Raw genomic sequence first — 60,948 nt, forward strand, 5'->3', positions numbered from 1 at the left:
AATTTGCACAAAAAAATTAATATTATAATAAATTTTAATATGATGAAGTCAGAAGTGAATGAAGTAAATTTGTCTACTCGAACCTATATGCCTAAATAGGTTGTGTACGTTGGGATAAATATTTGATTTTTTATATTTTTTGATATACTTGTGGATACACTTTTGATTTTTTCGATATATTTTTTTGTAATACTTATGAATTGGTGAATGTAAACTTGTGAATTTGTTGATATATAATTTTGGCTTTATACTTATGGGTGGATATATACTTGTGGATTGGTAGATATAAATTTGTAGATTTCTTGATAATTATGAAGTTATTTCTTATCAATTACTTTAGTAAATACAAAACAATGAAGTCTTTTAAATCAATTACTTTGTCAATAAATGTAAATTGCGAAATAATATAATATCAAATACTTCGACATATACAAGTTATGACAAAGTTATAAAATATATTTATTACGGTAATCAATGTAAACTATAAAATTATATATCATCTATTACTTCGGCATATTACAAAACCAACGAAGTAAAAGATGTTTTTTTTACTTCAACATTGTCTAACTTAGAATTGATTTTGCCTCCTTGAACCAGTTAAAGACTTCGCTAATTTAATATATACGACTTCGGTGATTGATGAAGTAAAATAGTATCCTTTTACTTCATATGCGTTTATTTCGATAATTATCTATCTATGACTTTGATGAATATACGGAGTAAATCATGAAAATTCTACTAGTTCAGCCAAGCCATCATGTGGCTAGGTTGCCCAACCAGGTTGTATGGGCTGCCATGTAACTAAGTCGCCCTGCAGGTTGTCCGATAGGGATGCCGTGTTAGTCGCTTGACAGGATCATTACAGTGAAAGAATTTTTATATATTTTTTATTTTTAAAATAAAAATAATATTTTAGGAAAGAAATATGTCTTTATATAAAAGTACGGCCTCTAGAATTTTTAACAAATATAAATGAGTGATTTTAGCAAATATAGTTGTATAAAATTTAGAATAGTCATTTTGGATCAGCTCGGGCTCTTTTCGTTAAATATTTTAAATGGATTAAATTAAAATTTTATAAATCTATTTAAAAATCAAGTTCAACAGATCAGTTTACAAGCTAGGCGAACTGTATGTGATGAGCACATAAGTTAGCCAGTAAGCTGAGAAGAAAAAAAAATGAAAATTTAATGGGTTCATATATTAGCCTTCTTAATTCATAACCAAAATTTAAAATTTTTAATTTTTTTATGTTTTTTAATCAACTAACCGACTCAACCTGTAAATCATCTTGAATTAAAAATTTCCTAATCCATCCAAACCCGACAAATGATGAATTTTGGACGGAGCCATCCGCCTCGCCAAGCCCAATCTACAGTTCTAATACAATTGCTCCAACATTGTGCTACTTTATGCAAAGCCATATATCAATATGATATGATTTTGTCCAAAACTACTCTTAACGTCCTACAATTTTATCTAATCAAATAACATTGAAAATAGGAAGAGGATATTAGGCATCTAAAAAAATAAAAATATGCAACAAAAGTCTCCTCATCCGGCAGAGCGCCGCCCTGCAGAACAAGGGCTCCGACGAGGCATCCGCCCGCCACGGCATCCACGGAGAACGCCTAGGCTAATTCGAGAGGAAGGAAGGTTTCTGTACGAATCAACAAAGCTTTTCTTCGATTCCATTTAGCAGCCAACCGAAGAAGATCAATTGCTCACTGACTGTGTCTCGATGAGTAGTTTCAGTAAATTCTGCAGCTTTTGTAGTAAAAGGGGTAGTCGTCATCTTAACTCGATACTTTTAGGATTAGTCAAACAAAGTAAAAAAAAAAAAAAAATTTACAACCCTGTGACATGAATATACAATTAAGTTATTAAAGTGTGTTTTATCTCTTACTAAAAAAATTTAAAAATCAAAAGACATCTTTTATTTTTTTTTAACTATATATATATATATATATATATATATATATATATAATTGCATCTTAATATAATTCTCAACTAGAAATTATTTTTATTTTAATACTGTTATATTATAACAAAAAATAAAATTATTTTAATTTTATCAAAATTACGATATACGAAACAGATTGATATATCAAAATACTTTTTATTAGCTTAATTAAAATTATTTAAATTTAATTAAAATTATTTCAAAACTCTTGTAGCAATTATACTCATAGTTGCTATATAATTTTATAACTATTGTAACAGTTTTGTCAGACTGAAGTTGTGATATAACTACTACAATAATTAAAGTTTTTTTGAAATTATTAATCTTGGTTAAAATCGAAATAAATATACTTTTGTTATTAAATTTGAATAATTTTAATCGAATTAATAAAAAAATATTTTGGTAACTCGGATGTACAAATATACTTCTAGTCATCTAATTCACAAGTTTGTTGTGTTGATTCTATAAATGACAAATTAAATAATGATGTTGACTCAGAAAGAGATGTTACTTAGCTTGGGTATATTGTTCTGAACAATAGATATATCTTCGTGTAGAAGACAGAAAGAAAGACAAGGACAGAAAGAAAGACGAGGACATGAGGGAGCATCCGACGAGTGTATTCTCTTCATAGTTCAACAACATGATAAGACCTTTCATTAAAAAAAAAACAACGAGATAGGACCAAGCTAGCTAAGAGAGAACAAATGATAGTTCAACAACATGATAAGACCCAGAGAAAAAAAAAAGATAATTTGCTAAATCACGTACAAGATGTATATTCAATTTTTATATTATTAAAATAAATAATCATTTTTAATTATACCCCTACTTTACCAACAATCGATAGCTTGATTGATCAGTTTCATTCATCAATTTCTAAATTTGCTATGCTCTATCGTGCATTGTGTGAGAAAACCATTTACTCAACTCTCAACACATAATAAATTTATGTTAATTTTTTTTAAAAAAAATATGAATTATATTTAGGCTATAAAATCTATGTTTAAGGGTACGATTATACTCAGTATGAGGAAAGGAATGAAATGAACTCAGTTTGAAGTATTTTTAAAATGTCAAAGGTCATTAGCAAAATTTGACCAAAATTTGTTAATAACCTTGGACACCTCAGAATACTTTAAACTAAGTTTATTGCATTCCTTATATCATCCTAAGTGTAATTATATTCTTAAATATAAATTTTATAACCTAAATCAGAGAGTTATGAATTTTTTATAAATATTAGAATCGTTTTAAATTAAGACCATTACACTCCTAGAAATGTCTTAAGTATAATTATGCCCTTAAATCTAAATTCCACAACATACATTGAAAGACGTAGAATTTTGAAATCTTCAAACCCATGTGACAATTGGACATAAGTTCATTAAAAAGTCTAGGTCTATCATACACCAACAAAAGATTCTTAGAACTTTCATATTTAAGACCACATCAAAACCCCCTCACTTTTGACCATCTTACTTGAACTAAATAGTCTGACACATGGGCGAAGCCTTTGAAGTTCTAAATCATGAAAATATAGAAACAAATTCTGAAAACATTTACAGTGCTCTTTGTAGATGATCTAGAGAAGATCTTGTGGTCTTCGTGTGCAATTGGCGATGGCAACTCATGATCTTCGGACTTGTTATCAGAAGAACTATCACAAGTACAAATCAAACAACCCTTCGTGTTCCACGAACCAAACCTCAAGCCTTCTCTTGTTCTCACTTTTTTTCTTAAGAGGTCTTCGATGCACTTGGACGTACATATTTACAGGCAGAGCAAGCATCTTCCTTTTCTTATAACTTGTGCTCACTATCATGTCCTACATCTTTCACTTATCTAAGTTAATTTATTTAGTCATAAAGACTATATGAAAATATTCAATTCATATTTTTTAAAAAATAATTTGTACGACAACAATGTTGTTACACTGAACAATTACAGTTAAGAAAATTTATTACAGTTATTACCCATGCACGTAACATTTGAGTCAATTGCATAATCGCATTTACAATGAATGGAGGTGAGCAATATTGAGAAGACGGGGGAGTATTTTGTGAAATCGGTACATACTTTTAAAAAAAAAAAAAATCGACAATAAACGCACACTAAATTGGCCCGACCTATATGTACCTGTGTCGTTATATAGTGCAAGGGTCAAACGAAGAAGCCACGAAGAAGCCTGGCACTCTCTCCCTTCTCTCTCTCTCTCGCAAGTGACGGAGGCGCCACCATTCCCTCTCCGGCTCCGCCCGCGACTCCTCGATCGAGGTGTGGCCTGAACCCCCTCGTCATAGATTTGATACTCCAGTCTTTGCTCCTTTCTTTCTCGGTTTAGGCGCTGATTTCTGAGTAAATAGTTTGTTTTTGCTCCCTTTTGATCTCTATGCTCCGTGTCCGTTTGTTCGCGTGGTTCGTGTTGATGTTTCTTTCGCAGATCTGAAGGTGGTATTTTTGTGTTTGCTTCGATCCTGTTGCTTTGGATTTGCGATGTTCATTTTCTGAAACAGGACCCTTTTGTTATCGTGTAATGTATCTGTGAATGATTTTGTCAATTTTTGTGCTTCTAATGCTAAAGACGATTCTAGGGTTTCTGGTTGTGGCTTCTTACAAGTAAAGATATTGTGTGATGGAGATTGTGTTGACTAGTTCAATTAATCATCGTCTCAGGATTGGAATGGCTTAGAAACTAGTAAAATTAGGGTAGAAGGTGATGAGAATCGTGCCATCATGGGCACTGGGATTCCTGATGTGGTGTGTGTTTCCAGCGAACTCAACCACGACCATCTATATGCAGATCAGGTCACTGCAAATGGTTTCATACTGGAAGGAGCTCCGACGACCGCCATCTCACAAGTTCTGGAGGCTTCAACTTCTCCTGTTGCTATTTCAGATTTGACCACTGATTCGAGTGCTCCATCTTCACAGGGTACCACGGCTGTTATCGTAGATACAGATTTTAACTATGATCATCTCTCCTTGGAGGAGAATACCTTGAATATCTTGGAACTGGGAGGGTTGAACCATTTCTATGAACAGAGTGGCTACCTCACTGTTTCAGATATTCATCCTGGGTTCACCCCTTCTGATTCTGCCCCAAACTCTGACCTTCCGGCAACGCTGAGTCGGGTGGCCGAGGTAGATTCTTTTGAGGACTCTGATATTCTCCTCAAAGATATTGATAAGATGCTCATGGAGGAAAACATAAATGATAAGTTTATCACCTATCCGGAACACCCTGCTCTATTAGCTGCAGAACAACCCTTCTATGAAATCCTTGGTGAGGAGTTCTCGCTCTTGACTGATCAGTCTTCTTTGTTGTCTAGTCATTTTTCAAACTGCCCTACTGACAGCATCACTAAACCCCATGGAAGCTTCAGTGACAGAACTCTCTTTGAGAATAGCTGGACGTCTGATTCTATTGATTATTCTCTGCTACAGACCAACCCTAGCCTCGATGGCTACAGTTCACAGTATTCACTGTCCAACAATTGCTTTTGCAACTTTGTCGACATGGTGGAGGGAACTCTCGTAGGCACACTTGGTATTCCTGATTTTCTTAACATGAGCCAGCCAGCTTGGGAGTTCGAGAGGGGAGTTGAGGAGGCAAAAAAATTCCTTCCAAGTGATGATCAGTTGGTGATCAACCAGGAGACTAATGGTTTCTGTTTACCTCTACCGACAATAGAAAAACAGAAACTGATTGAGGTCCAAGAGGAAGCTGCAGAGAAAGAAAAGTGCAATCATTTATCAAGGGGTCGGAAAAAACATGATGGAGAGGATTTGGATTTGGAGGAAGGTAGGAACAGCAAGCAATCAGCAGTTTTCTCAGATGAGACTCATCGTACAGAAATGCTCGATGAGATTTTACTTTGCAACGGGGAAAAGTGCGCCAAACGTGTTGATGAACTTCGCCTAAAATTGCAGAATGAAGTAAGCAAGATTTCTCATAGTGGCCACCAGAAAGGATCAAACGGTGGCAAAGGTCGAGGGAAGAAGAACTCAAAGAGAAATGTCATTGATCTTACAACTCTCCTCGTTCATTGTGCCCAAGCTGTGGCAACAGATGATCGGCGAACTGCAAATGAATTGTTGAAGCAAATCCAACAACACTCTTCGCTGAATGGAAATGCAAACCAGAGATTAGCCCATTGGTTTGCGGATGGCCTCGAAGCTCGCCTTGCTGGTACAGGAAGTCTGTTCTACCATCAGTTGGTGGCAAAGCGTCATCAAGTTACTGAAATCCTAAAAGCTTACCAGCTTTATTTGGCTGCTTGTCCTTTCAAGAAGATTTCTCATTTCTTCTCCGCCCAAACAATTCTGAACGTGTCTGAGAAGGCAGAAAAGTTGCACATTATAGATTTCGGCATATACTATGGCTTCCAGTGGCCGTGCTTCATGAAGCGTCTTTCTTCCAGGCCTGGTGGACCTCCGAAACTTAAAATGACTGGTATTGATGTCCCTGTGCATGGATTCCGCCCGACCGAGGTGATTGACGAAACAGGGCAGCGCTTGACTGATTATGCACGAAGTTTCAAGATTCCTTTCGAGTTTCATGCCATTGCAGCCAATTGGGAGACCATTAAAGTGGAGGATCTCAAAATTGAAAAAGATGAGGTGGTGGTGGTGAACTGTTTGTATCGGTTAAGGAATTTGATGGATGAGACAGTGGTGATCGACAGTCACAGAGATAGGGTCTTAAACATTATAAGAAAGATAAAACCAGATGTGTTCATCCATGGTGTCTTGAATGGCACGTACAATGCCCCCTTCTTCGTAACGCGCTTTCGGGAGGCTTTGTTCCACTTTTCTTCCTTATTTGACATGATCGAAACGAACGTGCCGCATGAAGATGAAGCAAAGCAGCTGATTGAAAAGGTTCTCTTCGGACGTGAACTTATCAATGTGATCTCTTGCGAGGGCAGAGAGAGGGTGGAGAGACCAGAGACATACAAGCAGTGGCAAGTAAGAAATCTGAGGGCAGGTTTAACCCAGCTTCCGCTGAACCCTGATATACTGAAGAAAGCGAAAAATAGGGTGCAGTCTTGCTACCATAAGGACTTTATTTTGGATCAAGATAGCCACTGGCTACTACAAGGTTGGAAGGGGAGGATCATTTTTGCCCTATCGACTTGGAAGACAAATAGTTGTTGCTAGTTCTTGTGGTAACCTTTGTCTTTGTGGCATATGATGTAAATGACCACCTATTTGTATTTATAGCTTGTATCATATGAGAACTCCACTCACAGAGCTTATGTCAATGTGATATGTTACCTACATGATATTTGGTGCAAGTGTAACTATGGTCGTTAACTTCTAACTTAACCCTTGAACTATTTTTTCATGCAGACTTAAGATCGATCTAATATTGGTGGGTTTGTTATGCAAAGATCTCTAGGACGATAAACTAGTCAAGTTGAGTCAAACTTTGTGGTGTTTAAGTTTGTTTGACCACTTATTTATATTTATAGCTTGTATCATATGAAAACTCCACTCATAGAGCTTATGCCAAATGTGATATGTTGCCTACGTGATATTTTGGTGAAGTGATTTTTTCATACCGACTTAAGATTGATCTTATATTGGTGGATTTGTTATGCAAAGATATCTAGGGCAATAAATGAGTCAAGCTGAGTTAAATTTTGTGATGTTCAAACTTGTTTGATAAATTAATTGAATTAAACCAAGCTTAAAATGAATTAAGCTGTTGAAATGATTGTTCAAGTTTGATTTGAGTTTGATTCGTTTAAATGTTATCGAACTTTCAATTGGAAATTTTATAATTTTAAATTTATTTAATTAATTATTAATTTTAACTTTGTTAGTTTATTTATTTATTTATTTATCATATTGTTAAGATTTTTATTAATAAAAATAATTCACAAATTTTAGTCTGTGGTATTATTATGAATATAATTTATAAATTTTATTCATGAGCATTGTTTACGAATTGTTTATAATTTTTTTTATGAATATTAATAAGTTAAATAATATATATATATATATATAGAGAGAGAGAAATCTTATGCTGCGGTGCCTTATGTGCGATTTTGCTGCGGTACTTGTCACGTCAGCGAGAAAACACAAAAAAAAATCAACGCTGCTCTCCTCCTGATCGGCCTGGACCGATCAAGCTCCAACCTGATCGGTCTGGGAGTCTCCTGATCGGTCTGTGGACCGATCAGGCCCTAGGCTGATCGGTCCCCAGACCGATCAACCAACTCTCTGTGAGAGTTGGCTTCGAAGCCTGATCGATCTGTGGAGCGATCAGGCTATAGGTGGATCGGTCCACAGACCGATCCCCCTACCTTTTTCTGCCTCCTGATCGTTTCCTGATCGGTCTGGTGACCGATCGGTCTGCCTCCTGAGCGTTGGTTGATCGGTCTGTGTACCGATCAGCCTAGGGTCTGATCGGTCCACAGACCGATCAGGAGACTCCCAGACCGATCAGGTTGGAGCCTGATCGGTCCAGGCCGATCAGGAGGAGAGCAGCGTTGATTTTTTTTTTTGTATTTTCTCACTGACGTGGCAAGTACCGCAGTAAAACTGCACATAAGGCACCGCAGCATAATATATATATATATATATATATATATATATATTTTATATTTGTTAAACGAACATGAATAAATTTTTATTAAGTCAAAAATTAAATTTTCTCAATATTGTTTAGTTCATTTATCGCTGTCATATCATCTACTTTGCTTGACTCTTTGGCATTTCATAATGTTTTACTTTGTTAAGCTTATTCAAAGGTAGATCCGTTACCTTAGCGGCTCCCCTAGTGCCGGCCCCACGGATATGGAGGGAGGTTCATGCAGGTACACAGGCCATAGGCGTATGGCGGGGTAAACCCCAGGTCGTCAGTTCCTGAGAATCGACCCCTGGCCATTACGCCAGAGATACCATGCGCCCACCGTCTGCGCTACGCCCTGGGGGCTTGTTAAGCTTATTCAAGAATTGTGACATAGTTGATACTGAATTCAAAAGATCCAAATTTGAAATACTAAGTTTAAACAAAATGGAAAAAACAATGGTTTGGACGGCCATGACAACTAGTATGTTCTTTGAACGACTAATCTGGAGGTAAACAATCATCTTCTACAAAAGTTTTCTAACCATTACTAGATAAATTAGGAAGTGTTCATGAATATAAATATCTGATTAATTGCTTGAAACCTAACCACTCAACCTTTTCACTCAATATGCATTCGATGTAAAAACCAATTGACAAGCTTATTGATTTGTCCAATAGAAAATATTTTCCTGCCAATGAAACTGAACTTGGAACCTTTGGTGGCGTTTTATGTTCACGAATTATTTTTTTGGACACTTTATTAACTTGACAATTTAGTGAACTACACATTTAAAATTTCTAGATACCTAAATTATACATCAATTTTTCAAAATACCCCTCAGTCCTTTCACCGAGGTGGCCGCGAGGTGGTCATGAAATCACGGTCAAGCTGTCTGCTATTTCAGGGTTTGGGTCACTGCCAGCTCGGTGGCCATTTATGATCTGATTTGGGTGAGAAAAGGATAAGTAAAGGAAAAGTAAAGGTGTGTTTGGTTTGCTCTATTTTTATTTTTATTTTTTAAAAAATATGTATTTTTTGTTTTTTAGAAAATAATTTTTCTGTGTTTTTTGTTTTCTTATAAAACGCTATCTCATTTTCTTAAAAATGAACGTGGAAAACGCAAACCAAACATATTTTCTATTTTTTCAAAAAATAAAAATAGAAAACAGCGTGAAAAACATAAACCAAACACCCTCTAAATTTTTATCGTTATTTAGGATGGAGGGAAGGAGAGGGCAGGGGAGGGGAATTTTTACTCTCACTTATCTCTAAATGTTCTATTTTCTTGCATTTTGATTTGAAATGCAGGAAGTTATCGTCTCTTTCATTTTTCTTTCCTCTTTGCCCCTAACTTCACCATTCCAAGGGGCAACATTGATGATGAACTTGTGATATCTTTGGTATAATATCCGATCGATTTTTAGAAATTGACGATCTAGGATTTATATTCATCATGTGCCTAATATTTATATACTTATATAATTCATATTTATGGAACCGATACTAAAGGTATGGAACCGATACTAAAGGGACGGTTAAAGTAACAAATCTACCTTTAGAGGTTAAGTGGCGATGGCTAGCATAGTTGTGATTTTGCAATAGCCTCATTCAGCTGCTAGTCAGATAGGTAGAAGTCAGCTGCTAGTCAGATAGGTAGAGGGTGGAAGAAGACAAAGATGGAGTGCGGAGGAATTTCATAAAATTGATACATGATTGGGTAGTTTTAAAAAGTTAGATGCTTAGGTATTTAATTTTGTAAAAGGTGAAATTTATCATTTTAGCGGCCCTTACGATTGTCCCATATATTGGGAGAGAGTAAATTAGGAAATCGGACGTAGCCATCACATGGGAGGGTAATTGGTTGGTCTTTGCTGAAATTTGACCTTGCTCAATTTAAGGGGTAATTTAGATAGATATTTGAAAATGATTACTAGGTCAGGTAACATCGAACCTGGGACGACTGGCCCAACCCCACATAAGTTTTTTACCCATCACCAGATAAATCGGGAAGCACTCTCGACGGACGGCCTAGAAGCCTAGCATCCCTTAATTGCATGTCTCATTTGAAGGATTTTTTTTTTAAAATGTGTCATATCTGAGAATCGAACAGTAAATATTTAAGTGACAACTGAGCACCTTTCCACTACACCATAGCCCCCGGGAGCTTAAATAGGTAAACCCCATAATTTAATATGATAGTATCCTATATTTTAATTGAACATTTTTAATATACCCTATGAATATCTAAATATTTTAAATATTATTTTTTTTTACTTGAAAACTATAACCCAACTCCTAAATCTTAAGGGTAAATTTAATTGGCTTAATCCCGAAGCTAAAAAAAATAAACAATCAATATTATTAGACATCCAAATAAATACTCCGTGATCATCTAAAATTTTTTAATGCTAATTTTTTTAGCTTGAACACTATAATCCAACTCCTAAATCCTAAAGGTAAAATCTAATTGGCTTAACCCAGAGTTAAAAAAAAAAACTACTGATTGAATCAAATTCAGGCGCCTGAATCTAATTCAATTCAGGCACCTAAATTTGATCCAAGTGCTCCAATCGTGCACAGGCGCACATGTATAGGGTGCGCAGTATATCAAAAAAATAATAATATATATATATACATAGATGATATGTTGTCCGATACTTCTTGCGTGACCATAAGTGACATCTGATGTGGGTGATCTGACACGACCAAAACTCAATTTTTTAATCTTTCTCATCTGCGTACAATAACTTTTCTTTCCTCTTAAATTAAAATAAAATTCTATTTTCTCTTTCATATTATTACATGCAACAATTACTGTGGTACTGATACTACAACGGTGTGTCAGCTACTATATAATAGCGCGCTGCTACAATGTTGTTCAATAGTTGTTACAATTATGTAGTAGTTGTTATAACAGTGGAATAGCTGCTACAACTTTTTACCGAATCACGTAAGTAAGTTTTTGAAATTATCAAATAGCGTAGGGTAGTTTCAAAATTACCAAATTATGTACCCATTTCTCATTTTATCCCTATTAGTTGAGAGATTTTTTTAATGATCAGCTGAGTCGATTTGACATAAAACTATATCCCATGTATTATCAATATATTAGGTCAAATTGATATTTAAGAATATTAATATAATTAAGAGAACTAGTCAAACATATAGGATCTTGTTTCATATCAACCCGAGGTCGTTTGGTCTATCAACCAGTTTTGGACAAAATAAGCCGATGAACCAAATGACATCGGATTGACATAAAACTAATTTCTATGTGTTCATCTATTTATTCTAATTATATATATGCCCTTAAATACCAATTTATTTCAATACATTGAGAGCAATGATTTTTTAAATACAAAATAAAATTTTCAAATATATTCGTATTTAAAAAATCACTGTTTTCAATATACTAAGTTAAATTGACATTTGAGGATATGAATATATTTAGGAGAGGTAGCTGAATACATACGAACTAGCTTCATATCAATCTAAAGTTGTTTGATCTATCAACTCATTTTACCTGAAATCGACTTTAATAAAAGAAAGTAAATTCAAAATTTAGTTTGGTACATAGCAAAATCGATCGATTTAATTGATAAATCGAATGATAGGGATAAAACGGGAAATCGATACATGATTTTAATAATTTCAAAATTTACTTACATGATTCAATAAAAACTGTTTAATTAATTAGATTATTCGATTTTTTTTATTTAATTAAACATTATATCTATTAAATGAACATAAATAAATTCTTATACCATCACTCTTACGTACGAATGTTTAATTCTATTTACGATTTTACACATAACTTCCTCGTACCTAGAGAGGCTACAATCTACATCAGCAAGTCCGGCCTACGTAGCTCGATTCCTCGTCAACAATCTTCATCATCATCAAGTCCAGTATGCGTGGTACAATTCTAGCTCCCGATTCAACCTGATCTCCTGAGCCCCTAAGTAACTAGAGTGTTTAGCATCTAGAGCGCTTGACAATTTGAGCACCCCAGCTCGGTGTCCCAACTGCTTAGCAACTTGAGCACGTACCCGACTTAGCACTCCAAAATACTCAACAGCTCGATCACCTACGATCTTGGTAGACTGAGCATCTCAGTCTCAGACACGGCATCCCAAATCTGCAAGGCATTCCGTTTGGGGCATTTTAGAGATCTGCACATATTAGAGCAAAAATGATATAACTTATCCTAAGTAATCTATTATGGCAGGCCCTTTATATGGAAGAAGTTAAGCACCCGACATTTTGAAATTGCTAGAATTTATCCTCCTAAGCTATGCACACAGCTTTGTACTCCGGTTGCCCTTCTAAGCTCCAGAATCAACTCGACCCTCCAAGCATCTCAAGCAGCTTTAGGACCCTCATGGTGGGCCTAGCCCCTCAAAGCTATAGGCCCGTGGCACCCTTGGATACGACTCTGACCAGAATGGGTCATGACTAAATGCAACCCTCAAAAGTTATGGCCCAGATAGGAATGGACTAAATTCGAGGATTCGGACTTCGTTCGCGAGAATCCGACCCGCTACCATCCAGCCCCAGCAGCAGCCAGCAGTAAGCAGCGCACGTGTCGTTCTGCGACCTATATGACCCCGCTGCTACGACGGCGGTGGCGTTGGCCGCCTCCTCTGTTCTGGACTTCCAGTCGCCGTCTCTCGCTCCGTCTCGGGATTGCGATGCTTGGTCGATTAGCTGCGAGGGGATCAACAGCCAAAGCTCTCCTCCGCTGCCCTAAGTCCGTCCCGCCACTCCTCACCGCATCCGCCGCCGTCCGTTTCTTCAGCACCGGCGGCGGAGATGCCTCCTCCCCCCCGGAACGGCTCGCCCTCGAGATGACCCAGTACGCTCTCGGACTTGCTAGATCGCAGAAATCAGGTCCCTGATTTTCCCCTTATGATTTTTTTTTGGTCGTCCCTTGTGTATTTCGAGTTCTTGGCTCGATTATCCCTGTGAGTTGCTCATCATTCACCAGGAGATTCGTACTCCCATGCGATGCTGGTGCTGGAGCAAGGAATGTCCAACCTGAGGGAAGGAGGAGGAGGAGCGGTGGAGGGAACTAGCTCGAGCGACAACGCCATGGGGATGATCTTGCTTGCCCTGTCCACTCTGCTTTACGAGAGGTCATTGCTTTTCCTGATTACGAGGAATAATGTGGATCATGAGTAGGACTAGGATTTGTACTCGTTGCTTGCTATTTTATTTGCAGAGGGCAGCTTCAAGATGCCAACGAGAAGCTTGAGATGGTTCATCAGTTAGGGCGAGCTTCAATAGATCTCATTGGTAATTAGCCAAAATATTTTTGATTTTGGTTCACAATCTAGTATTCCTGTGTAGATATAGGAATTTATTAGTTTGTGATTGCCTTGCGATATTAATGATAACATTATCAGAAACCCTAAAAGGCAATATCTGATTCTGATATTAGAGGTCTTTCCCTAATGACGAGAAAGTTTCTTCTTGTATTGTATGTAGAAGGCGACAATAACCATGTCCCTTATCTTTTGATTTTGAATAAGCAGTTGCTGCCTGTGAGGGTCGAGTGGGGTTAAACTTGGAGACTGGTCAGGTGCGTAGTCATTACTAGTTTTATCCTTGATTTTCACAGCTAGATTCACTTCAAGATTACTGTGCCATAGGATGCCAATTCGTTGCTGCTTGCAGACAATTGTTCTCATTTGCTTAGAGCTAGTGAAGAGGGCGGTGTTCCTGTGTCAGAGGTTACCAAATTTCGTGCTAAATCAATTAAAGGACTTGTTGATCTTATAAATGGGGATTGTATGTCTGGTTTGTTTTTGATGTAATTGATTGCTAAGTTTGTCTCATAGTTGAAGGTTCATGGTTGAGGTGAGCATTGTTTGTATTTCTTTCCTCAGTGGAATCAGTGTACGGTGGCTCCAAGGAATGTGGTATGGGAAGAACTGAAAACCAATTAGGTAAAACATGTCAGTACAAAGTTAGTAGAAATAAATATAAATACATATGTTACTTGATTCATATATGTAGGAACTAGCCTTCTTTCTCAAGGGGAAATTTCACATTGCATCGGGAATTTCTCATTATCAAAAGAACTCTATGAGAAAGCACTCTTGACATTAGAGACCAAAAAAACATCGAGCATGTCTTATCTAGCATCTACCAATATGGTGCCTGAAGAAGTTACAATCGGAGCAGCATGTGCCTTGGGACAACTTCTGTCTCATTCTGGGTATGTTCATGCTTGCCCCCTATTAGACACTAGATTCTATGATTGCATATTTTTCTATTGATTTCTAATTTATCACCTTACCATGTTGTTCACATTTGTTATTTCTGCACAAACTATTACATACAGGAACTTTGCAGAGGCCGAGGAACAACTAACAAAGGCTCTTGTCAAGGCTGAAGAACATTTTGGTTTGTGGCTATTTCCCTGAAGATTTGAACAGATTATCTGCTTTTTCCTTTTGTAGAGTACAATTAGTGCTTATTCTTTGAGTTGATTTAGGTTCAACTCATCCAAAAGTTGGTGTGATCTTGACTTGCATAGCCATTATGTATAAGCGCAAGGCACAGGTGGAAGCGTCAAGCTCTATAATAATTCAAGAGGTTAGTTTGTTCTGTACCACAAAATCTTAACAAATGTAATGTATATTTCATTTTGGATAGATCTCCAAGTAGTATTAACGTCTGTGTGATATTAACTTCATCTGCTTCTTGTTTCAAGCCACTGATCTTTAGTGTTTTTGGTTATTGCCCTTATGCTTCAAATAGACTAGTCACCAATTTTCAGCTTGAGCTTCAAGTGTAGATCTTGAGCTTGCATCAATGGCTCTTTAAGTTAGCTTGTCCTTTGCCGCATTGTAAAACTAAATTTAGACAAATGTCACATATATTTCAATTTGGATAGATTTTCAAGTAATATTAATGTCTATGATATTAAGTTCATCTGCTTCTTGTTTCAAGGAATCACTAATCATCAAAGTTTTGACTATTGTCCTTATGCTTCAAATAGACTATTCTGCCTTTTTGAGCTTGAGCATGAAGAATAGAGATTCAGCTTGCATCAATGGCGCTTTGAGTTTATGCTATTTTTCAATAAATCTCATTCAAATATCTAGTGTTTTCTTAAAATTAGTCGAACTACTATACTAAAATTTAACGGTAGTATCTTTGGATTGTTGTTGCCTGTTTGACAGGGATTGTACAGGAAGGCCACAGATTTGCTCAAAGCTCCTGACTTGAATGAGAAAGGTACTAGAAATTTCCTTCCATTTAAAGTCTGTAGGTCCTTATTTTTATTTTTGAGTTTTGACAAAGGCTGCTCTCTTTTGTATATCTTTGCAGTTGTTGCACTACTCGATAGGAGGGACATAATTGCTCTAGCTAGAGGTAGCCTTGCAATCTTGTTCACTTTATTATACTGGTTTTGACCTTGCTATAAAATTAGATACTATTAACTATTGCCATTTATGATAAATTGAAAAGTATTGTAGCATATGCCTTCATTTAATGTTTGTTTCTATTAGATTTTTAAATTACTGCCTAAAATGTGCATTTTTTTTAATTTAACAGAGGTCCTAGATACTTGTATATTCCTATCAAGTAGCTCTGTTGCTTGGCGTTTTAATTTCTGAAGTAGATAGTCCCTAGAATTGATGTTGCTCTTGCATAACGTTATTTTGAATAGAAAGGCAGAAAGATTTATAGAGAAAATCCTGTTAATCAATCATTAAAATAGAAAAAATAAACAATTCAATCTCCAAACATCAACTTAAGGTTTTACATGCACCTTTTATTTACAGCAATTGAGCATGATTAGCTAATTTTTTCAACCCCAAAAACCATTAGAGAACCTGCACAGGGCTTATAGACCTGGGGAAAATCTTCTTAAATTTTATTAAATAGGTATCATCAATGACGAGATCTCATAGAAATAACTGAAACTTTTATTCTATAGTAAATTCTAATATTTAAATTCTTGTCCCATTATTTCTATTTAACCTGGCATGCTAATACTTCATAAAAATGCTGGTACTGGCTTCTCTATGGTAGTAGTTTATAGTTGTCAGAGGTATTAGGTTAACAGAGTTATATTGCCTTCTCTATGGTAGTAGTTTATAGTTGTCCGAGGTGTTAGGTTAATTGCCCATGATGGTATTTTATGTTTAAGGTTGTACCATAATCAACATATACATGCAGTTATCCTTTTACAACATATGCAACATGTTTTTTTTAAACAAATTCTAAGTCGTATCAAGGCAGTTCGTAGGATTAGTGTTTACAAGAGTGGCCACTTGGCTTGCCCACATCGAAGCAATTGCCTTTGAATCTCTCTTATCTGAATACTCAACAATTTTATTGTGCGCCTCTATTATTGTGACTCGGATCTTTGTCAATATATCCTTGTGTGTCAAGAGTCGAGCACTCTGCCTCTGCCTCTGCCTCTGCCTCTGCAGACACCGCATTTCCTTCACCTGCTGCCAGCTCCAACTTGTTTCCCAGCACCCCCATCTCTCATGCATGTGACCTTTCAGGTTTCAGCTCTAATTTCCTCCAGGACCCTTGATAAGAGAAGATCTGGACACTATTTGCTCGCCTTTAAGATTGATCAGTGGCTCTATTTTTTCCCTAGGCCTTTAAGCCTTCGCCTCTATGCTCTAAATTTGGAGCGGTGGCTCAGCCTACCCAAGTTTACACTCAGAAGATCCTTAGAGCCTTTCTACTATTCGCAAGTTCATCTCATGGGGTCTTCCTCACTTTGGAACCATTCCCTTCTGGTGGAAGCCTCCACCAAGTTCTGTTGCTGTGAGAACACAGCCTAAATCCTATTCTGTTCACCAGTATCTTCGTTGCTCCTTTCTTTCTCTAAATCTATAGTATCGGAGTTTGTAGATCTGCCCCAACAAACTTCTCAGGTCACCTACTCCTCTCACCTCGACTCCCCACCGATGCCTCTTGTAAGACCCACCAATCCATGGATATTGTTGCTCTTCTTTATGTTGACTGATCTCTTGATTCCAATCACCATATTCATATTCATAGTCTATGCATGTAGATCCAAGTCCACTGTCTTTTCTCTCTGATTCTAAATCCTCTATCTTTTCCCTTTTATATTCTAGTTTTCCTCACAGCGTAACATGTTGGTGGTGCATTTGACATCAATGATCAAACCTAAGTTTTGATGAATGACAAGTGGATTAAAGTTAGATGTTTTGTGTGATCTAACCTTGCTATCAAGTGTACAGGACTTGACTAGTCTGACACCGGGTTGAAATTCAACTAGGTTTGGAGGACCTGATAGCTGTTGAAAAGTTCAGATAGGTCAAGGAGTGACTTGATATCTGGCATGAAGTTCGGCTGAGTCCACAGGACCTGATAGTTGGCCGAAGTTCAGTTGGGTCTGTGGACTTGACAATTGGCGAGAAGACATGGTGGATCAAGCAAGAGTCAAGCGATTTTGTATAGTAAGTAAGGTAAGTCACTAGAGGAGAGTGTTACAGTGAGGATGAGTCCCAATTTGAGACTTTAGGCGCAAGTCTAATTTAGGTTTATTTTGGAAACCTAAATTGAGACCATGACTAGTTCATGATCTTGGAAGGATAGAAACTAATTATTACTACTATCTTATTATTGTGCTAACTTTGTTTTAGGCAAAAGCAACACAAAATGTCTCAAGTGAACAATACCCGAGGCGCCTTAAATCGATGGAAGGCGCCTTGAGTTGGGCGATGGAAGGCGCCTTGGAGAGGCTTGAAGGTGTCTTCTGTCGGATAACATAGAAAACCTCGGCGACGATAAGGCATAGTCTTCTCGGGATAAAACTTTGTCGATGGAAGGCGCCTCCAGTGTTATGGAAGGCGCCTTGAACACTATAAAAGAAAGCTTCGAACAGTGCAACGAAAATAACTCTTCTATAAGATTTTGCGCATCCGTTTGACGCTCCGATTGCTCCAACTTTGTGCTACTGCTTTGCTACGACGCTGCTGCGATCGACTACTGCTAAGAAGCTGTCCAACACAGTGCTCGATCCGACAATCTACAAGCGTTGGGTAACAAAGTTTTCTTTTTGTACTTAATTATTGCTTAAAAGGAAAGTGTAGCTCGTTACACTTATTCTATCTTTTCTATTGTGCTCGTTTTCCTCTTCTGGCGATTTTAGAAGAGGATTATAGTGAATTACCTATCGATACGATCCGCAGGATCCACGTGGATCGTGGGTTTTGGAGTAGGAGTCGCCGAAGGCTCCGAACCAAGTAATCGATCAAGTTCTTGTTTTTGTTTCTATTTTTATCTTTTCCACCGTGTACTTATTTTATAAAACCGAAAAGATAAGTTTTTCAAAACCACGTGATTCACCCTCTTTTCATGTGCGTAACAGTCCTACAAGTGGTATCAGAGTCCTGTTAGCTCTAAATTGGTGCAATCACCAATCAAGTAGGGGGTTTATTTGTCCTTTTTTTTCGCTTTAATTTTTCTATTTTAAGTTTTTTTCGAATTAATCTGAACCGGCATTGTTGCCTCTTTCAGATAAAATTTTCACTTTAATTTTCTTGAATTACTCAAATTGGTGGAACACTACTCGAGTCTTATTCTATTATTTCTTCTCCCGCGCTACTAATCCGAGACCAAGTCTTGGTACTTCTCTCTAGTTTTCTATTTCAGTAATCACATGGCCCAAATGAAGGCTTCAGCATTGCGTGCCCGACGTTCTTCACCGGAGACAACTTCCCATATTAGAAGAAGAGAATAGAAGTATAACTCAAGACAGACATTGACGTTCTCAATCCGATGTGGGTACCAGGCACCGATTGACGAAGCAACCAAAATACCAATAGAGCAGGAGAATTGGAACCCGAACATGAGGAGAAAAGCGATATCGACTCCAAAGCACTAAACACCCTCAAGTGCGGACTGACCAAGGAGAAATTCAACTGGATTGTGTTAAATATCAACTCCAACCCAAATAAAGGATACAACTTATCCAATAAAAGATAAGAGTTATAGATAAGATTTGCTATTTAATTATTTATTTTTCTAATATATAAAGATGACGACTTGGTAAAAGATAAAATTAAATGTGTGGTCAAGAGTGTTTTTCTCATTTCATGGATAAGAATTAGAATTTTAATGGCTAGGATTTAATTTAATTGAACGGTCCAGATTGTATGAAGAGTACTATAAATACTCTACCTTGTATTTAGTTTTATTCATCAATCAAGTATCAATTTGTGAGTCAAAGTTTTTTGTTTTTTCTTCTTTGTCTTAGAATTGTGAGTGATCCACAAAAAGGTGTTGTAGTGTTGTTATTGTTAGTGTAAGACAAGTAATTTATTTACTTGTTTGTTGGTCCAATTTTCAACAATTGGTATCAGAGCCAAGTTAATCAGGGATTATTCTTGGTGGAGCTATCTTAGATTGTGAGGAGTTTTATGCTTTACAAGTTTTTTTTTAATCAAACTTGTTTGGTATAATCAAAGCTTTTCGACGTGATGGGGGACCTTCAAGTAGTAGGAGGTATCAAGAAGCTCAACAACAAAAACTACAACATGTGGGCAACATGCATGGAGTCTTACCTACAAGGTCAAGATCTTTGGGAGGTTGTTGGTGGTAGTGAAGCTACGCAGCCGGCAGAAGACACTAATGGCATTTTGCGAAAATGGAAGATTAAGGCAGGTAAAGCAATGTTTGCCTTAAAGATCACAATTGAAGAAGAAATGTTGGAGCACATCCGAGATGCCAAAACACCAAAGGAAGTGTGGAATATCTTTGCTACACTTTTTTCAAAGAAGAATGATACAAGATTGCAACTTCTGGAGAACGAGCTATTGTCAATAGCGCAATGTGACAAGACGATTGCCCAATACTTCCACAAGGTGAAGTTGATATGTCGCGAAATTTCAGAGCTAGATCCATCAGCTCCTATTGGGGAAGCAAGGATAAAAAGAATAATCATTCATGGTTTGAGGCCAGAATATCGAGGATTTATTGCTGCTATACAAGGATGGCCAACACAGCCATCGCTTCTTGAATTTGAAAATTTACTTGCAGGTTAAGAAGCTATGGCTAAGTAGATGGGAGGACTCTCACTAAAAGATGAAGAAGAAGCGCTCTACACCAACAAAAATAAAGGCAACTTCAAACGGCACACTGGTGGATCTAAAAAGGATGGCGACAAAGGAAAAAGCTATCATGGGAATGGAGGCTCTCGTCCAGGGGGAGCCTCGAAGAATTATGGTGATCGTAAAAAATTTTCTGGCGAGTGCTACAATTGTGGGAAGGTGGGCCACATGGCAAAAGATTGTTGGTCCAAGAAAAGGTTCGTTCAAAGCAACACTGCTACTTCCAATTCTAAAGAGAATAGCGAAGATGATTGGGATGCTGAAGCTTTGATGGCTACGGAGGAAAAAGACTTGGCTCTCCCAACAACGCTAGAACAGATTGACTACAAAAATGATTGGATCGTGGATTCAGGCTGCTCAAATCATATGACGGGTGATAAAGAAAAATTGCAGAACTTATCTCAATACAAAGGAGCTCGTATGGTGGTTACAGCCGACAACTCAAGGTTACCAGTAGCACATGTTGGTAAGACGGTAATTACGCCTCGATATAATTCTAACCAAGTGCCTCTTCAAGATGTCTATCATGTCCCAGGAATGAAGAAGAATTTACTGTCTGTGGCCCAATTAACATCTTCAGGTCATTATGTTCTATTTGGTCCTGAAAATGTAAAGGTATATCGAAACCTCAAAATTTCAGAAACACCAACAATGGAGGGTCAACGATTAGAGTCGCTCTACGTGATGTCAGCAGAGTCTGCATATATAGACAAGACAAGAAAAAGTGAGACAGCAGTTATATGGCACATGCGGCTAGGTCATGTTAGCTATTCCAAATTAAACATGATGATGCAGAAGTCGATGCTCAAGAGACTTCCTCAACTAGACATACGAACAGACACAATATGTGCAGGATGTCAGTATGGTAAAGCACACCAATTACCATATCAGGAGTCAAACTTCAAAGCAAAGGAACCATTAGAGTTAGTTCACTCTGATGTATTCGGGCCTGTTAAGCAGTCGTCAATTGGTGGTATGCGGTATATGGTGACATTCATTGATGATTTCTCAAGGTATGTGTGGATTTTATTTATGAAAGAAAAATCTGATACCTTCTCAATGTTCAAAGAGTTCAAGCAGTCAGTCGAAGGAGAATTGGGAAAAAAGATATGTTGCTTGCGCACAGACAATGGAGGAGAATATAGCTCAAGAGAGTTCTCTCAATATTTGAGAGAAAGTCGAGTATATCATCAATACACTTGTGCCAACACACCACAGCAGAATGGTGTAGCAGAAAGAAAGAACCAACATCTTGCAGAAATTTGTTGAAGTATGCTGCATGAGAAGAATGTACCTGGACGTTTTTGGGCTGAAGCAATGAGGAGTGCAGCTTTTATCATCAATAAACTTCCTCAACCAAGGTTAGAATTTATTTCACCCTTTGAGAAGTTATGGAACAAAAAACCTACAGTTAGCTACTTTCGAGTATTTGGATGTGTATGTTATGTATTTGTTCCTGATCACTTACGAAACAAGTTTGACAAGAAAGCTATTAGATGCATCTTTGTGGGATACGATAGCCAAAGAAAGGGGTGGAAATACTGCGATCCAACAAGCGAAAGATGTTACACTTCACGAAATGTAGTGTTCGATGAAGCATCTTCTTGGTGGACCACAGAGAAGGAGGTCTTGTCAGAATCTAAAGACCTTGAAGATAAAGTACAACAAAAGATGAGGGAGCATATAGTTCAACTTCAATCAGGTTCAGATGAATCAGGAGGTCCAAATGATAATGATGCAGAGCAAAGAGTGACTCAGAGTCCTTGGCAAACCGGCATATATCGACATCCAAATGAAGAAGAAAGGCCTAATGAAGTGGAAGAATTAACTCCATAATCTTAACTCCGAAGGTCAACAAGAACACGAAGGCCAAATCCAAAATATGCAAATGCAGCCATAGTTGAAGAAGCAGTAGAGCCTGAGACGTTTGAAAAAGGATCACAAAGTTCTGAGTGGATGACAGCCATGAAACAAGAGATTGATGTACTGCAACAAAATCAGACTTGGGATCTCATACCAAAACCAAGAGATGTGAAACCCATTTCGTGCAAATGGATTTACAAAATAAAGCGTCGTCCAGATGGGTCAATTGAAAGGTATAAGGCACGATTGGTAGCTCGTGGCTTCTCTCAACAGTACGGACTAAACTATGATGAAACGTTTAGTCCGGTGGCGAAACTTACAACTGTACGAGTTCTACTTGCACTTGCAACCAACAAAGATTGGAATCTGTGGCAAATGGATGTGAAAAATGCTTTTCTTCATGGAGAATTGGATCGAGAAATTCATATGATCCAACCAATAGGTTTTCAGAACCAACATCATCCTGAATATGTGTGTAAACTGCGGAAAGCGCTCTATGGATTGAAACAAACACCTAGGGCATGGTATGGTAAGATTGCTGAATTTCTAACTCAGAGTGGTTATTTAGTAACATCTGCAAATTCTAGCCTATTTGTCAAATCAAATGAAGGAAAACTAGCTATCGTGCTTGTATATGTTGATGACTTAGTCATCACCGGTGATGATGGATCAGAAATTCTTCAGACAAAAGAGAATTTATCAGTCTGATTTCAAATGAAAGAACTTGGACAACTCAAGCATTTTCTTAGTTTAGAGATTGACCGCACACAAAAAGAAATATTCCTTTGTCAACAAAAGTACTCCAAAGACTTGTTGAAAAGGTTCGGAATGCTCGACTGCAAACCAATCTCAACACCTATGGAATCAAATTTCAGAATGTGTGCACATGAAGGAAAAAGCTGGACCTGATATTTCTTATGCAGTTAGTGTAATAAGTCGGTACATGCAAATCCAATGAAGCCTCATTTGGATGCAGTTCGACGAATACTAAGATATGTGAAGAGCACAATTGATTATGATCTTGTGTATAAAAGAATTGGAGACTGTAAGTTAGTTGGTTACTGTGATGCTGACTATGCAGGAGATCATGACACCAGAAGGTCAACAACTGGTTACTTATTTAAGCTTGGTTCTGGAGCTATTTCTTGGTACAGCAAGAGACAACCAACTGTATCATTATCAAGCACTGAAGCTGAGTATCGAGCAGCAGCAATGACAACTCAAGAAAGCACATGGTTGATTCAACGATTAAATAACCTACATCAACCAGTTGATTATGCAGTTCCAATATATTGTGACAATCAATCGGCAATTCGTTTGGCAGAAAATCCGATCTTTCATGCAAGAACTAAACATGTTGAAGTGCACTATCATTTTATCAGAGAAAAAGTTCTCCAAGAAGAAATTGAGATGAGACAAATCAGTACAGATGATCAAGTTGCAGATTTGTTCACAAAAGGCTTGAGCGCCAGTAAATTCAAAAGGTTTCGTGATCAACTCGGCATAGTACAAAGGGTTGGTGTTGAGGGGGAGTGTTAAATATCAACTCCAATCCAAATAAAGGATAAAACTTATCCAATAAAAGATAAGAGTTATAGATAAGATTTGCTATTTAATTATTTATTTTTTTAATAGATAAAGATGACGACTTGATAAAAGATAAAATTAAATGTGTTGTCAAGAGTGTTTTTCTCATTTCATGGATAAGAATTAGAATTTCAATGGCTAGGATTTAATTTAATTGAACGGTCAAAATTGTATGAAGAGTACTATAAATACTCTACCTTGTATTTAGTTTTATTCATCAATCAAGTATCAATTTGTGAGTCAAAGTTTTTTATTTTTTCTTCTTTGTCTAAGAATTGTGAGTGATCCACAAAAAGGTGTTGTAGTGTTGTTATTGTTAGTGTAAGATAAGTAATTTATTTACTTGTTTGTTGGTCCAATTTTCAACAGATTGGTCCATTTGAAAATGCAAAGGAGCTCTGGGACAAGCTAATCGAACTACACGAGGGCACCAGTGACACGAAGGTAACACAAAGAAACCTCCTATTAAATTCATTATATAATATCAAAATGTAGGATGGAGAAAAGATAAAACTTCACGCGAGGATCAAAGACATCGGTTTGCACCTTATCGGCCACAAACTTTAAAATCGGGATGTTATAAGGTAATTTAAATTCATTTTCTCGAAATGCACTATGGACATCTATAGTGGATGCCTGTGAAGTTTCGAGAAACTTAAATAAACTTAAATTAGATGAACTATTCTGTGAACTAGAGCTGCACGAACAGACTAGCTCCCAAAAGACCGAGAAAGGTATCGTGTTTCTTGCAGGTTCTACAAATCAGACAAAGAATAAGACCAAGCAAAAGGCGGAATCTGAGTCTGAGTCAGGACTTGGATCTAGAAGAGCAATTGGTGAATATGGTGTGGCGAATGTTCACTAAAAAGGACTTCAACACAAAGGACCTTCAAAAGATTATCAAGCCCAACATCAGCAAGTTAAACATCACCTGCTTCGGATGTAACAAAAAGGGCCACTACAAGCACGAGTGTCTGAACATCAAGGAAGATAAACCCAAGAACCTCAAGAAAAAGAAGGCACTCAAGGCAACTTGAGACGAGTCATCTTTGGAGGAATCGGATAACGACGAACCGAAGCATAACAATTATTTGACACTGATGGCAACCGGACCAGAATCAGAAAACGAATTGGGACAAGATGAAGAGTCAGAATAGGAGTCGAGCCACGAGTCCAAACTCGTTTTCGAAGGTTCCACCAAGGTAAACTCTACTCTAAGCTCTAGATTTTTAAGATTATTTCATGTTTACATAAGAAGTTATCTGTTGTTGAAAGTCAAATAGATACACTTAATAAAGAAAATAAGGAGCTAAAAGAACAACTTAAATCAAACCCAATAACTAAATCAAATCAATCTGAAAATTCAACTCAAGTTGCTAAACTTGAAGAAGATAATTCCACATTAAAAATTGAAATATTTAACCTTAAAAACTTACTTGAAAAATTTACAACAAAATTTAAAAACCTAGACCTTATACTTAGATCACAAAAAGCTGTTTATAACAAATCTAGATTCGGATATAAAAACAACTCAAATAAATCATTTTTTTTTATCAAAGCAACAAATCAACCAAAGCTTGGGTTCCAAAAGCTTTTCTAACCAAGCAAGTAAGACTCAATCAATACTATGTACTCAAAAATGAAATTCACTACCTAAAACTAAATCAAATAAAATAAATAATTCAAACCCAAAAGCAAAACTTAAACCTACTAGTTCAAATTTAAATCTAAAAGATAAAATAAAATAAAATAAATCAAACTCAAACCAAAGAACTAAAGTTAAATTAAATAACTACAAAATCAATCTAAATTTAGGCTATAATCAAGTTTATTACAATTATAAAACTAATTGACATAAACCTAAAACTTAAATCCAAGCTCAATAATTCAGGGGAGGCACTAAACTAGTTGACACTTCCAAAATAATAGTTTACCCAGTTGGGTAATTAGGACTAGTTAAATTAGGGACTAATTTAACTTGGCAAATAGTACAAGAGAAGTTTGGGATGATATTAGGTTAGGGAAGCTTTGTCTATTCATGTCTAAGAAGAATCATATGTGTTCGACCTGGTGCATTTGATTTAGTGGAACTAACTGAAGCTACTTCTTACCAATCTAAACTGGTTAGACCAAAGTTTTGTTTTAAGTTCTTTGAACAGGACTATTTGAAAAATCTCAAAGCATGTGGTTACTTTAATGATGTCGTGTGACAGTCTAGAAATTTATTCAAAGAATGTCAGCTTGATTTACCCAAAGTTAAACTTGAATCTAACCCAAGTTAAGCCAATCCCTAAAAATCTAACTTAATTCATCTCACAAAAACGATAAGATATCTTTGTCTAAAAATTTAGACCGGGTGAGATGATTAGATCAATTAAAATTAAATTAAAATTTAAAAAAAAACTTAAAATTTAAAACTTAAACTTAAAAATTAAATTTAAACTTAAACACAAACTTAAAAATTAATTTAATCAAATTTAGACTCTGAATTATTTTAAAAATCTCTTAAAAATCAGTTTAAAAGATTTTTAAAATGATTTTTAAATCTTTTAAACCTTTTAAAAATCATTTTAAAAATCTCTTAAAATTATTTTATAAATATTTTTTTTTTAACTTAAAAAAAAAACATAACTTTAACTAGAAACGGTAAAAACTTTCATGAAATACTAATTTAAATAAAACTTAAACTTAATGAAATTAATTTAAACTTAAATTAATTAATTTAAACCTAAATCTTAATTAAACAAATAATTAAATCATTAAAATTTAATTAATTTAAACTTAAAACTGAATTAAATAATTAATAAGTAAACAATTAAAGCTTAATTAAATTAAACTCAAAACATTAATCTAACTTAACATAAACTTAACTTTAATTAATCTAACCTTGATTAATAATTTAGGATAACCTTAATTGAAAACTTAATTTAATTAATACATTAATGTAATTTAACCTAATTAAAACTTTAAACTAACTTAATTTAAATCAATTAAATTACTAATCAATTAATTTAAATCTCAATTAATAACTAAGTATTATTAATTTAAAATAAATAATTATTCTGAAAATTAATCAATCAATTCATACTTAAATTAATTACAACGTAATCCTTAATTTCACCTAAATTAAAATGTAATTAAACTTAACTTAATACAATTAAAATTTAAATAATATTTAATCAATGTTTGATAATAAACAATCCAATTTAGTTTCAAGTAAACTATCAATCCAAAAATAGACTTATTAAATACACTTAATTCGAACTTAAGAATTCAAACTTATCTTTAACTTAATTAATAAAGCATTAGTAACCAATTGATTCATTTAGCATGAAAATTAATTTAATTAACTTAATCCTAGATCAATCTTCCTGGAATAATTAATTAACGATTAATTTAAACAATCTCAAATTAATCAAACTTCACTTATATAGTTTTTCAAAGTTACATATTTTCTGAAAATCAGTATTCCAACACTAAGTTCCTTAAACAAGTAGAGAGAGCTCCTTGATAACCATAGGTGTCAAGTTCAGGGGGAGTGTCAACTTAAGGGGGAGGAAGGATTAAAATACTCTGAACACCCTTTTCAAACTTTGTTGGAAAAACATCTGGAAATATTTTCAAAACTATTTTTGCTTAATCTTTTTGAAAAATATTTTGTAAAATGTTTTCAAAACTTACTTTCAAAACTTGCTTCTAAAATACTCTTATACTTTTTAAAATGTCTATTTTGAAAAATGAATTGAAAAATATTTTAAAAATTACTTTGAAAATATTTTGAAAAAATAATTTGAAAAACTCTTTTCAAAATTGTCTTGCAAAAAATAAACTTTAAAAAATTACTTTGCAACACCTCTCTACAAATTATTTCAAAAATTACTTTTGAAATTTGCTTTGAAAAATTAATTTTGCATTGAAAAATGGTTTGCAAAATTCTTGTAAAGTTTATCTTTGCAAGATGTTTGGTTTTTGAAAAATTTAATTTTCAAAATTTTGAAAACCTTTATGCAAATTTGAAAATTTCCTTAAATACTTTAAAAAATTTTCTTATCACAAATTCCTCCTTGAAATACACCTGCAAGTTTTTATGAAAAAACTTTACCTTTGAAAATTTATTACTTGATATGCTTACTTGTGTATTTACATATTTCATACTTTGGTATATTTATATGTATATTTTTTGATCAATGTCAAAGGGGGAGGGTTAGAGTTTAAGTAAGAAAACCCAAAAGAAAATCTACAAAACTTAATCATTTTTTGTTACTATATATTTTTTTCTAACTTTAACTTAGGTTGTCATTACATCAAAAGGGAAAAGATTGTTGGTACATTTAGTATTAATGGTCAAACCTAAGTTTTGATAAATAACAAGAGGATTAAAGTTAGATGTGTTGTGTGATCCAACCTTTCTACCAAGTGTGCAGGACTTGACTGGTCTGACACCAGACTGAAATCCACCTAGGTTTGAGGACCTGATAGTTGGTGTAGAAGTCCAGATAAGTCAAGGAGTGACATGATATCTGATGGGAGCCCGACTGAGTTTGCGGGACGTGACAGCTGGCCGAAGTCTAGTTGAGTCTGCGAACCTGACAATTGGCGGGAAGACCTGGTGAACCAAGGAAGAGTCAAGCAATTTTGTATAATAAGGTAAGTAGAAGAAGAGTGTTCTTGTGAGGACGAGTCCTAATTTGGGACTTTAGGCGCAAGTCTAATTTAAGCCCATTTTAGAAACTTAAATTGAGATCATGATTAGTTCATGATCTTGGAAGGACAGGAACTAATTATTACTGCTATCTTATTATTGTGTTAATTTTGTTTTGCATGTTAGATATTTTGTATTGGACTAACACATTTTGCAGGCAAAAGGAGCACAAAATGCCTCGGGTGAACAGTACCCGAGGCGCCTTGAACCGATGGAAGACGCCTTGAGCTGGGTGATAGAAGGCGCCCGGTCAGATAACATAGAAGATCTCGGCGATGATAAGACACAGTCTTCTCGGGATAAAACTTTACTGATGGAAGGCGCCTTGAACACTCTATAAAAGAAAGCTTCGAATAGTGCAATGAAAACAACTCTTCTACAAGCTTTTGCGCATTTGTTCGACGCTCCGACTGCTCCGATTTCGTGCTGTTGCTCTGCTACGACACTGTTGCGATTGACTACTGCTGAGAAGCTGTCCAACACAGAGCTCGATCTGATAATCTACAAGCATTGGATAACGAAATTTTCTTTCTATACTTAATTATTGCTTAAAAGGAAAGTGTAGCTTATTACACTTATCCAATCTTTTCTATTATATTTGTTTCCCTCTTTCGGCGGTTCTGGAAGAGAATTATAGTAAATTGCCATCGATACGGTCCGTAAGATCGTGGGTTTTGGAGTAGTAGTCGCCGAAGGCTCCAAACCAAGTAACCGATCGAGTCTTGTTTTTGTTTCTATTTTTATTTTTTCCATTGCGTACTTGTTTTATAAAATCGAAAAGATAAATTTTTCAAAATTACACGATTCATCCCTCTCTCATGTGCGTAACGGTCCTACATAACATACCCTCTTTATGAGATCATCTGACAAGGGGAAGTCTTTCAGCATTCATCTCCCTAGTGCTCTTTTTCCTTGATATGAAGAGCTAAACAGTGAAATGTCATGCTCTAAGTTCGCTACTATGAAAGAGTGGGCTGTACTCTCCATTTCCATTAAAAATTAAATAGAGAAAACATTTTGTTTTCATTTGCTATTTCTAATTGTGCTATTCATCTTTCTTTGAGGACATTGGAGTATTTTCTTTTTTCCTCTATCTATGATGGACTACTATATCCGTCGCTTATGGGAAAATCCCACCTATAGAGACAAGTTGTTGAGATTTATTTGGTCCTAAGATTGTTTTACTCCCCTACATCCATTAACATATTACAGCATTGCCCGTGCCTAGGAATAGAAAGTACAACCTTCCAAACACTCGTCATTTGTCGTGATCGCCTTTGCAGTACCTCTTCTTCATTAGTATTCACTCTCAAAAGATCCAAGAGTGTCAAAGAGAGCACTGAAATTCCAGTAGCAGACAACTGGCCAACCTATGCTGAAAATACCCATGTGTTGATTGATTGGCTAATTGACCTCGCTGCCCGAGATAGTCCAGGTTGGAGCCTGGTCAGCCTCAAAACACTTAAGAGGTAGTTATCTAAGAATTGACCTTGGCATACCCTCACCGCTAGTTACACTTACCGAGTTCTCTCAAAATTGCATCTTGCTATGATATCTGTCTGAATTCTTTTCCCTTTTTTTTTATATGTATTTACTAGAAAATAAATAAAATCAGTAACTTGAAAAATCTTACTATAGCCTTTCCTTCCATTTGAAGGTGGATATGCGGATCTGTTGTGCATTCAACAGAACAGAAAGGAAGAAGGTGAAAGAATGAAGCAATGGGCCGAGTCTATGTGGAGGAACAAACGCTTGTCTCTTGCTGAAGCTTTGGAATTTCCTGAACCCACAAAAGCCGCAGTCGTAGACACCCGGACCTGTCGAGTTCTCTGATGGAAGTATGCAAACGCAGAGTTCGCCTCATCTCTGTCATATCTTCACTTTACCTCCAAAGGTGACTTTATTTCAGTTCCCCTTGCCAGGAGCACAACTCTCATGTATCTGTAGCCCGATCATGGAGACAAGTGACCTAAGCTTCGTTACTTGCTTTTGTCGGACAATGAGCTATTTAATGGTCAGTTGTCGATACTTTTCTGCAAGAAGCGATCAAACTGAGGTACAATATTGTCATGAGTACTTTTGTTTCCTTTCGACATCTTTGTATGTTTATAATGCAGTTATTTTGGTAAGGCAACTGGAATAAGGCCATTTTTGAGAACCTTACAGTTTTCAGTCGAAGGAAAGAGATTATTCCATTTGGTTTCGTTTCAAAATTTTCAGGAAATCAATGTAGTTTAATTTGAAGCCTGATCATTAGGAATTCAGTATCATTCTGATCAGCCCCGGTCCTTCGAGTTAGGAGGCCCGGGGCGAAAAAATAACATGAGGTTCAAAATAAATTTTTTGTTAGAAACCAAATAATCTGTTGTCGGAGATTTTAGGAAACTTAGTTGAATTTAAAACTTACACGGAATTTAAATTCAACTTACAGTCGAAATGACCAGAGCGGATAATCTCAGATTGCTAGCAGGGGCTGGTTTCTGTAACGCAGTAGAGCGACAGGGCAGGTCTGCAGAGCGGCAGACCAGAGCGGAAGACTAAGTCTGCAGAGTGGAAGAGCAGGTCTACAGAGTGGCAGACTAGAGCGGAAGACTAAGTCTGCAGAGTGGAAGAGCAGGTCTATAGAGCTGCAGACCAGAGCAGAAGACTAAGTCTGCAGAGTGGAAGAGCAGGTCTGTAGAGCTGCAGACTAGAGCGGAAGACCAAGTCTGTAGAGCAGAAGATTAGGTCTGCAGAGCGGCAGACCAGAGCAGTCGAGCAGGTCAGCAGAGCGGCAGACCAGAGTGGCAGAGCAGGTCTGCAGAGCGACAGACCAGAGTGGCAGAGTAGGTCTGCAGAGCGGTAGACTAGAGCGGCAGAGCAGGTCTGCAGAGCGACAGACTAGAGCAACAGACCAGGTCTGCAGAGTGGCAGACCAGAGTAGCAAACCAGAGCGGTAGAGCAGGTCTGCAGAGCGACAGACCAGAGCAGCAGACCAGGTCTGTTAGAGCAGAATGACTAGGTCGGTTAGAGCAGAATTAACAGACCAGGACAAAGCAGTCTTGACAGACCAGAAGACTAGATCTGCAGAGCAGAAAGGCCGATCGGGCAGTAAGGTCGTCGGTCGGACAAAGAGATCGATCGGGCGAGCTGACTGAGGTATGCAAATAGCAGTTTTCTTGAAACAAATTTGCCCACCTCCGGCTGTGCTTCGAGGTTTACTCGGGTCGGCTGTTTCCCAGGATACAACAGTCGACCGTGAACTCCACCAAGCACTGGTGGTCACGGCTAACTGAGTGGTACCCGAACACTATCACGGGCGCTCTGCTGAGCAGGAATTGCGCGACAGAGGAGGGGAATAAGGTGGAGAGCTTATGCTTGCTTCACTGTGTTATCTACGTAACCTTTTGCCTGTGGTCGCAACCTCCTTATATAAGAGCTCAAGACCAAAGGACAATATTAATGATTAATTAATGATCATTACTTTCATTTGGCCGTTTTGATTCTGCATTAATATTTCTTTAATGTATCCGTTACACAAGCAGCAAAAAGATTTATGTGGCAAAATGTTGGTTATTCCGCTTGGGCAAATTTTTACCCCGATCGGTCCGACATTTGTGTGCGCAGGCCGCGCTCGAGTCAACTTGGTTCAGTGCAATCCGGGCCCTGAATTTACACCCCCCTGCGCACCCACGCGTGAGAGAGAGTCTCTCCCCATGCATTTGTTCACATCCTCAATGTATGTGAATCAATATAAATCAACAAAAGTGCCTTGAAACTCTCAATGTGGGATTAAAGTCCCATTCACAATGGAGCTTCTTCTCTTCTCTATTCACACTTAATCAACATTTTTTAATAATATACAATTCATCTATAATGATTTCTTCTAGTATTTCTATTTGTAAAATCGTATATAATATTATCAGTTTCAAGATTTTTCAAAATATTTTTCTCAATACATAAAATTGTCAATCAATTTAATTTTTCTTGTGACATTGACGATCTCATATATGTTTTCAATAATTTTAATTTTAAAAAACTCCTTTCAGTCGATGCTACCATAACAGACATAGTCAACAAGATTCTATAAGTAATTGCAACATTTGAATAACAATTTATACTTTGAACAAATTCAAGAATATCAATTGTAGATATTACTACATTTGGTAAAGTCATTTGTAATATTTTTTAATTCAATAAATAAATCATCTAACTTAACATCTGATAAATTGTTATGAGTTAGAGTAGGTTTTAGATTGACACAATAATTTCACAATTCATCATCGTCCAAAGTTCTTGACATTTTTGAATTAAATAAAAAACTAAATATATTTTCAAAAGTTTTTATTTACTCAAATTTACATTTTAAAGAAGCAAATGTTACGTCCATAACCAAAATAAAAAAAAAAATCAATTCTAAAGGACTTTGATAGTGAAACTGCATCATCCCCTCTTTCATTAAATTATTTTTTTTTTCTAAAAATATGATGCTTTGTTGTAAATATTGACTCTATGTTCATATATGATGTAAGACTTTTAGTAATAGTCAAATTTACAATAAAACCATCATTCCTATACTTTTAAAAAAATAAGATTATATCTTCCAATTATTTTATGGCAGCCCCAAATCCTTTACCACTTTGCAAATTGTAATCTAAAAGGATAAAAGGAAAAGACAATATCAAAAGGTATTAAAATATGAATTTGAGCATAACTACCCAAGGCCCCAATTACATGTCTATAATACATAATACTAAAAAAAAATAAAAATTAGACCCTCCCAAATTCTGGGCTCAGAGCCATCGTCCAGTGTCGCCCTCCTCCAGGCTGGCCCTGATTCTGATTACTTTAGGAGCAGCTAGCCACGAATCAAAATAAGTGGCTCGGAGAATTGAGCACAGATCTCCTGGACCACTTTTTTATGGTCCAGGAGATGTGCCACTCATATTTGTGGCCGGATCGTGGCCGTGATTCAGCCGTAAATTATTGTGATCCCTTCCTGGGTTCACCGCCCCCATTAGGTTATAGTTTTTGTTCGGAGCGGGCGGCCAGAGGCCGCTCGGAGGCCTCCGGTGGTGGATAAGTGGTCAGGTTACTGGGCGCCGAGCGAGGGTGTCCTCCGGGTGGCCTCCGGCCGTCCGCTCCAAACAAAAATTATAACCTGGACCGCGGTCACGCTACGGCCGCAAATACGAGTGACACATCTCCTGAACTATAAAAAGTGGTTCAGAAGATCCAGCCTCCGAAGATTTGGACAGCTTTAGATGATTGATCGAGTATGAATCCAGTCGATCAACAGATGAACTGAGATGGTAATGTTCAATAGGTGCACCATAACTCAACTAGATCTGTGTTCCGACAAGATTATTGTACATGGATTTGATGGGGTTCGGTCGAACCAAGTGGATGCTCTCGATAAGTGCAAATCAGTCCGGTTGCTGGTGGTTTCGACACTCGGACACCCTTAGTTAACCCTCCCCTCAAACCCTACACAACTCCATTAGCAGGCAATGTTCTTCCTTTTTGAATTCGTTTGTCAGTTAACATGACTTTGCAGGAAGAAAGAAAAATAATTGAGGTGGTAATTTGATGAAGACCACCACAAATTAATAATGCAAGAATTGAGATAAACTGTCTTTTTGGAGCATGGTTAAGATATTGTCACATAAAATTTTAGGATTAAAATTCGACGTATTCGAGCATATCTCCCTTCATGTCTTGTTATCTATATTAATGGTTAGTAGTTATTCATGATTTATCATCTCCATGTTAACTTAGGGATGAATTGATGGAGATATTGGGAGCGAGTGAATCATTTTTTATCATAAGAATTAAGATAAGTTGCTTCGGGATTATGGTGGAATGGTTGATCATATATATAAAATTTAAGTCCTAGTTACGGTGTAGATTTTTCTAATAATAGGAATGTTGGCTATTTGAGTAGCTCATCCTGAGTGTTTTTTAATTTATGATGATTTATATGAAATTTTTATAGAGCTAGATAGATCACTTTTAAAATTAACCGATTCAAATTATAAAAAAAAAATCATCAAGATGAGTCATTTAATAAAAAAATTATGACCTGAATCGATTGTTTAATGAAGGGTAGAAATACATAAATACCATTTCTTTTTCTAGAATCGAGATAACAGCCGCCCATGTGGCATAATTTTCTTTATTGAATAATTAAATCCAAACCAAATAACAAGTAACATTTTTTTAATCATGCATTGATCATTTCTTAGATGAAAAAACATAACTTTCCTTTCAAAATTTGATAAATTGCAATATACTCTTAGACATTGTAAAATATGATAATACCATTTACCCCCTCGACGGAGCATCATTAGAAAATGTTCAATACTACTTACAATGACAACCAAAAAAACAATTTGTTAACCGCGAGCAAACTGAGAGCATTCATATCTGTTTTTATCTTTAAAATTTAAAATAAATTATTTTTATTAAATTTAGATAATCATTTTTCACTATACACTAAATTAGTTATTCTAAAATTTTCATTATCTTTATTTTTATTATTTTTCTCTTTCTTTTTTATCTTTTTATTATTTTTCTCTATGAATTTTATTTTCTAAATTTAAAGAAATACTATTTATAAAATTTAAATTTAGGTAATAGATTAAGTAGCTAATGCAAAGATCTTTTTTTTATGTAAAATATAAAATTTAAAATAAAATTTATATTTAAGGAAATTGATGTAGATGTTCTTAAATATGGAAGTCAAATTAAGATCATGAAAAAAAAGACCATTTCATTTTAGAACTTCTTGATAACTCATTATTTATGGATCGATTTAACATCATAATTATCTTTATTGCACTCAAGAGCCCTTGGCAAGACTTCAAATGTAAAGAGTAAAATGTATCATTATGCTAAGCTTGTAAGTAAGTTATTATTTATCGTCCCTAGGGTGTAATGCAGTGGTAAAATACTATAAGAAATAATTAAGAAAATTAGAATTTAAATCTTAATAGAGATAAATATTTTAAAGGTTTTCTAAGTGTACATATGTTATGCTTTAATTTTATTTGATAGGCAAACAAGGGAAGACCGTGTTTATCTATTGTCAAAAATAAATAAATAAATTATAACTTATCAAATTTTGAGGGCTAAAATGCATTAGTTAGAAAATTTGGATGGTTAAAGCAAAAATGCTCTGGCTTCTTAAGAAATGCTCTGAGACTCTTCAAACAAAGAAGCCACGGTTCACCTACCCCGCCGAAGAGCAGAAGCAATCGGCCATGGAGAAATGGTCTCTTCTCGGATCCACTGCGCTGGTCACCGGCGGGACCAAGGGAATCGGGTATTACCATCCTGCTTTCCCTCATAGTATTCATCGATTTGATTTGATTTGATCATCGATCGTCCTGCTCTAAACCCTGATTCGCAGGCGCGGAATTGTGGAAGAAATGGGGGGACTCGGCGCCGCCATCCACACCTGCTCCCGCAGCCAATCCGACCTCGACGCCTCCCTGCAGCAATGGCGGTCCGCTGGCCTCAAGGTCACCGGATCCACCTGCGACGTCTCCTCGCCGGCCGACCGGGAGAAGCTGATGGAAGAAGTCAAATCCACCTTCGACGGAAAGCTCAATATTCTGGTGCGTGAGCGATCGGATCTGAAACTCGAGGCTTCTTCTTCTTCTTCTCGATTCGCGAAAGCTGAAATCTTTGGGTTCAGGTTTGTAATGCTGGAACCGGGGTGGTGAAGCCGGCGGTGGAGCAGACGGCGGAGGACTACAAGCTGGTGATGAGCACTAACTTGGACTCGGCCTTCCACCTGAGCCAGCTCGCGCACCCCCTTCTCAAGGCGTCGGGCAACGGCAGCATCGTCTTCATCTCCTCCATCGGCGCATCCATAGCCGTCGACGGCTTGTCCGTGTACTGCGCCAGCAAAGGAGCGGTCAACCAGCTCACCAGAAGCCTCGCCTGCGAGTGGCCGCGCGACAACATCCGCACCAACTGCGTCGCGCCGGGATCCATCAAAACCCCCTTGCTCGAATATGTAAATTTCTTCAAGCTTTAATTAATTCGAGCAGTCAATTTGCGTTCTTGAAGATCGTTGTGATGAAAACAAAACAAAAAAAATCTGTTTTTTTTTTGTTGTCGGATTGAGGCAGGCGATGGATGATGAATCGTTGGCGATGAGAAGGCGTCGGATCCCAGCTGGGAGGATCGGGGAACCGGAGGAGGTGGCGGCGCTGGTGGCATTCCTGTGCATGCCTGGGGCGCGCTACATCAACGGGCAGGTCATCTGCGCAGACGGAGGAAGAACTATAAACGGCAACATTTGATCGACTGCTACATCAAATGTTTCAAATTTGTTGCTATTAAAAGGTAAATCTCCAGATGGTTCTTGTCAAAATATCTCTACTTTTCTTTAATTTGATATTATTAATATTTAACAAAAATAGCTATAAAATCCGTCGGCAACTCAATTAAACCTTAGCAACCATTTTCATGTTCCATGTAAGATTATCAACAAAAAATTTTATTTAATTTAGTTATTTGATGATTTCATGTTCTATGTCCGACACGTCAGCAAAAAGGTCATACAGCCCAAAATCGGAAAACCTCAAAAAACTAACGTTTTTCTTGATTCCGGGTTAACGAATTTTTTTTACCAAAAATACCCTTCGATAAAAAAAAACATGGAAAAAGGAGAAAAAATGTAAAAAATATTTAAAAATGTAAAAAAATAAATTTAAAATTTTTTAAAATAAATAATTTTAAAAAATATAAATTTTAAAAATAAAAAATTTAAATTTTTAAAAATTTAAAAAATTTAAAAAATTAAATTTTAAAAAATTTTAAAATAAAAAATTTTAAAAATAAAATAAATAAATAAAATTTTAAATTTTAAAAATGTAAAAAATAAAAAAATATAAATGTAAATAATAAAAAAAATATAAAACATTAAAAAAAAATAAAAAAACACATAAAAAAGTAAAAAAATATGTAAGAAAAAGAAAAGTAAAAAAAACATAAAAAGTAAATAAATAATAATAATAATAATAATAATATGTATAGTTGATTTTGTAACTGAGGGTAATACGGTAAAATATTAAACTAAAGTATTCATTAAAACCTTTAAACAAATAAATTTTTGTTGCATTACCTAGGTTGAACCAAACAATATTTTGTTGTGTTTTATTTTCCATAATCTTAGTTATGTGATTACCTAGTAATCATATAACCAAGGTTATATATGATAACTTCACCCAAATGCACAAGGACAAAATATTATGAAAGATCGATAAAAAAAGGACGAAAATTATTTATTATTGTCGGAAGAATGTTTCATTTTGCAAAGTTTTTTAGGGACAATGGTAGTAGTCGATGCTATTAATTGAGCCTGGTATCGGAAAGAATAGTCATGGGATGGTTAACACAACCTAAGGGATGGATGCCCATGCAGTCTTCTAAAGATTATGAGACATTTTCCTCCGGTAAAAAGAAAAACCAAGGATGTTGGACTATTTGCTTAGTAGGGGTATTAATTCGGGTGGGTCGGGTCGGATCGGGTCGGGTTGAGTCGGATTGAGTTTTTTTTTTTTTAACTCAACCCGAACCTGATCAGAACCCGAGTTCAACCCAAAACACCTAAACCCGAATTCGAACCCGACCAATCCGATCAACCCGAACCCGACCCATATAATCCGAAAATCCGATTCAAAATGACTTTTTTGGGCTATTTTTCCTATAATTCTTCACTTTTATCTCAATACTTCATCATTATCATACAAATATACATAAAAACATCTAAATTTTTAAAATAAAATTTGATTTAATCCTAAAAAAACCCACAAAATCCTATATTTAAGTCAATCCGGGTCAATCCGAATCCGACCCGACCCAATCCGAAAATTTTTTACTCCCCAACCTTCCAACCCGAAACCGAAAATATCCAACCCGAACCTGATTTTTTTCGGATCGACTTAGGTTGGGTCATCGGATCAGGTTCATTTTTGACACTCCTTTTGCTTATCACTTACTTTTCTAAATTTACCTAAGTGGTGGTAAAATTTTTTTATAAGAAGTATACAAATTTATTAATGATGATGATGATGATGATGATGATGATGAGGAGGAGGAGGAGGAGGAGGAGGAGGATGATGATGATGATGAAATGAGATAGGGAAATGAAAGTAAATAATAATGACCAGCAAAGAGGTAATATTTCTTTTAAAGTAATTTAAGTATTTGAGGTTCATATATAATTTATACATATTCATCTCGGACTGGAACATATACCTTTTCGACTGCATAGTCGCCGTCGGATATGAGATATTCTACCTCGAAAATATTGTGTTCCTGTGTCCCAGTGTCGATCGGATGGTTATGGCATTTTCATGATGTACACTGCATCCTTGAGATGTGATTTAGTTCGTCCGATCGGCACTGGGACACGGGGACATAATATTTTCGGGTCCGAGGATCTCATCTCGTCGCGCTGGGAAAATGCAATACTGTTGCATTTTCTCCGTTTGCGCGCCAGCAACCGAGATAGAGGCCGGCATCCGCGTTCGTCACGGTAGAGTCTGTCGCGGCCGCATCTCGCAATTTCACACACCTCAAGTGGCTGGCGACTGGCTTCCGTGGCTTGAGAGCGCCGGCGACCACATCCTAGGTGGCAGGTGATGCGTCATGGCCGGCAACCACGCCGAATGGGAGTTGTGCGGCAGAGGAGAGAAAAAAGAGAATTTGTTTAATCGATCAAATTTATTTTTAATCGATTAAACAACTTTCTCGTGAGAAGAAGTTTGATTTATTTAAATCAGAAAAAACAAGATAACGGTTTTTTTATTTGCTTGCTAAATGCCTGTTTAGATAAAAAAAATATAATTCGTTGCATGGCATAAGAAACAAAACATTCTCAGTATTTTTTTTTATAACGCAAGATAACGTTTTTTTAATGGGGAAATTGTTATAAATTTTCCATGTAAATCTAAACATTTATCTTCTTCTGTATTAAATTTTCTTTCTTCTTCTTGATACTGACATTCATTTGTTTTAACTTTTTAACCCATGTGAAATTATCAACTTAATCTAATATTAAATTAAAATATTTAAATATTACTTATATCTCTTCTAACTGCCGACGCACTCCCTCCTCTTACTTGGAGCCTCCGCGACTCCAAACCATCAGCGACGCAATCACTGACTTCCTCTTCAAACCATCGGCGATGACCTAACTTTTCCTTTGACCCTAAAATATTTTCATCGACGTTGAAGGCAGAAATCGGAGAATTGGTAGAATCCCTACTTTCATCTCCAACCCAAAAATCATCGATAAGTTATAATTTTCTATCTTATATTTCGACTAACTTGTTATTCTTGTAAAAAAAATTGAAGCTTTATGTCACATGTGTTTTAGTTCATGAGGGTTTTTGATTTTGTGAGATTGAGATTAAATAAAATTGAATCAAATGTATATGAATACAGCTTCGATCTTCAGTTTTTATATGATTGAATCAAATATTATGTTTTTATGGATTAGGTTAAAATGAAATTTGGAAGTGGGTCTTGCAACCTTACATTTTTGGTTAGTTGTAAGTACAAGAACTAGTTGTTTGTGATTTCAATTTTCAGTGGTTAAAGTTTAATAGATATATATGCGAGTCTTGGCAAAAAAAAAATATGTGGAGATTACTCGCGAATCTATGATTTTGGAATACTTAGCTTCGCAACATAGGATGTATGTGACTTTGAACGATGATGATGTCATGCTCAATATGATATATTTTCATATGTATATAAAGTTGAGCAAGATTGATTTGAGGGTAGAGAGTAGAAATGAACATGCTGACGACATCCTAAATTTGGGGAGGTAACATGTATTATATCCCTCTTCATATTGTGGTTTTGATAATATTATATGTTACATCTAGTACAAGTGCATATGATATGGTTAAGTTGACACTATTAATCGTATTAAATTTGTAAGGGTTGAGGAATAGACACCGTCAAGGAGTGATGAGGAGATCGAACAAGTCCCCTTGCCGAATACTATAGATGCTTGGATTAACTGCATCTATGGCGAAGAATAAAATTTCAAGGATGCTGTTGATTTTAGAAGATGTGTTAAAAACTATGATGTTGCTACAAGACACCCATTTTTTTATAAGAAAAATGATCGCGAAAAGGTAATTGCTATTTGTAGTGAAAGGAGTTGTGGATGGAGAATTTATTCTTCAAAATATAAAACAGATAGTATATTTGCGATCCAAAAATACAACCTGCGGCAAACATGTGGTGAGAATAATCTGCGTAGTAGAGGACATTCTAATTCCTAAAGCTGATGCAACTTGGATTGCTAATATGGTGAAAGATAAATTGAGAGGAGATCCCTCTTATCGACCTTGTACAATTCAGAAAGACTTGCAAAGAGATTATGGGGCAGAGTAAGACTATCATAAAGTGTGGAAAGGCAAGGAATTAGCGATGCTTGATATCCATGGAACATAGAAGGGATGCTACGATAGGCTAAGTTGGTATTATCGTGCTATTCGGTAAATAAATCATGGCACTGTTGCTGAGTGCAAGATTGATCCCGTAACATCTAAATTCAAATAACATGCATGTGTAGTTGGTTTTTTTACTGGTTGTTGGTCGTTGATTTTTTTTTGATGAGACTCATATAAAGAATAAGTATAAAGGTCGTATCCTAATTGTTGTGTTGAAAGATGCCAACGATGATCTTTTACAATTAGTTATTCTGTACTGGATGCGGAGAATGACATTAATTGAGAATGATTTTGTTATCATTTGAGAAGTGTCCTAATTTCGTGTCAAAGCATTTCGTTCAACGAGTTTACTTTTTTCTCCGACAGACATCTTGGGATTATGAAGGCAGTTGAGCAATTATTTATGGGTAGTCACTATTCCTATTGTTTGAGGTATTTAGTCGATAATTTTATGAAGCAGGTAAATAATTAATTACTTACTTTTGTCCAGATGCATGCTTTGAATTTGAAATGATTTATTTGTCTCATTCTAGATGTTGCGAAGTTATCCAAAACATAACAAAAAGTACTAGTCTTCGGTATTCAAGAAAGCTGTGTATGCTCTATCTTTACAAGAGCATGAACAACATATAAACAATATCATCGACAAAATGCCACTTGCCAGAAGGTTTATTGTACAATCTTATCCTTAAAGTTGGGTAAATACTTTATTTCTTGGTGATAGATGGGGTGTTGTGAATAATAATATAGCCGAATGTTGAATAGTTGGGTTAAACCAGCTTATTATCTCTCTATTGTGGCTATGGTAGACCATATATGCATGCAGATCATGAACATAATGCACCGAAGGTGTGAATCAACATTGGCGATGGTTAAGGAATTAAGTCCGAGAAAGGAGAAGGCTGTTGCTAGAGTATATCTTGAATCCCGAAATTTAAGAGTGAATTGGTCATGTAATTGGAGGTTTGAGGTAGTTGATGGTGAAAAATCCTTTGCTGCTGATTTAATAGATAAGAATTGTTCATGCAGAGCTTGGCAGATCAATAAGCTTCCATGCATGCACACTTGCGTCGCTATTGAGTCGAGGTCGTTGTCATTGTATGATTTTTGCGATAAGTATTTCAAGACTGGAATGTATAGTCAAGCATATAAAGGAATTATTAATCCAATTCCAACTTTTGACATTAACGAGTCAACTCTTGATGAAGGAAACGTAATCAATGCTCCTGATGTAAGTAGTCAGCCAGGTCGTAGGAGGACTAAGAGGATACCCTTTCAAGTTCAAACACGTGTGTCAAAGTGTAGTCGTTGTCATTAGAAAGGCCACAACAGATGCAGCTGCAAAAAAGCTATAAACTAGTTATTGTTTTATTAAATGATATTTAAGTGTTTGATTTGTCATTTATTAGTAAATATATGACACTTAGTTTATTTGTGGGTAGCCTGACTAATATATTTTTTACACTTCCGCAGGAAAAAGAGATTGCTAGAAGAATCAAGGATGATCTTACACCTACACTGAGTAGTAGCATTGATGATTTACGCATTGTATGGTGGTTCTGTTTTTGAAAACCTTGTGCAAGACTTGGTTTGTTTGTTTATGTAGTATACTATGATCTATTATGTTTTTATAAGTAAACATGTATGAGTTGTGTTTGTGGTTTATGTTGACTTTGTATCATGTAATAATTACTGTTGTCTTTGTGGACGATGTTAGGAACATGAATATTGTGTGTTTGTGTTTTGATATTTGAAATGTGCTATTTTGTATCTTTTGGTTCAAGTGGTGAGATTATGAATGACCATGTCTAATTTTGGCAGAAACTTGAGTACAAATGTTGATAAATTGGGTATATGATGTGCAAAGATGAGTACAAATATTGAAAATTTAAGTATAAGATGATCATGACCATTAACTGAAATATGATACCGTAGGCATGTTTGGTATTAACAAATTGGATATATGATATATAATGATGTTATCTAAATAAACATCTAGGAACGTGTGGTATACAATACACATTCCCTCAATCAACTTGAATTTGGATATATTATACTCAATCAAATAGTATTTTTAGTGGGGTGCCACAAAAATACCTAACCTTCATCCAACTGTACCAGATAGTTTACAAATTATACTGACATCGTGTAAATATGTACCTAAATTGGAGTTAATTATGTTTGAATTTTTTTAGATAATGAATTTTAAATGAGCTTACTAAGTATGACAAAATCTCCATAAGCAAATGAGATGATCATATTCAGCTCCCGCAAATAAGAAAGGAACAAGAAACTGTTGGATCAAGACGCGCTAGAGGGGGGGTGAATAGCGCTCGTGGCTAAAATCGTTCGATTATCAGAATCGTAAAAACTATCGGAGAAGTAACGCAGCGGAAAGTAAACAAACACACAGAAAGACAAGAGAATTTACTTTGTTCGGAGCCTGTGACGACTCCTACTCGAAGGCCCGCGATCCTTGATCGCTTTCCGTGGGCAACAACTATAAGCTCGACAAGAGTACAAGTATTACAGTTAAGTATAATGAAAAAGTACAGTTATACCGACGACAATATCGTAATCTGAAGATTTCGGAGCTCCGGGTCGTCGGTGTCTCGTAGCAGCACTTCGGGATCGTCTCGTGAGCAGCTTGTAGCAGAAAGATTGCTTGGAAGTTGTTGTGAGGAGCTGCTGGTCGAAACCCCTTATAAAGGGTGTTCAAGGCGCCTTGAACAACCGAGTCAGCCGGGGAGATGAGGAGCGAACTGGTCGAATCTTATCACAGACTCAAGGCGCCTTCCACTGTTCACCAGGCGCCTTCATCTGTTCAAGGCGCCTTCCACTGTTCATCAAGGCGCCTTGAACAGCTTCTCGCAGCCAGCTCCAGCCTTGCATCCGAGGCGCCTCCAAGCTCCATGGAGGCGCCTTGGACACTGTTCATCCGAGGCTTTAAGTTGCTCCTTTGCACCTGCAAGATACGTTAGTCCCAAACACTACCCTGCAGCACAAAGTTAGCACATAATACAACAAATATTATAAATGAAGTATTAACAGTCTCCGGACTGTCCGAGTCTGACTTCAGGTTTCCAACCGGAAACCCTAGGTCGACCCGACGCCTACTGTTCCCTCTACGGGGAACGCGTCCTCACCTACTCCACTCAGGAGATTTACCTGTTGCCAGTACGATCCTCCAGATCGACTGGACTTTTGCTCGGCACTCGACGCTTCCGGACTTTCTGCTGGACATCCGCTTCCCGGCTAGTCCAGACTTTTACCTGGTTCGCGACACCAGGACTTTCCACCTAGGGTTACCACCCCCTAGAACTTTTGCCTGAAGCCATCGACCTGCCAAGACTTTCCGCATAGGGTTACCACCCCTAGGGTTTTCACCTGCCTAACCGCAGCTAGGACTTTTGCCTAAGTATCACTTAGGACTTTCCTGCAAGCTCCATGAACTTTGTTAGATAACACCACCACTTAACTTTGAGCCCTTTGCCATAATCAAAACTCAGGTTCGATCATCTGGTGCTCACTGCATCAACAATCTCCCCCTTTTTGATTATGGCAATCTTGGTTCAAATTTAAGTAAAACATAACATTTAAATAAAGGAATAAATAATGAAAGTTAACCAGAAGCATCAATGCATAAATAAAATTTAAAGTTTATGCTCCCCCTTTCATTCTTGATTTCTTAACTTTGACTTTTCTCTCCCCCTTTGACATAAATCAAAAAGAATTAAGAAGAGAGAAATAGTCTAGTTAATTTTAAGCTCCCCCTAAAGGGTAGCATAGTTAAGTACTCAGACTTAAAAAAAATTTAGGTGAAGTACTTAGCTCAATTCATAAGGTGTTTGAAAAGAATTGTTGCATAGATAATTTAAATTTTAAATTAATGTCTTAATAAATTCTTTGAGTTTAGGTGTCCAAGCATGAGTCAAATTAAATTATTTAACTTGATTGGGTATCAGAGCCCTAAAGGAATTTGTTTAGCCTTAAAGTACTAGCATGACTCTGTTCATTCCCCCTTAATTAATGCCAAATTAAATTCTTAGGGTCTTAGAGTACAAGCATAAGAAGAACTTTATATTATCCTAATTCCAGCTCATCCATTCTAGATTATCAAACATGTGCAGCTTATGAATGAGTTTGAGACGAGATTATTTGAAAATATTGAAAATTTAAGTTTCAAATGAGAAAATGCTAAACTTTTGAGAATTTATTGAAAATTAATTAGAGTTAACTTTAGCAATCAGAATTTGAGAATTAAATATTTTTAAATCCTTTTAAATTAATATTTTGACAGTAATTGAATTAATTTTAAAAGATTTTGAAAAGAATTTTCAAAAGATTTTTGAAATGAATTTTCAAAGGATTTTTAAAAAAGTTTTTCAAAGATTTTTCAAATAAATTTTAAATAAGTTTTTCAAAGATTTTTCAAAGGATTTTGAAATTAAGTTTAAAATGATTTTTCAAAGGATTTTTCAAGTTCAAAATGATTTTTCAAAGGATTTTTCAAGTTCAAAATGATTTTTCAAAGGACTTTTCAAAGCTTTTGAAATTAAGTTTAAAATGATTTTTCAAAGGACTTTTCAAAGCTTTTGAAATTAAGTTTAAAATGATTTTTCAAAGGATTTTTTATTTAAATAAATTTTTCAAATAATTTTTAAATAAGTTTTTCAAAGATTTTTCAAATAATTTTTAAATAAGTTTTTCAAAGATTTTTCAAAAGATTTTGAAATTAAGTTTAAAATGATTTTTCAAAGGATTTTTCAAGTTCAAAATGATATTTCAAATGATTTTAAAATAATTTTTAAAAGATTTTCAAATATTTTTTTTAAAAATATTTTCAAATGATTTTTAAAATATTTTCAAATAATTTTGAAATGATGTTTTAAATAATTTTTAAAAGATGTTCAAATGACTTTTAAAAGATTTTCAAATAATTTTGAAATGATGTTTTAAAAGAATTTTGAAATTGAGTTTTTAAAATAATTTTGAAATTGATTTTCAAAAGATTTTTGAAAAGATTTTTGAAATGATTTTAAAATATTTTTTAAAAGATTTTCAAATAATTTTTTTTTTAATAAGATTTTCAAATGATTTTTAAAAGATTTTCAAATAAATTGATTTTTAAAATAATTTTGAAATTGATTTTCAAAAGATTTTTGAAAATATTTTTGAAAAGATTTTTGAAATGATTTTAAAATAATTTTTAAAAGATTTTCAAATATTTTTTTTTTAAAAAAGATTTTCAAATGATTTTTAAAAGATTTTCAAATAAATTGATTTTTAAAATAATTTTGAAATTGATTTTCAAAAGATTTTTGAAAAGATTTTTGAAATGATTTTTAAAATAATTTTTTTTTAAAAAAGATTTTCAAATGATTTTAAAAGATTTTCAAATAAATTGGCTTTTAAAATAATTTTGAAATTGAGTTTCTAAAATCAAGTTTTTTTTTTTTTAAAAATAATTTTGAATGAACTTGATTTAAGTTAATTTTAGTTTTAATTTCTTAGTCGTCTCACCCGATCTAAATTTTCAATCAGGTAATCCTATAATTGTTGTGAGATGAATTGAGGTTCAGTTTAAGGGGTTGGTTTAACTTTGTGTTAGATTCAGGTTTAGCTTTGGGTTCAACAAGTAAGTATTCTTTGGATAAACTTCTGGGCTATGGTGAGTCACAAGGAACTCATTAAAGTAACCATGCCTTCGAGGTTTTCCAAATAGTCCTACCCATTGAACTTAATACTAAAACTTGGTCTAACTAGTTAGGATCCATTTAAGGGTAGCTTCGGTCAGTTCCACTTGGCCAAATGCACCAGGTCGAAGTCATATCTTCCTAGACATGCGATGCCCAAGCTTCCCTAACGTACTATCATCCAAAAACTTCACCAGTACTGTTAGTAAAGTTAAACCTAGCCCATTTTATCTAACCTTAATTACCCTGCCGGGTAGTCTACTCTTGTTTACCCATTTCGGGTATATTAAGTTCGGTTACCCAGTCGGGTAATTTAGTTGGGGGTGCCAGCTATTCTGGATCCTCCTTCTATTGAATTTTGAATTTTAAATTTTAAATTTCAAATTTTGAATTCGAATTTTGAATTTATAATTTGAATTTTGAATTTAATTTCGAATTTTGAATTTGTAATTTGAATTTTGAATTTTAATTTAATTGTGAATTTTAGATTTATGAATTTTGAATTTAATTTATTAAAATTGTTTTCCTTCTTGCTCCCCCTGGATCATAGCCTCGATATGGTCTATAGAGGTAGTGGATCTGATCCTTGGGGACCCAATATTGTCCAAGTCCAACTTGATTAACGAGGTTGGACTTGGGGACCCATGCTTGAATTATGTTCCTTTTATTTCTATTTACCAATGACAGATATGATCTATATTTAGTTTTGGGCTTGAATCCAAGTCCGGATTTGTTGTAAACGGCACGCTGTTTTCCAAGAATCAGATCCAAATTCTTGGAACCCAACGTGAAACGTTCTAACGTATCCTTGAGTTCTTTAATTTGAGTTTTCAAATTGGAATTTTCTTCCTCAAGTTGTTGGACTTGAGTTGGACTTCCAACTTGAACTGACTCAGTTAAAGAACTCGAGTCAGTCGCTTCCTTAAGGGCTATTACTTCCTTTTGGAGCAACTTAACCCGGATGTTGGATTTAGCCAATTTTTTAAGCAAATAAGGAACTAAATTTCTTAAGTCATCTATTTGAGTTTCGGTGAGAAAAGAACTTACAGTGGGGATCGGGCCTTCGGAAACGGATGCGGATCCGTGGCTTTGCTCGGACTCTGTTTCTGACTCGTTCTCGGCTTCGGACTCGAGTTCGGACTCGATTTCGTCAATTATGTTAGCCTGCGCCGGTAACGCGAGAAAGCTCGTTGGTTCTTCTTCCTTGTCAGTCTCGGATTCGTCTGACGACTCGGACCAGGTTGCTTTCAATGCCTTTCTTCTTTTCTTCTTGTTTGGGCAATCTGGCTTGTAGTGTCCTTTTTGGTTACAGCCGTAGCAGGTGACATCTGATCTGTCCTTTGTGTTCATTTGAGTTGCCTTCTTCGACTTGCACATCTTCCGTACGAGTTTTATCAACTTGGAAATAACTTCATCTTCGTCTTCTACGTCTGATTCATCGTCTTCGTCCTCTGTTATTTTGGATTTGCGCCTTGACGTCGGTTCACGCGTTCTGCTAGTACCTGCAACCAAAGCAACACCTTTCTCGACCGGGCGTGCATTAGTCTGCTCATGCAATTCTAATTCAGAGAACAATTCATCTAGTTTTATTGAGGATAAATCCTTGGAAACTTTGTAAGCATCAACCATGGATGCCCACAAAGTGTTCCTCGGAAAAGCACTTAGCGCATACCTTATTACGTAGCGGTTTTCCACCTTTTGGCCGATCGCATGAAGCCCGTTGAGTAGGTCCCGGATGCGTGCGTGAAGCTGGTTCGCCATCTCACCTTCCTGCATTTTAATATTATATAATTTATTTAAAATTAAATCACGCTTACTTACTTTAGCGTCTGACGTGCCCTCGTGCAGCTCGATTAGTTTGTTCCACAGCTCCTTCGCACTTGAAAATGGTCCGACTCTATTCAGTTCTTCTTTTGTCAACCCGCATTGCAGCATACAAGTTGCTTTGGCATCGGCTTCGACCTTCTTTCTTATGCTGGTATCCCAGTTAGTGCATGAAACGAGTTCTCCAGCGCCGTCAAGTGGTAGCTCGAGACCGGTCTGGATGATGATCCACATCTCGACTTGCGTCTTGAGATGGTAGATCATCCGGTTCTTCCAATAGGCAAAGTCTTCGCCGGAGAAGAGCGGAGGGCGAGAAGTGCTAAAGCCTTCTTGGAGGGCCATTTAAAAAAACCTTGCCCACAAAGAAATAGCAAAAAAAATGTACCAGGACTTGATCCTGGATTAGCAGTGCGGTATGGAATGATAGAAATAGAAGTTCACCAGTTTCGGAAAAATAATAAAATATTATTAAAATTTTTTTAAAAAAATATTATTTCAAATTTTGCCAAATTCAATATTTTATCGATACTAATAAACCGTGAAAGGATGAAAATGAATTTTTCGAAAATAATTTTGGAGGGAAAAAACGAAAGGCGTATACAAACGACAAAGCCACGAAAAATGCTTGAATGGTGGTTGCACCAGTTCAAAGCGACCCCGCTCTGATACCAATTGTTGGATCGAGACGCGCTAGAGGGGGTGAATAGCGCTCGTGGCTAAAATCGTTCGATTATCGGAATCGTAAAAACTATCGGAGAAGTAACGCAGCGGAAAGTAAACAAACACACAGAAAGACAAGAGAATTTACTTGGTTCGGAGCCTGTGACGACTCCTACTTGAAGGCCCGCGATCCTTGATCGCTTTCCGTGGGCAACAACTATAAGCTCGACAAGAGTACAAGTATTACAGTTAAGTATAATGAAAAAGTACAGTTATACCGACGACAATATCGTAATCTGAAGATTTCGGAGCTCCGGGTCGTCGGTGTCTCGTAGAGATCGTCTCGTGAGCAGCTTGTAGCAGAAAGATTGCTTGGAAGTTGTTGTGCAGAGCTGCTGGTCAAACCCTTATAAAGGGTGTTCAAGGCGCCTTCTTCACCAAGGCGCCTTGAAGCAAGCATCGCGAGAGGAGCGAACTGGTCGAATCTTATCACAGACTCAAGGCGCCTTCCATCGCTTGACAGCGCCCATCTCAAGGCGCCTTCCATGTGCTTCAAGGCGCCTTGGAGCTTCTTCAGCCTTGCATCCGAGGCGCCCAAGCTCCATGGAGGCGCCTTGGACAGTTCATCCGAGGCTTTAAGTTGCTCCTTTGCACTGCAAGATACGTTAGTCCCAAACACTACCTGCAGACAAAGTTAGCACATAATACAACAAATATTATAAATGAAGTATTAATAGTCTCCGGATGACTTCGAGTTTCCTGGAAACCCTAGGTCGACCCGACGCCTCTGTTCCCTCTACGGGAACGCGTCCTCACCTACTCCACTCGGAGATTTACTGTTGCCAGCACGATCCTCCAGATTGGACTCGGCACTCGACGCTTCCGGACTTTCTGCTGGACATCCGCTTCCCGGCTAGTCCAGACTTTCACCTGGTTCGCGACACCAGGACTTTCCACCTAGGGTTACCACCCCCTAGGACTTTTGCCTGAAGCCATCGACCTGCCAAGACTTTCCGCATAGGGTTACCACCCCCTATGACCTAGGGTTACCACCCCCTAGGGTTTTCACCTGCCTAACCGCAGCTAGGACTTTTGCCTAAGTATCACTTAGGACTTTCCTGCAAGCTCCATGAACTTTGTTAGATAACACCACCACTTAACTTTGAGCCCTTTGCCATAATCAAAACTCAGGTTCGATCATCTGGTGCTCACTGCACCAACAGAAACAAGTTCATATAGAAAACAGTTACAGGTACATTCATCCAACTATTTTTTATAAAGAGATATATGCATCCAACTTAAACAAGTCTAATAATTAATCACTAACATGCAAAGAAATCCAATTTGTTTATTAACTCTTTATACATGTTAACGATCTTAGATGCATTTCTATGGTCATCAGATAACTCTAGCTAAATATTGATTAACTTTGATAGTTCTTCAGTTTAATTTTTTTTACTAGAACTTGAAGAGGCAGTTGAAGTTGATACCGAAGTTGAGTTCGAACCTCTTTTGGAAGTAGGGGTGAAGTAAGTACGTTGTCTCTCCTTGTATAAATTAAAAGCTATCAATGCATTCTCGTTACTCACATACGATTTGTGCAACTTGCTACTATATTTGTTAACTTGCATGAGTTTCTTTCAAGCTGTGATAAACATCGGGGTTCCTTCCAACAAAAATAACATACGATTTTCCTTATATTTACAATAAGCAAACATTTCAACCATAAAGCCCTTCTAAAACAATATGTTAAAATAAAATCTTAGAGCTCACCATTTTAGCACTCAAATCTCTCTTGTCGCCGTGGCCTATCTTACTGTTACTGCCTCTGCTGCCGTCGTCGACAATTTTAGGATATAGATCGAAGTTTGCGAGAGGGAGTTGGGAAGGAGAGAATCGATTTAGGGAGTTGGGTGGGAGATGAGAGATTAGGGTTTGGTAAGGTTTTACTACATCTGCTTCGACTTTTAAGATTTTTTACCCACATACGAGAGGCAACTGTTAAATGTTTTGTTTTAACAATGTGGTAGGAACATATTTCAAATGAGGGGATTTTGTACCTAGATATTTAAATCTTGTATAATTATACTCAATTAAACTACATTTATAGTTTATTTATGATAATTTGTACCTAATTAACTATACCTAATTTGTACATATTGATGATTGATCAACCTATTGTAGATAGTGCTCAATTAGATAGAAAATATATCTGATTTAGTTTAAATTGTATTGAATATAATTAAGGTGGAATTATACCTCCTTTTTGACTTTTTGTACCTAATTAAACTACATTTATATGATCAATGACATATAAATTTGGACATTTAATTATACCAAATTAACATACAATTATATTTAATTTAGGAAAATTTGTACCTAATAAAGTAGAGCAATAGTGTCATTAATCCCAATCCACATTATATGATCAAGTATGTACACAAGGTGATATGACTAAAACAACTCACAAACACTTACCTATTGTAGAATTTGGTTATAGGTGTATATCACATCATATGAATATCCCATACATTTTCCTCTTCTACTTATGAAGTATTGACTCTTATATTGATTCATCCATATTTATGTTAATTTAACTTTTGTCCTACCGATGGAAATAATCATCCCTGGCGATGCTATTGACCACACTAAATGCGAAGAAGTAGGTTCCACAACATCCTAATTAATGCCTATATTGCGTCTAATTGCAATCGATATTTTACAAATTGTATGAAAATTGCGTACATATATACTTTATTTCGGTTAAATTGTACCTAATAAAGTGAATTATGTACCTTATACTACATTTATACATGAATTTGGATATTTTGTAGATTTATACGTACCTTATATTAATAAAGTATATTTATACATGAATTTATACAAGAAATAAGTTGAATCCATATTATATGATCAAGTATATACAAAATGTGATATGACCAAAACAACTCACAAACATTAACCTCTTCTAGAATTTGGCTATGAATGTATATCACATCATGTGAATATCCCATACATTTTCCTTTTCTACTTATGAAATATTGTTCAAATGATTATGTATCATCATGTGATCACATATTCACATGTAAAATATTCACCTATTGTAGATGGTGCTCATTTCAATAGGAATTATATTATATTTAATAAACATTATACTGGATTTAGAGGGAAGTATACCTGATTTTGGACTTTATGTATCTATATTTTTTCATATGACTCTAACAAGTTTTAATAGTCATATTGTTGATAGTACTCATTTCGATAGGAATTGTACTAGATTTAGTAAATATTGTGCTGGATTTAGAGGGAAGTATACTTGATTTTGAACTTTGTATACCTATATTTTGTTACACGACTCTAATAAGTTTTGATAGTCCTATTGTAGATAAGACTCATTTTGATAGGAATTATACTAGATTTACTAAACATTGTATTGGATTTAGAGGGAAGTATACTTGATTTTGGATTTTTTGTATCTATATTTTGTTACATGACTTTAATAAGTTTTGATAGTCTTATTGTACATAATGCTCATTTTGATAGAAATTATATGAGATTTAGTTATAATTATGCTAAATTTAGAAGGAACTATACCTCATATTGGACTTTTTGTACTGATCTTTCATACCTAATTAATAGTGTCATCATTGACCATTATGTACCATTATCATCAATGATGTCTTTAAAAATATTTCGAGCAATAGTGCCCCAGGTTATTGATCGACCTATTGTAAATAGTGCTCAATTAGCTACACAATATACTAGATTTTAGTATAAATTATCCTGAATTTTGGCGGAGGTACACCTGACTTTGACCTTTTGTATCTATAAATTGTGTGCTCAGGTTGTCATCACTCAATAGAATTTCTACAGAATGAAAATCATATGTATGTCATCATTAGTCATCATAAAAACTAATAGTATGAGAAAAATTAGCCATCACATATGTTTTTCCATAAATAACCTAGAGGATGAGAAAAATTAGCCAAATGTATTTTTTTCAACAATGCATTATCATCTGATAATATCGTTGATGCAACACATGCCGGATAATTGTTCATCTTTACATGATTTGCAAATCTCCAAAAATCATCAGTGTCATGGGATAGACACACAACCCACATGCAGGCATAAATACCACAATTAAGAGTGATACCTTGATGACAATAATCCGCTCTAATCACCTCCTAACTGCCTATGGTGAAACTTGAAATATGAGCAATGCAACTAGCCAAAAAATACGCCTACAAAATAGGTGGTGCCCTGGGTGATCCTGCCACAAGCGCACTCACGGTCGCAAGGTTGCTCTGATACCATCTGTAACGCCCCGGCCCGGGCAAGCCCCACCCGGACCAAACCGAGAACGCCACCGGAATTGCCCATCAGGTTGACGACTAGCTCCACATACCACCGGAGGTCCTTTCAGCGTGCTTTGTCCTCACTCGTACGTACCTTGGAAAACTTCCCAGGAGGTCACTCATCCTCAGATTTTTCCAAGCCAAGCACGCTTAATTTTATAGTTCTTAAGTTTGAGCTTCTGAAAAGGAAGGTGCACCTTGGTGATATGGATAGTACCATTTAACCTTTTAAGCCATACTTAACCAGAATCTCAGAATCAGAGTATTACAAAATAGAGAATGTTTTAATACTCGATCTTCATACTTGTTCGAGTACAATATTATCAAACTCACATAGACTCTGGCTGTCCCAGCTGAAAAAGATTCATCATTTGAATTCCATAGTTTGAATTGTCCATCAGATACTTCAAAAACCAACAAATATCAATGCCACCTATCATTAATAGGGAAAAATTATATATTTGCATTTTGTAAATATATCTTCATTTAGATCGTGCAGTCTTCCATTGGTGGTTGATGTCAACCTGACAAGAAAAGGTTCGTATTCCATGTTCCGTAACTGCTTGTATTTGCCATATACCTCCAAATGCAACAACACTTCTTGTTAGATATTTAAAACAAGGGTACAAATGTTATCTTAATCCAATCCATCTTAATCTAATAAGAAATAAAATCAAATATCAATCGTGCTATGAACCTGCATAGTGTCCATACAGTATATCTCAAATCCATAAGCTGAACTCTATTTTTTTATAATCCTCATGTAAACATTTATGATTTGACTATCAATAGGCTTACAAAACAAAAAAAGGACAGAATACAAATCCATTCAAGCTCAAAAAGTCATCTTGCCAAATGACAACACTAGATGGAGAGAAAAATTATTCTCATTACAAATATTAAGAAAGAAGTGTTAAGACAAAATTTAACATATTCAAACTAAACTTACTCCAAATCATCCCTAGACAGAAATTCTATCAACACCTTTCTCTCTTCTTCGAATGCTTTTTCATGGCCACAGAAATCACCTCTCCCTTTATATGCATACATTTTATACTTGACAGGACTCTTGCCACCATTCTCAACCTTTACGATGGATTTTATCTATGTGGCAACATATTTAGTAATATAAGTTAAAATCCACACATGTTAGCAACAATATATAATAACCCACAAAAATTATTAGACTTCAAAATAACCATTCTATGTTATGCTCCATCTACTTGTTTTATTCCCTTCCTCTTGCGTTTTGGTGTTGAGCTAGGGGGAGTCACAAACATTGACACTTTTCTTTTCACCACACGATCAACCCTATTCCTCACAGTATCCACAATAGAAGATTGAAAAAGGCTGATCTTATCTATTTTTGAAGTAGCAACGTCACTACTAGAAACATGCTCTTCACTTAAACCACTATTCTTTTCTACTTCCAATCCATCACCATCAGATCATACCAATCCAGTGTTTTCTTTATCCAATTGAGAAATAACATCTTTTTACCATCAAATCAACATTATCATCTAAGTTGGGAGTTAGATCTTCATTCACTTCCACATTCAACTCAAATAACCTGACAAGTTCAATCTCACCACCAACTTCGACTTCAACATTCTTATTCTCTTCAAAATAAAAATTTTCTTTCTCACCATCTATTTTTTTTAATAATTGGTTCTGCCTCCACATCATCATTACTTTTTTCTTTACTGCTTGGTTCAATCATCATCTTCTTATTAGCTAATCCATTACATCTCACACAATACTTTTACCATCAAAATAAGAGTAATATAGTCAAAAATATCTTATCATCATTATTATTTAACATAAATATTTTCATTGTTTCTATGTTTACCAAAGAACTTCTTTATTTGCGACTTAATAGAATCTTCTCATTCGAAAATGGTACTATGTCCAACACATTTTCATAATTATAAACAAAATATCACTTCTACAATCATATTTAGAAAAAACATACTAAAACCATAGCAACTTACCTTGCTGAAATCAATATCGGTAAATAATCTCTCGACAACATCAAGTTGGATGAAAATTTTACTCCTTTCCCAACGAAATAGGGGGGAAACACCATAAAGACTGTGCATGCCTAAATGAATGTATTCTTTCATATAACCACACATGAATACACAAAGATATTATTACAATAATATTAAATATATCACAATCGCACTTCAAAAATTAAAAACTCACTATTAGGCCAACAGTACAACCGTCTACATATTTTTTTACTTCCTTCCAACCTATTGCCATTACCAGTGGTATGTAAAATAAGTTGGTAACACACACAAATATATATGTTGCATCTCCCCACGAGTAATCAAAGAACCTCATCAAGTTATCAATGAAGGATATAATAAATCATGGAGTGGAATAGTTACTAACAAGAAAAATAATATAGTTAAATAGAAGACAAATAAACAGCTTAACAAAATCATCCACGTCAGAATCTTTCTATGATCTAGCTAATACAAGAATTTTATAATGAATTGTAGTCCTATTTACGTTGACAACTTTTCCTCCACATAACTGAGCCACAAATTTGGACTCCATGTTGGCATCTAAATCAATAGGTTGCCCCACATAGGCCAAACCAAGGATGATGCAAAACTCGACCGATGTGAATGGAACTACAATGTTGTCACCAAATAAGAAAGAATGCGAAGACTGTTGAAATCTGTTTAATACTAAATCTATTCTGGTACTACTAATTGACATCTCAGGAATCTCAAGCCATGGAGTAAATGGAGTGCTATTGATCCTCTCTTTTTATTTATTACCCAAATTGGGTAACACTTCATCCAACACAGCTTTGAAATATGTCGGTGAACAAGGCGAACATGATTGTTTGCTACTCTTTCTCTTGGTCTTCTCCATATATTTTCCCTTAACCTCCTTTAATTTTATAGCTCTGGGGTTCTTTTCCATTTCTGCATTAAAACAAATTACTTAACAAGTTATACCATAAACTATAATTCATGAAAAATATGGACATCAAAGCACTTAAATTAAGTATATTATTCAGCTTATTGATAATCACTACACGACAACCACATATCTTATTCAATCATTAAATTGAACAAGATAAAACACAGACACATTCATAAAACATGTTGAAATTAGAAATCCAGAACCCATTTTTATTTAAACTAACAAAATCAACCACACTTAAACAATAAGAACAATTTATAATTCATACCATAAAATACAAGTCATGGAAAATATGGGCATCAAAGCGCTTAAATTGAGTATATTATTCAATTTTTACTTATCAATACACAAAAGTAATATATATCTTTCAATTCTTCAATTTAAAAAAATGAAACATAAACAGTCATAAAATTACAATTCAAACATCAAAACTAATTTTATTATAGTTAGCAGATTGGACAATATCAAAAATTTAAACTATTTACCTATTCATATCCTGAAGTACATACCCTAAACATTTTGAACATCAAAGCACTTAAATTGAGTCTATTATTCAATTGATTGATAATCAATATCCAAAACTAACATATATCTTTCAATTCTTCAATTAAAGAAGATAAAACACAATCACACTCATAAAATTGTAATTCGAACAACAAAACTAATCTTATTCGAGCCCGTAGAATGGACAATACCAATTATTATAATAATTTATTCATTCATACACTAAAGTACAACCTTAAAGATTTTGAATATCAAAGTGCTTAAATTGATACATTACTCATTTTATTGATAATCACTACAAAATTTTATTGAACCTCAACCTCACAAAATTAAAAACACCCATGAACTAAAGCTTCAAATTTTCGTAAAGGAATAATAAATTAGTCGAAATGTAAGGCACACAAATTTTACTTATCAATCATTCAAGGGTTTAAGATGGTTTAATCGGGTTCCGCCGCCTCTCTGATTTTTGCCTTCAATGTCGATGGAGATGGTTTAGGGACGAAGCCGGGGAGTCTGTCGCTGATGGTTTGGAGTCACAAAGGCGGAGTGAGTCCCTGATTTTTGGAGTCGTGGAGGTGGAGTGCGTCGCCAAGGTTTGGAGTAGCGAAGTGATGCATCGGACGTTGGGAGAGAAAGGAGCAGTTTGTGTTTTAAATTCAAATGAGGGTAGTATGATAATTTCATCAGGGTTAGGGAGCTGAAACAAATAAACTGATTTGGTCAAGTATCAGGAATAAATTTATACTGATATAGGGACTGAATGCAAATGTTTAAATTTGCACGAGAATTTAAAGACAATTTCCTACTTTACCGTTTTTTTATTTGCATGCTGAATACATGTTTAAATAAAACAAATATAATTTGTTGCATAGCAAAATAGTACTATGAAATAAAATCTTGAGGGTACATTTGGTTTAAGATATTATATATAATCTTGGTTATATGATTAGGTAATTACCTAACTAAAATTATAAGAAATAAAATATAACCTAATATTATTTGGTTAAATCTAATTAATGTAATAATATTTATTTGTTTAAAAGTTTTAATGTATAATTTAATTTAATATTTTACTGTATTAGCATCCGTTACCGAATCAATAATATATATTATTATTAATTTTGTCTTTCTAAATTTTATGTTTTTTTTAACTTTAAGTTTTTTGTTTTAAGTTTACGTTTTTTTTTGTTTTTTTTTAGTTTACGTTTTTTTTTTAAAACTTTATGTTATTTTAACTTTACTATATTTTTAAAAATACAAATTTATTTTTTAAATAAAATAACACATATTTGTATTTTTTTTATTTAGTTTTTATATTTTAAAATGAAATTTTCGTCATAAAACTTTTAGGGGTATTTTTACCCAAAGTATAAATATGAAGGATAACCAAAAAATTTTGTTAACCCCATAATGAAGAAAAATCTTAGGTAGCGTTTGGTTTGGAAATTTTTTTCATTTTCTCCTTTTCATTTTCTATTTTTGTTTTTATGTTTTCTAATGTAGTTTTTAGAAAACAGAAAATGCGTTTGGTATGATAAACTGTATTTCTATTTTATAGAAAAGAAAATTAGAAAATGCGTTTGGTAGGTTAATATGAAAAATGATAAATAAAATTATTCTTATTTAGAAAAAAACAAAGATGAAAAATTATTCTTATTTCTAATCTAATATAGAAGCTTCCATATGCTCTCCCCACTAATATGCACATTGATGAGTTCCATATGCTCTCTCCACAGGCTTGGTGTAGCCATGTAATAGTAAAAGACAAGATATATTTTTCGCACAACTAGAGTTCAATTTTCACACGACACATACCACACCTATAACGATTAAACTACTTTATGAAATTACTAGGTGGGTGAAAATAAGATCGGATCATTTATCCTAAGATTAATTGAATAGATTTAAATACCTAATATTAAAAAAAAACAAAAAAAAGGAGTTCCACAAGCTCGTCGAAGTAAAGGATTCTCATAGTAAAAGATTCTAGGTTCTAAAACATAAGGCAAGATTAAAGTCTTGGAGAAGATAAATAAATATACAAAACATTTACCAGCAAGTATAGCATCCAAATCTAGATACAACTTCATTCATTCTCTCACAAAGATTCTATATTCTAAACTATAAGATAAGGAAAATTACTACTAAATTTTACATCAAAGATTATTATCCTATGTCATGTTAGATCAAATGAAATAAAGCGACGTAAAAAAAAAAAGAATTAAAACTCATGAGAAAAACAACACAATTTATTACAGCAAATGAAACTAGCTAGCTAGTATATACGTACGTAGCTAGCTTGAAAACATGCCAAACACACATTCAGTTGACTGATATCATCCATTTATTTAAAACACAAGTACCAAATTAATTTATTTAAAACACTACTAGCTCTCACGATGAAGCAAAGCGAAGAGCAAAGCCAGAATGGATGATATATTTGACTCAATAGATGGCCAATTAATTAGGAGCCGCATAGACTCCGATCGCATTTATATACTTGCCGGACACACCAAAGAATCCAACAATTCGACCGTCAACGAATGGAATATTGAACCCCGTCCCCACGCTACCTTTGTTATTGCCAAAAGGACCATACTCGTTACCCCGGTTGGTTTTAAATCCAAGCTGAGTGATACAAGTTTGGCCGTTGTAATTATTAATGACGGACCCAGAGATGGAGTTGATATATTCACCTTGACCTAGTGGAATCTGCAACATTTCAAAATTGATATGATAGTTAAGACTAATTAATTAAGCTACATATGTGTGTATATATATATAAACTTAATTAGCATGTAAAAATACTGGCAATGATATATATATATATATATATATATATATTATATATATATATATATATATAGCTAGAGTGTTGGTCATTTGACGTACCTCTTTAGTGGAATCACCGCCATTGCTGCCTGCTGGGTATGATTTCACTGAATTAACGCCCACAGAATAGGACACCTCCAAATAGTCGACGACATCTCCTGATTTAACGCAGACCAGTGTGATTAATTGGGAGTCACTTATAATGTCAAAGTTTTGCCCGTTGCCTCCCCATGGCCCAACCTTAAGAGCTAAACATCGATCAGAATTAGGGGTGTAAATGAGCCAAGCCGCTCGTGAGCTATTCGAAGCTCAATTCGATAAAAGCTCGTTTGAGCTTGTTTAATGAGGTTCGTTAAGTTAAACAAACTAAGCTCAAGCTTCACAATATTCGGCTCGTTAGCTCGTGAACATGTTCGTTAAACTCATAAATAAACTTTTAAATAAAAAAAAATACTAGTTTTGATATTGAATTTATAGATTTTACACTCTACTTATGAAAAACATAGACAAATATATTAAATTTATTTATTAGAATAAAATTATAAATTTTAACAAGAATATTATAATTTTTTAAAAAATATATAATTTAATTTTTAATAAATATTTAAATTTATAATTTATATTTCTTAAGTTCGTTTAGGCTCGATAAAAGCTCGAATAAGCTCGTGAGCCATGAATATATTCGTTAAATAAAGCTCGAGCTCGACTCGATTATGAACGAGCCAAACTCAAACATCCAAGAGTTCAGCTTGGCTCGGCTCGGCTCGATTACACCCCTAATCAGAATGTAAATTGTCATTAATAATGTAGAAATAAACTAATAGCACTGATCACATTACATTTTAATTAAG

At 35.4% G+C, this 60,948-nt stretch overlaps 3 protein-coding genes across 14 annotated transcripts; all 3 read left to right on the top strand.

Annotated features, from left to right (window-relative positions):
* Positions 1 to 4,110: 4,110 nt before the first annotated feature.
* LOC121976190 (scarecrow-like protein 9) lies at positions 4,111 to 7,318 on the top strand. Of its 2 annotated transcripts, none has more exons than XM_042528253.1 (2): positions 4,111 to 4,241; positions 4,641 to 7,318. In XM_042528253.1, exon 2 carries the CDS (start codon positions 4,701 to 4,703, stop codon positions 7,125 to 7,127), a length of 2,427 nt encoding a protein of 808 aa, XP_042384187.1. In that variant the 5' UTR covers positions 4,111 to 4,241; positions 4,641 to 4,700; the 3' UTR covers positions 7,128 to 7,318. The 2 variants fall into 2 exon arrangements, with proteins under 2 accessions (XP_042384187.1, XP_042384188.1); XM_042528254.1 differs by having other exon boundaries at positions 4,116 to 4,241; positions 4,559 to 7,318.
* A 5,816-nt stretch (positions 7,319 to 13,134) lies between these two features.
* On the top strand, positions 13,135 to 30,971 carry LOC121976192. 11 transcript variants are annotated; one of them, XR_006110568.1, is made up of 14 exons: positions 13,135 to 13,438; positions 13,536 to 13,683; positions 13,770 to 13,843; positions 14,083 to 14,129; positions 14,200 to 14,347; positions 14,437 to 14,496; positions 14,567 to 14,768; positions 14,895 to 14,956; positions 15,048 to 15,148; positions 15,739 to 15,793; positions 15,887 to 15,931; positions 24,481 to 25,313; positions 28,536 to 28,758; positions 28,971 to 30,510. XR_006110568.1 is itself a non-coding variant. In XM_042528259.1 (13 exons), exons 1-12 carry the CDS (start codon positions 13,150 to 13,152, stop codon positions 30,644 to 30,646), a joined length of 1,407 nt encoding a protein of 468 aa, XP_042384193.1. In that variant the 5' UTR covers positions 13,135 to 13,149; the 3' UTR covers positions 30,647 to 30,651; positions 30,723 to 30,971. The 11 variants fall into 11 exon arrangements, 5 of the variants coding, with proteins under 5 accessions (XP_042384193.1, XP_042384192.1, XP_042384191.1 ...); XR_006110569.1 differs by lacking the exon at positions 28,536 to 28,758 and having other exon boundaries at positions 30,471 to 30,668; XR_006110566.1 differs by lacking the exon at positions 28,536 to 28,758.
* A 4,963-nt stretch (positions 30,972 to 35,934) lies between these two features.
* Positions 35,935 to 37,146, top strand: LOC121976193 (noroxomaritidine/norcraugsodine reductase-like). The gene is made up of 4 exons (XM_042528263.1): positions 35,935 to 36,116; positions 36,204 to 36,411; positions 36,492 to 36,815; positions 36,931 to 37,146. Exons 1-4 carry the CDS (start codon positions 35,950 to 35,952, stop codon positions 37,102 to 37,104), a joined length of 873 nt encoding a protein of 290 aa, XP_042384197.1. The 5' UTR covers positions 35,935 to 35,949; the 3' UTR covers positions 37,105 to 37,146.
* Positions 37,147 to 60,948: the final 23,802 nt, after the last annotated feature.

The sequence above is a fragment of the Zingiber officinale genome, chromosome 4B (genome assembly GCF_018446385.1).
Source record: "Zingiber officinale cultivar Zhangliang chromosome 4B, Zo_v1.1, whole genome shotgun sequence".
Classification (NCBI taxonomy): Eukaryota; Viridiplantae; Streptophyta; class Magnoliopsida; order Zingiberales; family Zingiberaceae; genus Zingiber; species Zingiber officinale.

Coding starts and splice junctions, on each gene's coding strand:
- LOC121976190 (XM_042528253.1), top strand. CDS start 4,701: ATGGGCACTGGGATTCCTGATGTGGTGTGTGTTTCCAGCGAACTCAAC.
- LOC121976192 (XM_042528257.1), top strand. CDS start 13,150: ATGACCCCGCTGCTACGACGGCGGTGGCGTTGGCCGCCTCCTCTGTTC. Junction 13,684..13,769: donor TCCACTCTGCTTTACGAGAG/GTCATTGCTTTT, acceptor TTTTATTTGCAG/AGGGCAGCTTCAAGATGCCA. Junction 15,932..30,470: donor CATAATTGCTCTAGCTAGAG/GTAGCCTTGCAA, acceptor TTCCATTTGAAG/GTGGATATGCGGATCTGTTG.
- LOC121976193 (XM_042528263.1), top strand. CDS start 35,950: ATGGTTAAAGCAAAAATGCTCTGGCTTCTTAAGAAATGCTCTGAGACT. Junction 36,117..36,203: donor GGCGGGACCAAGGGAATCGG/GTATTACCATCC, acceptor CCTGATTCGCAG/GCGCGGAATTGTGGAAGAAA. Junction 36,412..36,491: donor ACGGAAAGCTCAATATTCTG/GTGCGTGAGCGA, acceptor CTTTGGGTTCAG/GTTTGTAATGCTGGAACCGG.